The following is a 72,089-nucleotide window of genomic DNA, read 5'->3' as shown; positions in this document are numbered from 1 at the left end:
CAGCGTGTGGCTCGAACCCACGAGCCTGGGATTAAGAGTCTGACGCTCTACCGACTGAGCTAGCCGGCTACATCGGTGTATACATGCCGGGTAGCAGGTCACACAGTACTCGTTTGGGTTGGGTGGTCCCATACAGCATCTCTCCATGCTCCCTAATGTTTTTCTAACGTCACACTCGTCACGTACTTCACTTTTATGTCATAATCATTTCTGAGAGGTAAAGAAATTGCATGACAACATGCAGAGCTAGTGGCGTCAAAGTTAACACACATACTTCATGTGACTCAAAAGCCGAACGAGTTACTTTCCGACGTTGTTTTAGATGTGCAAGTGCCAGTCAAAACTCGCGGTGTCGGCACTCTGCCGACCATTTCGCTAGTTACTACCGGTCTTGTTGTGTGTGTTTCAAGCTCAAGAGCATCTCCAAGCAAAAAATGGTCAACAGCAACATTCAGACGCTTTCGTACAGCTTAATTGCTACATTAAAACGGTATGTTTCTTTTTCAGAACTGGAAAAACACGAGCGAGAGAGCATTCGAACCTGTAATCTTCAGATCCGAAGTCTGAGGCTTATCCATTAGGCCACACGGTCACTGACGACCAACTATAACATGTATACGACTCATCTCGAAACGCTCACACCCCTGGAGATTTGTGTTTTCGTTCTACACAGCCGCTGCCCCTTGCTCTTTCCCACCCATTCGTTACATTCAACCTCTTACGAGACCGACCAAATATAGACTGAGAAACAAGACCACACACTTTGTGCATTCGGAATCGAAGGCAGGGCGTCCCTCGCCGCATTTGCTACGATGGCCATTTGCTACTTCTGCAGAAGCGGCGGCGGCGGCGACGATGAACGACGACGACGACGACGACGACGACGACGACCGCGAGAGGCTCTGAGATATGTGAGAAATACATCTATAAAATGTAATTCAGACTGCCTCGTCCCACTTTATGCTGTACCGCTTTGGCAAATCCTTTATCTCCGCCATTCGCCTTAATCACATCTGAGAGTAATTCTTAAAAAAACGCCGGTCGCTAATTGTTCGTCATCACAGATACTGTTTGCTATACGGCAACGACGCGCAACTGGTTTCCAAAACTCATCGTTCTCCTGTGAGGATGGAACTTACGACACCTGGTTTATTACAGCAGTACTCTACCACTGAGCTAAAGAGGCGCGACCTAGCGGGACCCTTGGTTACTTCGTCCTTACGGTCGTCTGCATCATCAGACTTCAGCTGACAACACTTCATATTACCGGCTAATATTTGCAGCTATGGCGACCCATTGCTGCTTGGCTACACATCTGACACGTAACCGATGTGCTTTCCAAACAACAACACTTACATTTCAGAACATGTCTTTCACACGTGTCTACAAAATCACCTTCACCTTCAAATACAGTTTCCTTGCGACTGACAGAGACCTAGGCAAAGTTTAAAGTTGCTATTTCCATTACATCTCGTTAATCAGAAAAACGGTAATTTACATGTGCAGCGGAACAAAATTTCGTTCCGCCCAGCGTGTGGCTCGAACCCACGAGCCTGGGATTAAGAGTCTGACGCTCTACCGACTGAGCTAGCCGGCTACATCGGTGTATACATGCCGGGTAGCAGGTCACACAGTACTCGTTTGGGTTGGGTGGTCCCATACAGCATCTCTCCATGCTCCCTAATGTTTTTCTAACGTCACACTCGTCACGTACTTCACTTTTATGTCATAATCATTTCTGAGAGGTAAAGAAATTGCATGACAACATGCAGAGCTAGTGGCGTCAAAGTTAACACACATACTTCATGTGACTCAAAAGCCGAACGAGTTACTTTCCGACGTTGTTTTAGATGTGCAAGTGCCAGTCAAAACTCGCGGTGTCGGCACTCTGCCGACCATTTCGCTAGTTAACACCGGTCTTGTTGTGTGTGTTTCAAGCTCAAGAGCATCTCAAAGCAAAAAATGGTCAACAGCAACATTCAGACGCTTTCGTACTGCTTAATTGCTACATTAAAACGGTATGTTTCTTTTTCAGAACTGGAAAAACACGAGCGAGAGAGCATTCGAACCTGTAATCTTCAGATCCGAAGTCTGAGGCTTATCCATTAGGCCACACGGTCACTGACGACCAACTATAACATGTATACGACTCATCTCGAAACGCTCACACCCCTGAGGATTTGTGTTTTCGTTCTACACAGCCGCTGCCCCTTGCTCTTTCCCACCCATTCGTTACATTCAACCTCTTACGAGACCGACCAAATATAGACTGAGAAACAAGACCACACACTTTGTGCATTCGGAATCGAAGGCAGGGCGTCCCTCGCCGCATTTGCTACGATGGCCATTTGCTACTTCTGCAGAAGCGGCGGCGGCGGCGACGACGACGACGACGACGACGACGACGACGACGACCGCGAGAGGCTCTGAGATATGTGAGAAATACATCTATAAAATGTAATTCAGACTGCCTCGTCCCACTTTATGCTGTACCGCTTTGGCAAATCCTTTATCTGCGCCATTCGCCTTAATCACATCTGAGAGTAATTCTTAAAAAAACGCCGGTCGCTAATTGTTCGTCATCACAGATTCTGTTTGCTATACGGCCACGACGCGCAACTGATTTCCAAAATTCATCATTCTCCTGTGAGGATGGAACTTACGACACCTGGTTTATTAGAGCAGTACTCTACCACTGAGCTAAAGAGGCGCGGCCTAGCGGTACCCTTGGGTACTTCGTCCTTACGGTCGTCTGCATCATCAGACTTCAGCTGACAACACTTCATATTACCGGCTAATATTTGCAGCTATGGCGACCCATTGCTGCTTGGCTACACATCTGACACGTAACCGATGTGCTCTCCAAACAACAACACTTACATTTCAGAACATGTCTTTCACACGTGTCTACAAAATCACCTTCACCTTCAAATACAGTTTCATTGCGACTGACAGAGACGTAGGCAAAGTTTAAAGTTGCTATTTCCATTACATCTCGTTAATCAGAAAAACGGTAATTTACATGTGCAGCGGAACAAAATTCCGCTCCGCCCAGCGTGTGGCTCGAACCCACGAGCCTGGGATTAAGAGTCTGACGCTCTACCGACTGAGCTAGCCGGCTACATCGGTGTATACATGCCGGGTAGCACGTCACACAGTACTCGTTTGGGTTGGGTGGTCCCATACAGCATCTCTCCATGCTCCCTAATGTTTTTCTAACGTCACACTCGTCACGTACTTCACTTTTATGTCATAATGATTTCTGAGAGGTAAAGAAATTGCATGACAACGTGCAGAGCTAGTGGCGTCAAAGTTAACACACATACTTCATGTGACTCAAAAGCCGAACGAGTTACTTTCCGACGTTGTTTTAGATGTGCAAGTGCCAGTCAAAACTCGCGGTGTCGGCACTCTGCCGACCATTTCGCTAGTTAACACCGGTCTTGTTGTGTGTGTTTCAAGCTCAAGAGCATCTCCAAGCAAAAAATGGTCAACAGCAACATTCAGACGCTTTCGTACTGCTTAATTGCTACATTAAAACGGTATGTTTCTTTTTCAGAACTGGAAAAACACGAGCGTGAGAGCATTCGAACCTGTAATCTTCAGATCCGAAGTCTGAGGCTTATCCATTAGGCCACACGGTCACTGACGACCAACTATAACATGTATACGACTCATCTCGAAACGCTCACACCCCTGAGGATTTGTGTTTTCGTTCTACACAGCCGCTGCCCCTTGCTCTTTCCCACCCATTCGTTACATTCAACCTCTTACGAGACCGACCAAATATAGACTGAGAAACAAGACCACACACTTTGTGCATTCGGAATCGAAGGCAGGGCGTCCCTCGCCGCATTTGCTACGATGGCCATTTGCTTCTTCTGCAGAAGCGGCGGCGGCGACGACGACGACGTCGACGACGACGACGACGACCGCGAGAGGCTCTGAGATATGTGAGAAATACATCTATAAAATGTAATTCAGACTGCCTCGTCCCACTTTATGCTGTACCGCTTTGGCAAATGCTTTATCTGCGCCAGTCGCCTTAATCACATCTGAGAGTAATTCTTAAAAAAACGCCGGTCGCTAATTGTTCGTCATCACAGATTCTGTTTGCTATACGGCAACGACGCGCAACTGATTTCCAAAATTCATCATTCTCCTGTGAGGATGGAACTTACGACACCTGGTTTATTAGAGCAGTACTCTACCACTGAGCTAAAGAGGCGCGGCCTAGCGGTACCCTTGGGTACTTCGTCCTTACGGTCGTCTGCATCATCAGACTTCAGCTGACAACACTTCATATTACCGGCTAATATTTGCAGCTATGGCGACCCATTGCTGCTTGGCTACACATCTGACACGTAACCGATGTGCTCTCCAAACAACAACACTTACATTTCAGAACACGTCTTTCACACGTGTCTACAAAAGCACCTTCACCTTCAAATACAGTTTCCTTGCGACTGACAGAGACGTAGGCAAAGTTTAAAGTTGCTATTTCCATTACATCTCGTTAATCAGAAAAAAGGTAATTTACATCTGCAGCGGAACAAAATTCCGTTCCGCCCAGCGTGTGGCTCGAACCCACGACCCTGGGATTAAGAGTCTGACGCTCTACCGACTGAGCTAGCCGGCTACCTCGTTGTATACATGCCGGGTTGCACGTCACACAGTACTCGTTTGGGTTGGGTGGTCCCATACAGAATCTCTCCATGCTCCCTAATGTTTTTCTAACGTCACACTCGTCTCGTACTTCACTTTTATGTCATAATCATTTCTGAGAGGTAAAGAAATTGCATGACAACATGCAGAGCTAGTGGCGTCAAAGTTAACACACATACTTCATGTGACTCAAAAGCCGAACGAGTTACTTTCCGACGTTGTTTTAGATGTGCAAGTGCCAGTCAAAACTCGCGGTGTCGGCACTCTGCCGACCATTTCGCTAGTTACTACCGGTCTTGTTGTGTGTGTTTCAAGCTCAAGAGCATCTCCAAGCAAAAAATGGTCAACAGCAACATTCAGACGCTTTCGTACTGCTTAATTGCTACATTAAAACGGTATGTTTCTTTTTCAGAACTGGAAAAACACGAGCGTGAGAGCATTCGAACCTGTAATCTTCAGATCCGAAGTCTGAGGCTTATCCATTAGGCCACACGGTCACTGACGACCAACTATAACATGTATACGACTCATCTCGAAACGCTCACACCCCTGAGGATTTGTGTTTTCGTTCTACACAGCCGCTGCCCCTTGCTCTTTCCCACCCATTCGTTACATTCAACCTCTTACGAGACCGACCAAATATAGACTGAGAAACAAGACCACACACTTTGTGCATTCGGAATCGAAGGCAGGGCGTCCCTCGCCGCATTTGCTACGATGGCCATTTGTTACTTCTGCAGAAGCGGCGGCGGCGGCGACGACGACGACGACGACGACGACCGCGAGAGGCTCTGAGATATGTGAGAAATACATCTATAAAATGTAATTCAGACTGCCTCGTCCCACTTTATGCTGTACCGCTTTGGCAAATGCTTTATCTGCGCCAGTCGCCTTAATCACATCTGAGAGTAATTCTTAAAAAAACGCCGGTCGCTAATTGTTCGTCATCACAGATTCTGTTTGCTATACGGCAACGACGCGCAACTGATTTCCAAAATTCATCATTCTCCTGTGAGGATGGAACTTACGACACCTGGTTTATTAGAGCAGTACTCTACCACTGAGCTAAAGAGGCGCGGCCTAGCGGTACCCTTGGGTACTTCGTCCTTACGGTCGTCTGCATCATCAGACTTCAGCTGACAACACTTCATATTACCGGCTAATATTTGCAGCTATGGCGACCCATTGCTGCTTGGCTACACATCTGACACGTAACCGATGTGCTCTCCAAACAACAACACTTACATTTCAGAACACGTCTTTCACACGTGTCTACAAAAGCACCTTCACCTTCAAATACAGTTTCCTTGCGACTGACAGAGACGTAGGCAAAGTTTAAAGTTGCTATTTCCATTACATCTCGTTAATCAGAAAAAAGGTAATTTACATCTGCAGCGGAACAAAATTGCGTTCCGCCCAGCGTGTGGCTCGAACCCACGACCCTGGGATTAAGAGTCTGACGCTCTACCGACTGAGCTAGCCGGCTACCTCGTTGTATACATGCCGGGTTGCACGTCACACAGTACTCGTTTGGGTTGGGTGGTCCCATACAGAATCTCTCCATGCTCCCTAATGTTTTTCTAACGTCACACTCGTCTCGTACTTCACTTTTATGTCATAATCATTTCTGAGAGGTAAAGAAATTGCATGACAACATGCAGAGCTAGTGGCGTCAAAGTTAACACACATACTTCATGTGACTCAAAAGCCGAACGAGTTACTTTCCGACGTTGTTTTAGATGTGCAAGTGCCAGTCAAAACTCGCGGTGTCGGCACTCTGCCGACCATTTCGCTAGTTACTACCGGTCTTGTTGTGTGTGTTTCAAGCTCAAGAGCATCTCCAAGCAAAAAATGGTCAACAGCAACATTCAGACGCTTTCGTACTGCTTAATTGCTACATTAAAACGGTATGTTTCTTTTTCAGAACTGGAAAAACAAGAGCGTTACAGCATTCGAACCTGTAACCTTCAGATCCGAAGTCCGAGGCTTATCCATTAGACCACACGGTCACTGACGACCAACTATAACATGTATACGACTCACCTCGAAACGCTCACACCACTGAGGATTTGTGTTTTCGTTATACACAGCCGCTGCCCCTTGCTCTTTCCCACCCATTCGTTACATTCAACCTCTTACGAGACCGACCAAATATAGACTGAGAAACAAGACCACACACTTTGTGCATTCGGAATCGAAGGCAGGGCGTCCCTCGCCGCATTTGCTACGATGGCCATTTGCTACTTCTGCAGAAGCGGCGGCGGCGACGACGACGACGTCGACGACGACGACGACGACCGCGAGAGGCTCTGAGATATGTGAGAAATACATCTATAAACTGTAATTCAGACTGCCTCGTCCCACTTTATGCTGTACCGCTTTGGCAAATGCTTTATCTGCGCCAGTCGCCTTAATCACATCTGAGAGTAATTCTTAAAAAAACGCCGGTCGCTAATTGTTCGTCATCACAGATTCTGTTTGCTATACGGCAACGACGCGCAACTGATTTCCAAAATTCATCATTCTCCTGTGAGGATGGAACTTACGACACCTGGTTTATTAGAGCAGTACTCTACCACTGAGCTAAAGAGGCGCGGCCTAGCGGTACCCTTGGGTACTTCGTCCTTACGGTCGTCTGCATCATCAGACTTCAGCTGACAACACTTCATATTACCGGCTAATATTTGCAGCTATGGCGACCCATTGCTGCTTGGCTACACATCTGACACGTAACCGATGTGCTCTCCAAACAACAACACTTACATTTCAGAACACGTCTTTCACACGTGTCTACAAAAGCACCTTCACCTTCAAATACAGTTTCCTTGCGACTGACAGAGACGTAGGCAAAGTTTAAAGTTGCTATTTCCATTACATCTCGTTAATCAGAAAAAAGGTAATTTACATGTGCAGCGGAACAAAATTTCGTTCCGCCCAGCGTGTGGCTCGAACCCACGACCCTGGGATTAAGAGTCTGACGCTCTACCGACTGAGCTAGCCGGCTACCTCGTTGTATACATGCCGGGTTGCACGTCACACAGTACTCGTTTGGGTTGGGTGGTCCCATACAGAATCTCTCCATGCTCCCTAATGTTTTTCTAACGTCACACTCGTCTCGTACTTCACTTTTATGTCATAATCATTTCTGAGAGGTAAAGAAATTGCATGACAACATGCAGAGCTAGTGGCGTCAAAGTTAACACACATACTTCATGTGACTCAAAAGCCGAACGAGTTACTTTCCGACGTTGTTTTAGATGTGCAAGTGCCAGTCAAAACTCGCGGTGTCGGCACTCTGCCGACCATTTCGCTAGTTACTACCGGTCTTGTTGTGTGTGTTTCAAGCTCAAGAGCATCTCCAAGCAAAAAATGGTCAACAGCAACATTCAGACGCTTTCGTACTGCTTAATTGCTACATTAAAACGGTATGTTTCTTTTTCAGAACTGGAAAAACACGAGCGTTACAGCATTCGAACCTGTAACCTTCAGATCCGAAGTCCGAGGCTTATCCATTAGACCACACGGTCACTGACGACCAACTATAACATGTATACGACTCACCTCGAAACGCTCACACCACTGAGGATTTGTGTTTTCGTTCTACACAGCCGCTGCCCCTTGCTCTTTCCCACCCATTCGTTACATTCAACCTCTTACGAGACCGACCAAATATAGACTGAGAAACAAGACCACACACTTTGTGCATTCGGAATCGAAGGCAGGGCGTCCCTCGCCGCATTTGCTACGATGGCCATTTGCTACTTCTGCAGAAGCGGCGGCGGCGACGACGACGACGACGACGACGACGACCGCGAGAGGCTCTGAGATATGTGAGAAATACATCTATAAAATGTAATTCAGACTGCCTCGTCCCACTTTATGCTGTACCGCTTTGGCAAATCCTTTATCTGCGCCATTCGCCTTAATCACATCTGAGAGTGATTCTTAAAAAAACGCCGGTCGCTAATTGTTCGTCATCACAGATACTGTTTGCTATACGGCAACGACGCGCAACTGGTTTCCAAAACTCATCGTTCTCCTGTGAGGATGGAACTTACGACACCTGGTTTATTACAGCAGTACTCTACCACTGAGCTAAAGAGGCGCGACCTAGCGGGACCCTTGGTTACTTCGTCCTTACGGTCGTCTGCATCATCAGACTTCAGCTGACAACACTTCATATTACCGGCTAATATTTGCAGCTATGGCGACCCATTGCTGCTTGGCTACACATCTGACACGTAACCGATGTGCTTTCCAAACAACAACACTTACATTTCAGAACATGTCTTTCACACGTGTCTACAAAATCACCTTCACCTTCAAATACAGTTTCCTTGCGACTGACAGAGACCTAGGCAAAGTTTAAAGTTGCTATTTCCATTACATCTCGTTAATCAGAAAAACGGTAATTTACATGTGCAGCGGAACAAAATTTCGTTCCGCCCAGCGTGTGGCTCGAACCCACGAGCCTGGGATTAAGAGTCTGACGCTCTACCGACTGAGCTAGCCGGCTACATCGGTGTATACATGCCGGGTAGCAGGTCACACAGTACTCGTTTGGGTTGGGTGGTCCCATACAGCATCTCTCCATGCTCCCTAATGTTTTTCTAACGTCACACTCGTCACGTACTTCACTTTTATGTCATAATCATTTCTGAGAGGTAAAGAAATTGCATGACAACATGCAGAGCTAGTGGCGTCAAAGTTAACACACATACTTCATGTGACTCAAAAGCCGAACGAGTTACTTTCCGACGTTGTTTTAGATGTGCAAGTGCCAGTCAAAACTCGCGGTGTCGGCACTCTGCCGACCATTTCGCTAGTTAACACCGGTCTTGTTGTGTGTGTTTCAAGCTCAAGAGCATCTCAAAGCAAAAAATGGTCAACAGCAACATTCAGACGCTTTCGTACTGCTTAATTGCTACATTAAAACGGTATGTTTCTTTTTCAGAACTGGAAAAACACGAGCGAGAGAGCATTCGAACCTGTAATCTTCAGATCCGAAGTCTGAGGCTTATCCATTAGGCCACACGGTCACTGACGACCAACTATAACATGTATACGACTCATCTCGAAACGCTCACACCCCTGAGGATTTGTGTTTTCGTTCTACACAGCCGCTGCCCCTTGCTCTTTCCCACCCATTCGTTACATTCAACCTCTTACGAGACCGACCAAATATAGACTGAGAAACAAGACCACACACTTTGTGCATTCGGAATCGAAGGCAGGGCGTCCCTCGCCGCATTTGCTACGATGGCCATTTGCTACTTCTGCAGAAGCGGCGGCGGCGGCGACGACGACGACGACGACGACGACCGCGAGAGGCTCTGAGATATGTGAGAAATACATCTATAAAATGTAATTCAGACTGCCTCGTCCCACTTTATGCTGTACCGCTTTGGCAAATCCTTTATCTGCGCCATTCGCCTTAATCACATCTGAGAGTAATTCTTAAAAAAACGCCGGTCGCTAATTGTTCGTCATCACAGATTCTGTTTGCTATACGGCCACGACGCGCAACTGATTTCCAAAATTCATCATTCTACTGTGAGTATGGAACTTATGACACCTGGTTTATTACAGCAGTACTCTACCACTGAGCTAAAGAGTCGCGACCTAGACGTACCCTTGGGTACTTCGTCCTTACGGACGTCTGCATCATCAGACTTCAGCTGACAACACTTCATATTACCGGCTAATATTTGCAGCTATGGCGACCCATTGCTGCTTGGCTACACATCTGACACGTAACCGATGTGCTCTCCAAACAACAACACTTACATTTCAGAACATGTCTTTCACACGTGTCTACAAAATCACCTTCACCTTCAAATACAGTTTCATTGCGACTGACAGAGACGTAGGCAAAGTTTAAAGTTGCTATTTCCATTACATCTCGTTAATCAGAAAAACGGTAATTTACATGTGCAGCGGAACAAAATTCCGCTCCGCCCAGCGTGTGGCTCGAACCCACGAGCCTGGGATTAAGAGTCTGACGCTCTACCGACTGAGCTAGCCGGCTACATCGGTGTATACATGCCGGGTAGCACGTCACACAGTACTCGTTTGGGTTGGGTGGTCCCATACAGCATCTCTCCATGCTCCCTAATGTTTTTCTAACGTCACACTCGTCACGTACTTCACTTTTATGTCATAATGATTTCTGAGAGGTAAAGAAATTGCATGACAACGTGCAGAGCTAGTGGCGTCAAAGTTAACACACATACTTCATGTGACTCAAAAGCCGAACGAGTTACTTTCCGACGTTGTTTTAGATGTGCAAGTGCCAGTCAAAACTCGCGGTGTCGGCACTCTGCCGACCATTTCGCTAGTTAACACCGGTCTTGTTGTGTGTGTTTCAAGCTCAAGAGCATCTCAAAGCAAAAAATGGTCAACAGCAACATTCAGACGCTTTCGTACTGCTTAATTGCTACATTAAAACGGTATGTTTCTTTTTCAGAACTGGAAAAACACGAGCGAGAGAGCATTCGAACCTGTAATCTTCAGATCCGAAGTCTGAGGCTTATCCATTAGGCCACACGGTCACTGACGACCAACTATAACATGTATACGACTCATCTCGAAACGCTCACACCCCTGAGGATTTGTGTTTTCGTTCTACACAGCCGCTGCCCCTTGCTCTTTCCCACCCATTCGTTACATTCAACCTCTTACGAGACCGACCAAATATAGACTGAGAAACAAGACCACACACTTTGTGCATTCGGAATCGAAGGCAGGGCGTCCCTCGCCGCATTTGCTACGATGGCCATTTGCTACTTCTGCAGAAGCGGCGGCGGCGGCGACGACGACGACGACGACGACGACCGCGAGAGGCTCTGAGATATGTGAGAAATACATCTATAAAATGTAATTCAGACTGCCTCGTCCCACTTTATGCTGTACCGCTTTGGCAAATCCTTTATCTGCGCCATTCGCCTTAATCACATCTGAGAGTAATTCTTAAAAAAACGCCGGTCGCTAATTGTTCGTCATCACAGATTCTGTTTGCTATACGGCCACGACGCGCAACTGATTTCCAAAATTCATCATTCTACTGTGAGTATGGAACTTATGACACCTGGTTTATTACAGCAGTACTCTACCACTGAGCTAAAGAGTCGCGACCTAGACGTACCCTTGGGTACTTCGTCCTTACGGACGTCTGCATCATCAGACTTCAGCTGACAACACTTCATATTACCGGCTAATATTTGCAGCTATGGCGACCCATTGCTGCTTGGCTACACATCTGACACGTAACCGATGTGCTCTCCAAACAACAACACTTACATTTCAGAACATGTCTTTCACACGTGTCTACAAAATCACCTTCACCTTCAAATACAGTTTCATTGCGACTGACAGAGACGTAGGCAAAGTTTAAAGTTGCTATTTCCATTACATCTCGTTAATCAGAAAAACGGTAATTTACATGTGCAGCGGAACAAAATTCCGCTCCGCCCAGCGTGTGGCTCGAACCCACGAGCCTGGGATTAAGAGTCTGACGCTCTACCGACTGAGCTAGCCGGCTACATCGGTGTATACATGCCGGGTAGCACGTCACACAGTACTCGTTTGGGTTGGGTGGTCCCATACAGCATCTCTCCATGCTCCCTAATGTTTTTCTAACGTCACACTCGTCACGTACTTCACTTTTATGTCATAATGATTTCTGAGAGGTAAAGAAATTGCATGACAACGTGCAGAGCTAGTGGCGTCAAAGTTAACACACATACTTCATGTGACTCAAAAGCCGAACGAGTTACTTTCCGACGTTGTTTTAGATGTGCAAGTGCCAGTCAAAACTCGCGGTGTCGGCACTCTGCCGACCATTTCGCTAGTTAACACCGGTCTTGTTGTGTGTGTTTCAAGCTCAAGAGCATCTCCAAGCAAAAAATGGTCAACAGCAACATTCAGACGCTTTCGTACTGCTTAATTGCTACATTAAAACGGTATGTTTCTTTTTCAGAACTGGAAAAACACGAGCGTGAGAGCATTCGAACCTGTAATCTTCAGATCCGAACTCTGAGGCTTATCCATTAGGCCACACGGTCACTGACGACCAACTATAACATGTATACGACTCATCTCGAAACGCTCACACCCCTGAGGATTTGTGTTTTCGTTCTACACAGCCGCTGCCCCTTGCTCTTTCCCACCCATTCGTTACATTCAACCTCTTACGAGACCGACCAAATATAGACTGAGAAACAAGACCACACACTTTGTGCATTCGGAATCGAAGGCAGGGCGTCCCTCGCCGCATTTGCTACGATGGCCATTTGCTACTTTTGCAGAAGCGGCGGCGGCGACGACGACGACGACGACGACCGCGAGAGGCTCTGAGATATGTGAGAAATACATCTATAAAATGTAATTCAGACTGCCTCGTCCCACTTTATGCTGTACCGCTTTGGCAAATGCTTTATCTGCGCCAGTCGCCTTAATCACATCTGAGAGTAATTCTTAAAAAAACGCCGGTCGCTAATTGTTCGTCATCACAGATTCTGTTTGCTATACGGCAACGACGCGCAACTGATTTCCAAAATTCATCATTCTCCTGTGAGGATGGAACTTACGACACCTGGTTTATTAGAGCAGTACTCTACCACTGAGCTAAAGAGGCGCGGCCTAGCGGTACCCTTGGGTACTTCGTCCTTACGGTCGTCTGCATCATCAGACTTCAGCTGACAACACTTCATATTACCGGCTAATATTTGCAGCTATGGCGACCCATTGCTGCTTGGCTACACATCTGACACGTAACCGATGTGCTCTCCAAACAACAACACTTACATTTCAGAACACGTCTTTCACACGTGTCTACAAAAGCACCTTCACCTTCAAATACAGTTTCCTTGCGACTGACAGAGACGTAGGCAAAGTTTAAAGTTGCTATTTCCATTACATCTCGTTAATCAGAAAAAAGGTAATTTACATCTGCAGCGGAACAAAATTGCGTTCCGCCCAGCGTGTGGCTCGAACCCACGACCCTGGGATTAAGAGTCTGACGCTCTACCGACTGAGCTAGCCGGCTACCTCGTTGTATACATGCCGGGTTGCACGTCACACAGTACTCGTTTGGGTTGGGTGGTCCCATACAGAATCTCTCCATGCTCCCTAATGTTTTTCTAACGTCACACTCGTCTCGTACTTCACTTTTATGTCATAATCATTTCTGAGAGGTAAAGAAATTGCATGACAACATGCAGAGCTAGTGGCGTCAAAGTTAACACACATACTTCATGTGACTCAAAAGCCGAACGAGTTACTTTCCGACGTTGTTTTAGATGTGCAAGTGCCAGTCAAAACTCGCGGTGTCGGCACTCTGCCGACCATTTCGCTAGTTACTACCGGTCTTGTTGTGTGTGTTTCAAGCTCAAGAGCATCTCCAAGCAAAAAATGGTCAACAGCAACATTCAGACGCTTTCGTACTGCTTAATTGCTACATTAAAACGGTATGTTTCTTTTTCAGAACTGGAAAAACACGAGCGTGAGAGCATTCGAACCTGTAATCTTCAGATACGAAGTCTGAGGCTTATCCATTAGGCCACACGGTCACTGACGACCAACTATAACATGTATACGACTCATCTCGAAACGCTCACACCCCTGAGGATTTGTGTTTTCGTTCTACACAGCCGCTGCCCCTTGCTCTTTCCCACCCATTCGTTACATTCAACCTCTTACGAGACCGACCAAATATAGACTGAGAAACAAGACCACACACTTTGTGCATTCGGAATCGAAGGCAGGGCGTCCCTCGCCGCATTTGCTACGATGGCCATTTGCTACTTCTGCAGAAGCGGCGGCGGCGACGACGACGACGTCGACGACGACGACGACGACCGCGAGAGGCTCTGAGATATGTGAGAAATACATCTATAAAATGTAATTCAGACTGCCTCGTCCCACTTTATGCTGTACCGCTTTGGCAAATGCTTTATCTGCGCCAGTCGCCTTAATCACATCTGAGAGTAATTCTTAAAAAAACGCCGGTCGCTAATTGTTCGTCATCACAGATTCTGTTTGCTATACGGCAACGACGCGCAACTGATTTCCAAAATTCATCATTCTCCTGTGAGGATGGAACTTACGACACCTGGTTTATTAGAGCAGTACTCTACCACTGAGCTAAAGAGGCGCGGCCTAGCGGTACCCTTGGGTACTTCGTCCTTACGGTCGTCTGCATCATCAGACTTCAGCTGACAACACTTCATATTACCGGCTAATATTTGCAGCTATGGCGACCCATTGCTGCTTGGCTACACATCTGACACGTAACCGATGTGCTCTCCAAACAACAACACTTACATTTCAGAACACGTCTTTCACACGTGTCTACAAAAGCACCTTCACCTTCAAATACAGTTTCCTTGCGACTGACAGAGACGTAGGCAAAGTTTAAAGTTGCTATTTCCATTACATCTCGTTAATCAGAAAAAAGGTAATTTACATCTGCAGCGGAACAAAATTGCGTTCCGCCCAGCGTGTGGCTCGAACCCACGACCCTGGGATTAAGAGTCTGACGCTCTACCGACTGAGCTAGCCGGCTACCTCGTTGTATACATGCCGGGTTGCACGTCACACAGTACTCGTTTGGGTTGGGTGGTCCCATACAGAATCTCTCCATGCTCCCTAATGTTTTTCTAACGTCACACTCGTCTCGTACTTCACTTTTATGTCATAATCATTTCTGAGAGGTAAAGAAATTGCATGACAACATGCAGAGCTAGTGGCGTCAAAGTTAACACACATACTTCATGTGACTCAAAAGCCGAACGAGTTACTTTCCGACGTTGTTTTAGATGTGCAAGTGCCAGTCAAAACTCGCGGTGTCGGCACTCTGCCGACCATTTCGCCAGTTACTACCGGTCTTGTTGTGTGTGTTTCAAGCTCAAGAGCATCTCCAAGCAAAAAATGGTCAACAGCAACATTCAGACGCTTTCGTACTGCTTAATTGCTACATTAAAACGGTATGTTTCTTTTTCAGAACTGGAAAAACAAGAGCGTTACAGCATTCGAACCTGTAACCTTCAGATCCGAAGTCCGAGGCTTACCCATTAGACCACACGGTCACTGACGACCAACTATAACATGTATACGACTCACCTCGAAACGCTCACACCACTGAGGATTTGTGTTTTCGTTCTACACAGCCGCTGCCCCTTGCTCTTTCCCACCCATTCGTTACATTCAACCTCTTACGAGACCGACCAAATATAGACTGAGAAACAAGACCACACACTTTGTGCATTCGGAATCGAAGGCAGGGCGTCCCTCGCCGCATTTGCTACGATGGCCATTTGCTACTTCTGCAGAAGCGGCGGCGGCGACGACGACGACGACGTCGACGACGACGACGACGACCGCGAGAGGCTCTGAGATATGTGAGAAATACATCTATAAAATGTAATTCAGACTGCCTCGTCCCACTTTATGCTGTACCGCTTTGGCAAATGCTTTATCTGCGCCAGTCGCCTTAATCACATCTGAGAGTAATTCTTAAAAAAACGCCGGTCGCTAATTGTTCGTCATCACAGATTCTGTTTGCTATACGGCAACGACGCGCAACTGATTTCCAAAATTCATCATTCTCCTGTGAGGATGGAACTTACGACACCTGGTTTATTAGAGCAGTACTCTACCACTGAGCTAAAGAGGCGCGGCCTAGCGGTACCCTTGGGTACTTCGTCCTTACGGTCGTCTGCATCATCAGACTTCAGCTGACAACACTTCATATTACCGGCTAATATTTGCAGCTATGGCGACCCATTGCTGCTTGGCTACACATCTGACACGTAACCGATGTGCTCTCCAAACAACAACACTTACATTTCAGAACACGTCTTTCACACGTGTCTACAAAAGCACCTTCACCTTCAAATACAGTTTCCTTGCGACTGACAGAGACGTAGGCAAAGTTTAAAGTTGCTATTTCCATTACATCTCGTTAATCAGAAAAAAGGTAATTTACATCTGCAGCGGAACAAAATTGCGTTCCGCCCAGCGTGTGGCTCGAACCCACGACCCTGGGATTAAGAGTCTGACGCTCTACCGACTGAGCTAGCCGGCTACCTCGTTGTATACATGCCGGGTTGCACGTCACACAGTACTCGTTTGGGTTGGGTGGTCCCATACAGAATCTCTCCATGCTCCCTAATGTTTTTCTAACGTCACACTCGTCTCGTACTTCACTTTTATGTCATAATCATTTCTGAGAGGTAAAGAAATTGCATGACAACATGCAGAGCTAGTGGCGTCAAAGTTAACACACATACTTCATGTGACTCAAAAGCCGAACGAGTTACTTTCCGACGTTGTTTTAGATGTGCAAGTGCCAGTCAAAACTCGCGGTGTCGGCACTCTGCCGACCATTTCGCTAGTTACTACCGGTCTTGTTGTGTGTGTTTCAAGCTCAAGAGCATCTCCAAGCAAAAAATGGTCAACAGCAACATTCAGACGCTTTCGTACTGCTTAATTGCTACATCAAAACGGTATGTTTCTTTTTCAGAACTGGAAAAACAAGAGCGTTACAGCATTCGAACCTGTAACCTTCAGATCCGAAGTCCGAGGCTTATCCATTAGACCACACGGTCACTGACGACCAACTATAACATGTATACGACTCACCTCGAAACGCTCACACCACTGAGGATTTGTGTTTTCGTTCTACACAGCCGCTGCCCCTTGCTCTTTCCCACCCATTCGTTACATTCAACCTCTTACGAGACCGACCAAATATAGACTGAGAAACAAGACCACACACTTTGTGCATTCGGAATCGAAGGCAGGGCGTCCCTCGCCGCATTTGCTACGATGGCCATTTGCTACTTCTGCAGAAGCGGCGGCGGCGACGACGACGACGTCGACGACGACGACGACGACCGCGAGAGGCTCTGAGATATGTGAGAAATACATCTATAAAATGTAATTCAGACTGCCTCGTCCCACTTTATGCTGTACCGCTTTGGCAAATGCTTTATCTGCGCCAGTCGCCTTAATCACATCTGAGAGTAATTCTTAAAAAAACGCCGGTCGCTAATTGTTCGTCATCACAGATTCTGTTTGCTATACGGCAACGACGCGCAACTGATTTCCAAAATTCATCATTCTCCTGTGAGGATGGAACTTACGACACCTGGTTTATTAGAGCAGTACTCTACCACTGAGCTAAAGAGGCGCGGCCTAGCGGTACCCTTGGGTACTTCGTCCTTACGGTCGTCTGCATCATCAGACTTCAGCTGACAACACTTCATATTACCGGCTAATATTTGCAGCTATGGCGACCCATTGCTGCTTGGCTACACATCTGACACGTAACCGATGTGCTCTCCAAACAACAACACTTACATTTCAGAACACGTCTTTCACACGTGTCTACAAAAGCACCTTCACCTTCAAATACAGTTTCCTTGCGACTGACAGAGACGTAGGCAAAGTTTAAAGTTGCTATTTCCATTACATCTCGTTAATCAGAAAAAAGGTAATTTACATCTGCAGCGGAACAAAATTGCGTTCCGCCCAGCGTGTGGCTCGAACCCACGACCCTGGGATTAAGAGTCTGACGCTCTACCGACTGAGCTAGCCGGCTACCTCGTTGTATACATGCCGGGTTGCACGTCACACAGTACTCGTTTGGGTTGGGTGGTCCCATACAGAATCTCTCCATGCTCCCTAATGTTTTTCTAACGTCACACTCGTCTCGTACTTCACTTTTATGTCATAATCATTTCTGAGAGGTAAAGAAATTGCATGACAACATGCAGAGCTAGTGGCGTCAAAGTTAACACACATACTTCATGTGACTCAAAAGCCGAACGAGTTACTTTCCGACGTTGTTTTAGATGTGCAAGTGCCAGTCAAAACTCGCGGTGTCGGCACTCTGCCGACCATTTCGCTAGTTACTACCGGTCTTGTTGTGTGTGTTTCAAGCTCAAGAGCATCTCCAAGCAAAAAATGGTCAACAGCAACATTCAGACGCTTTCGTACTGCTTAATTGCTACATTAAAACGGTATGTTTCTTTTTCAGAACTGGAAAAACACGAGCGTTAGAGCATTCGAACCTGTAACCTTCAGATCCGAAGTCCGAGGCTTATCCATTAGACCACACGGTCACTGACGACCAACTATAACATGTATACGACTCACCTCTAAACGCTCACACCACAGAGGATTTGTGTTTTCGTTCTACACAGCCGCTGCCCCTTGCTCTTTCCCACCCATTCGTTACATTCAACCTCTTACGAGACCGACCAAATATAGACTGAGAAACAAGACCACACACTTTGTGCATTCGGAATCGAAGGCAGGGCGTCCCTCGCCGCATTTGCTACGATGGCCATTTGCTACTTCTGCAGAAGCGGCGGCGGCGGCGACAACGACGACGACGACGACGACCGCGAGAGGCTCTGAGATATGTGAGAAATACATCTATAAAATGTAATTCAGACTGCCTCGTCCCACTTTATGCTGTACTGCTTTGGCAAATGCTTTATCTGCGCCATTCGCCTTAATCACATCTGAGAGTAATTCTTAAAAAAACGCCGGTCGCTAATTGTTCGTCATCACAGATACTGTTTGCTATACGGCAACGACGCGCAACTGATTTCCAAAATTCATCATTCTCCTTTGAGGATGGAACTTACGACACCTGGTTTATTACAGCAGTACTCTACCACTGAGCTAAAGAGGCGCGGCCTAGTGGTACTCTTGGGTACTTCGTCCTTACGGTCGTCTGCATCATCAGACTTCAGCTGACAACACTTCATATTACCGGCTAATATTTGCAGCTATGGCGACCCATTGCTCCTTGGCTACACATCTGACACGTAACCGATGTGCTCTCCAAACAACAACACTTGCATTTCAGAGCATGTCTTTCACATGTGTCTACAAAATCACCTTCACCTTAAAATACAGTTTCCTTGCGACTGACAGAGACGTAGGCAAAGTTTAAAGTTGCTATTTCCATTACATCTCGTTAATCAGAAAAACGGTAATTTACATCTGCAGCGGAACAAAATTCCCACGAGACTGGGATTAAGAGTCTCACGCTCTACCGACTGAGCTAGCCGGCTACATCGGTGTATACATGCCGGGTAGCACGTCACACAGTACTCGTCTGAATCATCAGACTTCAGCTGACAACACTTCATATTACCGGCTAATATTTGCAGCTATGGCGACCCATTGCTGCTTGGCTACACATCTGACACGTAACCGATGTGCTCTCCAAACAACAACACTTACATTTCGGAACATGTCTTTCACACGTGTCTACAAAAGCACCTTCACCTTCAAATACAGTTTCCTTGCGACTGACAGAGACGTAGGCAAAGTTTAAAGTTGCTATTTCCATTACATCTCGTTAATCAGAAAAAAGGTAATTTACATCTGCAGCGGAACAAACTTCCGTTCCGCCCAGCGTGTGGCTCGAACCCACGACCCTGGGATTAAGAGACTGACGCTCTACCGACTGAGCTAGCCGGCTACCTCGTTGTATACATGCCGGGTAGCACGTCACACAGTACTCGTTTGGGTGGGGTGGTCCCATACAGAATCTCTCCATGCTCCCTAATGTTTTTCTAACGTCACACTCGTCACGTACTTCACTTTTATGTCATAATCATTTCTGAGATGTAAAGAAATTGCGTGACAACATGCAGAGCTAGTGGCGTCAAAGTTAACACACATACTTCATGTGACTCAAAAGCCGAACGAGTTACTTTCCGACGTTGTTTTAGATGTGCAAGTGCCAGTCAAAACTCGCGGTGTCGGCACTCTGCCGACCATTTCGCTAGTTACTACCGGTCTTGTTGTGTGTGTTTCATGCTCAAGAGCATCTCCAAGCAAAAAATGGTCAACAGCAACATTCAGACTGTTTGGTACTGCTTAATTGCTACATTAAAACGGTATGTTTCTTTTTCAGAACTGGAAAAACACGAGCGTCACAGCATTCGAACCTGTAACCTTCAGATCCGAAGTCCGAGGCTTATCCATTAGACCACACGGTCACTGACGACCAACTATAACATGTATACGACTCACCTCGAAACGCTCACACCACTGAGGATTTGTGTTTTCGTTCTACACAGCCTCTGCCCCTTGCTCTTTCCCACCCATTCGTTACATTCAGCCTCTTACGAGACCGACCAAATATAGACTGAGAAACAAGACCACACACTTTGTGCATTCGGAATCGAAGGCAGGGCGTCCCTCGCCGCATTTGCTACGATGGCCATTTGCAACTTTTGCAGATGCGGCGGCGGCGGCGACGACCGCGAGAGGCTCTGAGATAAGTGAGAAATACATCTACAAAATGTAGTTCAGACTGCCTCGTCCCACTTTATGCTGTACCGCTTTGGCAAACGCTTTATCTGCGCCATTCGCCTTAATCACGTCTGAGAGTAATTCTTAAAAAAACGCCGGTCGCTAATTGTTCGTCATCACAGATACTGTTTGCTATACGGCAACGACGCGCAACTGATTTTAAAAATTCATTATTCTCCTGTGAGGATGGAACTTACGACACCTGGTTTATTACAGCAGTACTCTACCACTGAGCTAAAGAGGCGCGGCCTAGCGGTACTCTTGGGTACTTCGTCCTTACGGTCGTCTGCATCATCAGACTTCAGCTGACAACACCTCATATTACCGGCTAATATTTGCAGCTATGGCGACCCATTGCTGCTTGGCTACACATCTGACACGTAACCGATGTGCTCTCCAAACAACAACACTTGCATTTCAGAACATGTCTTTCACACGTGTCTACAAAATCACCTTCACCTTCAAATACAGTTTCCTTGCGACTGACAGAGACGTAGGCAAAGTTTAAAGTTGCTATTTCCATTACATCTCGTTAATCAGAAAAACGGTAATTTACATCTGCAGCGGAACAAAATTCCGTTCCGCCCAGCGTGTGGCTCGAACCCACGAGCCTAGGATTAAGAGTCTGACGCTCCACCGACTGAGCTAGCCGGCTACCTCGGTGTATACATGCCGGGTAGCACGTCACACAGTACTCGTTTGGGTTGGGTGCTCCCATACAGAATCTCTCCATGCTGCCTAATGTTTTTCTAACTTCACACTCGTCACGTACTTCACTTTTATGTCATAATCATTTCTGAGAGGTAAAGAAATTGCATGACAACATGCAGAGCTAGGGACGTCAAAGTTAACACACATACTTCATGTGACTCAAAAGCCGAACGAGTTACTTTCCGACGTTGTTTTAGATGTGCAAGTGCCAGTCAAAACTCGCGGTGTCGGCACTCTGCCGACCATTTCGCTAGTTAACACCGGTCTTGTTGTGTGTTTCAAGCTCAAGAGCATCTCCAAGCAAAAAAAAGGTCAACAGCAACATTCAGACGGTTTCGTACTGCTCAATTGCTACATTAAAACGGTATGTTTCTATTTCAGAACTGGAAAAACACGAGCGTCACAGCATTCGAACCTGTAATCTTCAGATCCGAAGCCCGAGGCTTATCCAATAGGCCACACGGTCACTGACGACTAACTATAACATATATACGACTCATCTCGAAACGCTCACACCCCTGAGGATTTGTGTTTTCGTTCTACACAGCCGCTGCCCTTGCTCTTTCCCACCCATTCGTTACATTCAACCTCTTACGAGACCGACCAAATATAGACTGAGAAACAAGACCACACACTTTGTGCATTCGGAATCGAAGGCAGGGCGTCCCTCGCCGCATTTGCTACGATGGCCATTTGCTACTTCTGCAGAAGCGGCGGCGGCGGCGACGACGACGACGACGACGACGACGACGACGACGACGACGACGACCGCGAGAGGCTCTGAGATATGTGAGAAATACATGTATAAAATGTAATTCAGACTGCCTCGTCCCACTTTATGCTGTACCGCTTTGGCAAATTCTTTATATGCGCCATTCGCCTTAATCACATCTGAGAGTAATTCTTAAAAAAAACGCCGGTCGCTAATTGTTCGTCATCACAGATACTGTTTGCTATACGGCCACGACACGTAACTGATTTCCAAAATTCATCATTCCCCTGTGAGGATGGAACTTACGACACCTGGTTTATTAGAGCTGTACTCTACCACTGAGCTAAAGAGGCGCGGCCTCTGGTACTCTTGGGTACTTCGTCCTTACGGTCGTCTGCATCTTCAGACTTCAGCTGACAACACTTCATATTACCGGCTAATATTTGCAGCTATGGCGACCCATTGCTGCTTGGCTACACATCTGACACGTAACCGATGTGCTCTCCAAACAACAACACTTGCATTTCAGAACATGTCTTTCACACGTGTCTACAAAATCACCTTTACCTTCAAATACAGTTTCCTTGCGACTGACAGAGACGTAGGCAAAGTTTAAAGTTGCTATTTCCATTACATCTCGTTAATCAGAAAAACGGTAATTTACATCTGCAGCGGAACAAAATTCCGTTCCGCCCAGCGTGTGGCTCGAACCCACAAGCCTGGGATTAAGAGTCTGACGCTCTACCGACTGAGCTAGCCGGCTACCTCGGTGTATACATGCCGGGTAGCACGTCACACAGTACTCGTTTGGGTTGGGTGGTCCCATACAGAATCTCTCCATGCTCCCTAATGTTTTTCTAACGTCACACTCGTCACGTACTTCACTTTTATGTCATAATCATTTCTGAGAGGTAAAGAAATTGCATGACAACATGCAGAGCTAGTGGCGTCAAAGTTAACACACATACTTCATGTGACTCAAAAGCCGAACGAGTTACTTTCCGACGTTGTTTTAGATGTGCAAGTGCCAGTCAAAACTCGCGGTGTCGCCCTAACCGCCGTCTGCTTCACGTCTGCTGTGCAGCGAGCTACCTTAATTTAAGTATTATCTGTATTTTTCTTACTTGTCACTTCATCTTCTGCGTGTTTTTGCTTTTAGGAAGCTTTAATAGTAGAGTGATATTAAGTGATCCATAGATCTAGTGTTTGTTTTGAATACAGTCAGAGAGAGTCCCTTTAGTCAGCCATAGTGGCAGTAGTGTCAGTGTCGCCCTAACCGCCGTCTGCTTCACGTCTGCTGTGCAGCGAGCTACCTTAATTTAAGTATTATCTGTATTTTTCTTACTTGTCACTTCTTCTTCTTCGTGTTTTTGCTTTTAGGAAGCTTTAATAGTAGAGTGCTATTAAGTGTTCCATAGATCTCGTGTGTGTTTCGAATACAGTCAGAGAGTCCCTTTAGTCAGCCATAGTGCTCGTAGTGCTAGTGTTTGTTTTCAATACCGTCCAGAGACAGGTAGTGCTATTTTCCTTGTTTCTACAAGAAGTGGTTAGCAATCACAGTTTAGTCAATAATCAACCGCCTTTAGTGAATTAGTAGTCTAGTTAAAAGCTGATTAACACTCTATAGTAAATTGATTTCTTAGGATGGCTAGGATGTGTGGCTGCTGTGTACGGACGCAGGAGGAGCTGGCCACTCTTCGCGAACAGCTGAGCGTGTTGATGGCCGCGGTCAGCCGTCTTCAGGCTGCTGCCTCGGAGTGTAGCGGCAGTGGGGAGTCTGGTGCGTCGCATGGTGCACCCCAGGTGTTAGATGCTTCACACACTGTCCCTGCTGTCGAGACATCTTCGCGGGTACCGGGCGCGGTTGGGCCACCCTCTCCCCAAGGGGAGTGGCGGGTTCAGCGGCGTTCGCGGCGCACGAGGCGGAGGGTCAGTGTGGAGGCTGGCCGTGTGGCATCGCCCGCTCTGCCTGTGAGTGGACATGTGGCTGCTCCTTCAGCAAGGTTCGAGCAGGCACACGGGGGGAGGTGTTTATTAGTTATTGGGAGCTCCAACGTTAGGCGGGTGATGGAGCCCCTTAGGGAAATAGCGGAAAGGTCGGGGAAGAAGGCCAGTGTTCACTCTGTCTGCTTGCCGGGGGGTCTCATCCGAGATGTGGAGGAGGCCATACCGGCGGCGATAGAGAGCACTGGGTGCACCCGACTGCAAATTGTTGCTCATGTCGGCACCAATGACTCTTGCCGTCTGGGTTCAGAGGTCATCCTCAGTTCGTACAGGCGGTTGGCGGAGTTGGTGAAGGTGGAAAGCCTCGCTCGCGGGGTGGAATCAGAGCTAACTATTTGTAGTATCGTTCCGAGAACCAATCGCGGTCCTCTGGTTTGGAGCCGAGTGGAAGGCTTAAACCAGAGGCTCAGACGATTCTGCGGAGAGCTGGGGTGCAAATTTCTCGACCTCCGCTATCGGGTGGAGAAATGTAGGGTCCCCCTGAATAGGTCAGGCGTGCACTACACGCCGGAAGCGGCTACGAGGGTAGCGGAGTACGTGTGGAGTGCACATGGGGTTTTTTTAGGTTAGAGAATTCCCTCCCTAGGCCCGACAAGACGCCTCCTGAGACGCGGCAAGGCAGGAGTAGGCAAAATGCAACAAGGAATAACAATATTAATGTGCTAATAGTAAACTGCAGAAGCGTCTATAGAAAGGTCCCAGAACTGCTCTCATTAATAAACGGTCACAACGCCCATATAGTACTAGGAACAGAAAGTTGGCTGAAACCAGACGTAAACAGTAATGAAATCCTAAACTCTGATTGGAATGTATACCGCAGAGATAGGCTGGACAGTGAAGGGGGAGGCGTGTTTATAGCGATAAGAAGTGCAATAGTATCGAAGGAAATTGACGGAGATTCGAATTGTGAAATGATTTGGGTGAAGGTCACGGTTAAAGCAGGCTCAGACATGGTAATTGGATGTCTCTATAGGCCCCCGGGCTCAGCAGCTGTTGTGGCTCAGCACCTGAAGAATAATTTGGAAAATATTTCGAGTAGATTTCCCCACCATGTTATAGTTCTGGGTGGAGATTTTAATTTGCCGGATATAGACTGGGAGACTCAAACGTTCATAACGGGTGGCAGGGACAAAGAATCCAGTGAAATATTTTTAAGTGCTTTATCTGAAAACTACCTTGAGCAGTTAAACAGAAAACCGACTCGTGGCGATAATATATTAGACCTTCTGGTGACAAACAGACCCGAACTATTTGAATCAGTTAATGCAGAACAGGGAATCAGCGATCATAAAGCGGTTACTGCGTCGATGATTTCAGCCGTAAATAGAAATATTAAAAAAGGTAGGAAGATTTTTCTGTTTAGCAAAAGTGACAAAAAGCAGATTACAGAGTACCTGACGGCTCAACACAAAAGTTTTGTCTCAAGTGCAGATAGTGTTGAGGATCAGTGGACAAAGTTCAAAACCATGGTACAATATGCGTTAGATGAGTATGTGCCAAGCAAGATCGTAAGAGATGGAAAAGAGCCACCGTGGTACAACAACCGAGTTAGAAAACTGCTGCGGAAGCAAAGGGAACTTCACAGCAAACATAAACATAGCCAAAGCCTTGCAGACAAACAAAAATTACGCGAAGCGAAATGTAGTGTGAGGAGGGCTATGCGAGAGGCTTTCAATGAATTCGAAAGTAACGTTCTATGTACTGACTTGGCAGAAAATCCTAAGAAATTTTGGTAATATGTCAAAGCGGTAGGTGGATCAAAACAAAATGTCTAGACACTCTGTGACCAAAATGGTACTGAAACAGAGGATGACAGACTAAAGGCCGAATTACTAAATGTCTTCTTCCAAAGCTGTTTCACAGAGGAAGACTGCACTGTGCTTCCTTCTCTAGATTGTCGCACAGTTGACAAAATGGTAGATATCGAAGTAGACGACAGAGGGATAGAGAAACAATTAAAATCGCTCAAAAGAGGATAGGCCGCTGGTCCTGATGGGATACCAGTTCGATTTTACACAGAGTACGCGAAGGAACTTGCCCCGCTTCTTGCAGCGGTGTACTGTAGGTCTCTAGAAGAGCGAAGCGTTCCAAAGGATTGGAAAAGGGCACAGGTCATCCCCGTTCTCAAGAAGGGACGTCGAACAGATGTGCAGAACTATAGACCTATATCTCTAACGTCGATCAGTTGTAGAATTTTGGAACACGTATTATGTTCGAGTATAATGTCTTTTCTGGAGACTAGAAATCTACTCTGTAGGAATCAGCATGGGTTTCGAAAAAGACGATCGTGTGAAACCCAGCTCGCGCTATTCGTCCACGAGACTCAGAGGGCCTTAGACACGGGTTCACAGGTAGATGCCGTGTTTCTTGACTTCCGCAAGGCGTTTGACACAGTTCCCCATAGTCGTTTAATGAACAAAGTAAGAGCATACGGACTATCAGATCAATTGTGTGATTGGATTGAGGAGTTCCTAGATAACAGAACGCAGCACGTCATTCTCAATGGAGAGAAGTCTTCCGAAGTAAGAGTGATTTCAGGTGTGCCGCAGGGGAGTGTCATAGGACCGTTGCTATTCACAATATACATAAATGACCTGGTGGATGACATCGGAAGTTCACTGAGGCTTTTTGCAGATGATGCTGTGGTGTATCGAGAGGTTGCAACAATGGAAAATTGTACTGAAATGCAGGAGGATCTGCAGCGAATTGACGCATGGTGCACGGAATGGCAATTGAATCTCAATGTAGCGAAGTGTAATGTGATGCGAATACATAGAAAGATAGGTCCCTTATCATTTAGCTACAAAATAGCAGGTCAGCAACTGGAAGCAGTTAATTCCATAAATTATCTGGGAGTACGCATTAGGAGTGATTTAAAATGGAATGATCATATAAAGTTGATCGTCGGTAAAGCAGATGCCAGACTGAGATTCATTGGAAGAATCCTAAGGAAATGCAATCCGACAACAAAGGAAGTAGGTTACAGTACGCTTGTTCGCCCAATGCTTGAATACTGCTCAGCAGTGTGGGATCCGCACCAGGTAGGGTTGATAGAAGAGATAGAGAAGATCCAACGGAGAGCAGCGCGCTTCGTTACAGGATCATTTAGTAATTGCGAAAGCGTTACGGAGATGATAGATAAACTCCAGTGGAAGACTCTGCAGGAGAGACGCTCAGTAGCTCGGTACGGGCTTTTGTTGAAGTTTCGAGAACATACCTTCACCGAAGAGTCAAGCAGTATATTGCTCCCTCCTACGTATATCTCGCGAAGAGACCATGAGGATAAAATCAGAGAGATTAGAGCCCACACAGAAGCATACCGACAATCCTTCATTCCACGTACAATACGAGACTGGAATAGAAGGGAGAACCGATAGAGGTACTCAGGGTACCCTCCGCCACACACCGTCAGGTGGCTTGCGGAGTACGGATGTAGATGTAGATGTAGATGTAGATGTCGGCACTCTGCCGACCATTTCGCTAGTTAACACCGGTCTTGTTGTGTGTTTCAAGCTCAAGAGCATCTCCAAGCAAAAAATGGTCAACAGCAACATTCAGAAGGTTTCGTACTGCTTAATTGCTACATTAAAACGGTATGTTTCTTTTTCAGAACTGGAAAAACACGAGCGTCACAGCATTCGAATCTGTAATCTTCAGATCCGAAGTCCGAGGCTTATCCATTAGGTCACACGGTCACTGACGACCAACTATAACATGTATACGACTCAAATCGAAACGCTCACACCCCTGAGGATTTGTGTTTTCGTTCTACACAGCCGCTGCCTTGCTCTTTCCCACCCATTCGTTACATTCAACCTCTTACGAGACCGACCAAATATAGACTGAGAAACAAGACCACACACTGTGTGCATTCGGAATCGAAGGCAGGGCGTCCCTCGCCGCATTTGCAACGATGGCCATTTGCTACTTCTGCAGAAGCGGCGGCGACGACGACGACGACGACGTCGACGGCGACGACGACGACGACGACCGCGAGAGGCTCTGAGATATGTGAGAAATACATCTATAAAATGTAATTCAGACTGCCTCGTCCCACTTTATGCTGTACCGCTTTGGCAAATTCTTTATATGCGCCATTCGCCTTAATCACATCTGAGAGTAATTCTTAAAAAAAACGCCGGTCGCTAATTGTTCGTCATCACAGATACTGTTTGCTATACGGCCACGACGCGTAACTGATTTCCAAAATTCGTCATTCTCCTGTGAGGACGGAACATACGACACCTGGTTTATTAGAGCAGTACTCTACCACTGAGCTAAAGAGGCGCGGCCTAGCGGTACTCTTGGGTACTTCGTCCTTACGGTCGTCTGCATCATCAGACTTCAGCTGACAACACTTCATATTACCGGCTAATTTTTGCAGCTATGGCGACCCATTGCTGCTTGGCTACACATCTGACACGTAACCGATGTGCTCTCCAAACAACAACACTTGCATTTCAGAACATGTCTTTCACACGTGTCTACAAAATCACCTTTACCTTCAAATACAGTTTCCTTGCGACTGACAGAGACGTAGGCAAAGTTTAAAGTTGCTATTTCAATTACGTCTCGTTAATCAGAAAAACGGTAATATACATCTGCAGCGGAACAATATTCCGTTCCGCCCAGCGTGAGGCTCGAACCCACGACCCTGGGATTGAGAGTCTGACGCTCTACCGACTGAGCTAGCCGGCTACCTCGGTGTATACATGCCGGGTAGCACGTCACACAGTACTCGTTTGGGTTGGGTGGTCCCATACAGAATCTCTCCATGCTCCCTAATGTTTTTCTAACGTCACACTCGTCACGTACTTCACTTTTATGTCATAATCACTTCTGAGAGGTAAAGAAATTGCATGACAACATGCAGAGCTAGTGGCGTCAAAGTTAACACACATACTTCATGTGACTCAAAAGCCGAACGAGTTACTTTCCGACGTTCTTTTAGATGTGCAAGTGCCAGTCAAAACTCGCGGTGTCGGCACTCTGCCGACCATTTCGCTAGTTAACACCGGTCTTGTTGTGTGTGTTTCAAGCTCAAGAGCATCTCCAAGCAAAAAATGGTCAACAGCAACATTCAGACGCTTTCGTACTGCTTAATTGCTACATTAAAACGGTATGTTTCTTTTTCAGAACTGGAGAAACATGAGCGTGACAGCATTCGAAACTGTAATCTTCAGATCCGGAGTCCGACGCTTATCCATTAGGCCACAAGGTCACTGACGACCAACTATATCATGTATACGACTCATCTCGAAACGCTCACACCCCTGAGGATTTGTGTTTTCGTTCTACACAGCCGCTGCCCCTTGCTCTTTCCCACCCATTCGTTTCATTCAACCTCTTACTAGACCGACCAAATATAGACTGAGAAACAAGACCACACACTTTGTGCTTTCGGAATCGAAGGCAGGGCGTCCCTCGCCGCATTTGCTACGATGGCCATTTGCTACTTCTGCAGAAGCGACGACGACGACGACGACGACGACGACGACGACGACAGGCTCTGAGATATGTGAGAAATACATCTATAAAATGTAATTCAGACTGCCTCGTCCCACTTTATGCTGTACCGCTTTGGCAAATGCTTTATCTGCGCCATTCGCCTTAATCACATCTGAGAGTAATTCTTAAAAAAACGCCGGTCGCTAATTCTTCGTCATCACAGATACTGTTAGCTATACGGCCACGACGCGCAACTGATTTCCAAAATTCATCATTCTCCTGTGAGGATGGAACTTACCACACCTGGTTTATTAGAGCAGTACTCTACCACTGAGCTAAAGAGGTGCGGCCTAGCGGTTCTCTTGGATACTTCGTCCTTACGGTCGGCTGCATCATCAGACTTCAGCTGACAACACTTCATATTACTGGCTAATATTTGCAGCTATGGCGACCCATTACTGCTTGGCTACACATCTGACACGTAACCGATGTGCTCTCCAAACAACAACACTTGCATTTCAGAACATGTCTTTCACACGTGTCTACAAAATCACCTTCACCTTCAAATACAGTTTCCTTGCGACTGACAGAGACGTAGGCAAAGTTTAAAGTTGCTATTTCCATTACATCTCGTTAATCAGAAAAACGGTAATTTACATCTGCAGCGGAACAAAATTCCGTTCCGCCCAGCGTGTGGCTCGAACCCACGACCCTAGGATTAAGAGTCTGACGCTCTACCGACTGAGCTAGCCGGCTACCTCGTTGAATACCCGCCGGGTAGCACGTTACACAGTACTCGTTTGGGTTGGGTGGTCCCATACAGAATCTCTCCATGCTGCCTAACGTTTTCCTAACGTCACACTCGTCACGTACTTCACTTTTATGTCATAATCATTTCTGAGAGGTAAAGAAATTGCATGACAACATGCAGAGCTAGTGGCGTCAAAATTAACACACATACTTTATGTGACTCAAAAGCCGAACGAGTTACTTTCCGACGTTGTTTTAGATGTGCAAGTGCCAGTCAAAACTGGCGGTGTCGGCACTCTGCCGACCATTTCGCTAGTTAACACCGGTCTTGTTGTGTGTGTTTCAAGCTCAAGAGCATCTCCAAGCAAAAAATGTTCAACAGCAACATTCAGACGGTTTCGTATTGCTCAATTGCTACATTAAAATGGTATGTTTCTTTTTCAGAACTGGAAAAACACGAGCGTGACAGCATTCGAACCTCTAATCTTCAGATCCGAAGTCCGACGCTTATCCATATTTTTTATTTTTTTTTTTAATTTTACTCGAACCCACAATCCCCGGTTTAGGAGACCGATGCCTTATCCATTTTTTTAATTTTTTTTATTTTTTTTTTACACCTTAACCAATTTTTTTAGATAACAACTATCCCTGGTTTTCTAGACCAGTGCTTTACCACTTTTTTATTTTTTTTTAAACGCGTACTTCCGGTACCGGGAATCAAACCCGGGCCTCCTGGGTGAGAGCCAGGTATCGTAGCCACTTTTTTTATTTTTTTTTTAATTTTTGTTCTTATCGATTTTTTTCTTCTGTTTTGTAAAATGCGGTAAACAATCAGGGAGAGGCAATGTGGGTAGGGGTCGTGTAATCCGAGGCCTGGCCACAATGTCTCCCACCGTAACTGTCACCATGTCACCCTACCTCTTCTGCGAAATGAAGAAAAAACTGCGGCTTCACTCCGCCGCCGGTAACAGAATAACAGAAAATAATCCGAAGACGAAATGGTGCTTCCAAACGCAGAGTAAATTAATTATGTCCATTTCATATTTATGCAGGAGAATAGGGAGATCCGTGCATTTTCACCGCATGATTGCATCTCGCTCCTCAATCAATGTTAATAATTGATGAACAAAATAAATTAAAATTCTTCTACCTTTGTTCTCTCTATCGTATCTTCTGTCATAAAAAAAAAAAAAAAAACTAGGAAATACAGTTTGGTGGAAGGCATCCGCCAATGAGACGTAACGCGCTACATCAAACGAGCTGTTATTTTCTGAATCCGATGAATTATCAAGATGACACACTCGTAAAGTCGTCCCCGCACTAACGTCTTTTGTCTTCACTCTGGGTGGCCGATAGGAGAGTGGGATCCACCATGTCGAAAAGGGGCTGTAAGCACTCCATCCTATATTGGCTGTGAAATGATTGTGTGGCTTAAAAAGTTAGCAAAATTAGCTTTATAGCTGTTAGTCTTCTGCAGTCGGTGGTGCTGTATCATTAGATACAGAAGAAAGTCTTCTTTACTCGTTTCGTTCACATTGAAAAGATAGTAAACTGTGTGACCTTTAAGCCAGTTTACTGAATTTCGTTTGGTCTGCGGGTAAGGCACCACCTCCGGAGTGAGGAAGTCGGCTGGCGTTATGGTGGCAGGGCATGTTCTAGTGATGCTTGCCAACAACTGTCTTATGACCGTCCAAACATCTCGCACTGTTTCGCAGACAATTCTGTGTTCCTCGCTATCTTGTACCCGGCATATGTTGCATAAGGGTGAATCGGCCAGATGAATGGAATGGAGCCTGGCATTGGTTGCTATTTTACGGTTCACCGTTAGATACCAAGACGCTCGCACGTGAGACGGTAAATGTCGTGAATGAATATTATCCCAAATGACCCGCCAATTGTGAGCTGGATATTTCTCTTCGATGTTATTCCGGGATTTGGACTCGATCATACAATTGCTTCACCACCGTTATTTCCTTCTCCGGAATTCTTTGTCGAGCATAACTATATTCCAAAAGGAAGTATTTTAAATAGTAAAGGTCGTGTGGAATATGATGTACATCAATCGGGGGGTTGAGGTCCGCCGGTGATATTTCGTTGAGCAGGTGAGCAGTGAGACAATGTGGAGATTTTGTCCACACCTTATACATACTGCTTAGATAGAGCGCCTGTGCCTTCTTATGAACATCAGTGAGGTTTAATCCGCCCTTCCGAGTCAACGTAACAAATTTAACTTTGAAGATATTGCCTCTGGTCACGAAATGGCCAAGAGCGGACAGCATTCTATTCGCAATGCCACTGGGAAGAGGCAACACTTTGGCTACATAGTTGATCTTCGAGACGATATAGGTGTTGACCAGTTCAACTTTTTGGAGAGCATTCACTTGCCTCATACTATGCTGTTGTACACATGCCCTGACCTTGTGAAGTAAATCTCTATAATTTACAGCAATGGTATTCTGTATCTTCCGGCGAAACTCAAGTCCTAAGCACTGTATACTGGTAAGTTCCCGTAATCTGGCATGGTTGGGGAAATGTATTCCCCGTCCGACATTCATGATTCCAGATTTTTGCCAGTTCACCTTCCCCCCTGATGCCGCCGCATATCGTTGAAGTATTTCAAGTGAGGACCTCACTTCTTGCGCGTTCACGACAAGAAAGCCGACATCATCTGCGTACGCACGGCACACAATCTTCTGTCTATTGATTTCCAATCCCTGCAAACGTTCAGTTAGCGTAGCAGGCAGAGGTTCTATGGCGATGGCAAAGAGAGCCATCGACAGCGGACAGCCTTGCCTCACCGAACACGCGATATCAATCGCACCACTGAGGCGACCATTAATTCGGATTCGCGAAGTACTATTACAGATCATATTGTCGATTACTCGCGTGAACTGGTGCGGAAATCCCAATTCTCGCATGACGTGGAAAAGGAATCGGTGGCTCACTCTGTCGAATGCTTTTTCAAAGTCTATCATTAAGAGGGCGCATTTTAATTTGCAGGCCTCCGCTACGGCTATCACATCTCTGTAATCCGTGAGCGTGTGGTAAATAGATCTATTTCTACCAACACTCGTTTGTTACTGTCCTGTGATTGTGGACATGACATTTTTGAGCCGTTGGCTGAGGACACGGGTGAATAGTTTATAATCACTATTTAACAACGTGAGAGGTCTCAAGTTTGTTGGGTTGTCACTGCACGGGGTCTTGGGCAGTAAAACAACAATTCCCTGCCGAAATTCCTGCGGAATAACGTTACATGGGTTCATGAGTTCGTTACATATTGCAAGTAGCTTCGATTTCATCTGCGGCCAGAAGGTTTGATATACTTCTGCAGGTAGGCCGTCCGAACCTGGAGATTTATTTTTCGGACTCCGTAGGATAATGTCTGTTAATTCATCTTCTGTCACCTCTGTAATAAGCTGATTTGCCTCTGTGGGCCCGAGTCTCCGTGTAAATTTGTGTTAAAAGCCGCAAACACGGTATCAACTGTTATTTTATTGGACATCAGGTCTCGATAGTACTCTTCATTCGCACTCAAGATTGCACTTTGTTTAGTAACTATGGCACCGGTGCTGGTTCGGATCTGTGTAAGGATTTTCCGACGGCCTCGTCGATTTTCACGTAACATGTGATACATGGCAGCCTCTTCTTCTTGCACCGTCGTAGGAACTCGCGCCCGAACTTGAAAACCTTCCAACTGTTTCCGTTGCAGCGTTAATATTTTTGCCTGAATTCTTTTGATCTGTGCAAAATTGCGGATATCGGTCGCGTCAAATTTATGTAACTCCCGAAGACACTGAAAATAAAATTCCATCGTCCGTTTGTGCCACTGATTTTTCTGACGGGAGTAAATCATTAAAGTTTTCCTAATTTGAGGTTTGGCGCATTGGAGCCACCACTCGATCGCGGAGTTGTAGGAATTGAATTCACGTTCACATACCGACCAGGTGGACAGGAAGGCTTCTCGACATGCAGTATCTTGCAAATGTGCAATGTTGAACTTCCATAACCCTCGACTCCGGTAGGTTTCCTGTTGTTTCATGTTGACGGTACAGATATAGGCAGCATGGTCGGAAAATACAGTAGGCCATATTACGGTCGGTAGCAGGTGTTGCTTTAAATTACACGATATGTAAATTCTATCTAACCTACTTGCCGAATGACTGGTAAAATGTGTTAAACCCACTGCCATTCCGTGCGTGGACGTCCAGGTGTCAGTTAAGCGGAGTTCTTGAATGATCTGTTCTAATTCAACACACCGATTGAAGTGCGGAGTTTGATCTATTTGACTAAGCACACAATTGAAATCTCCGCCAAAAATGACATCAGTGTAGTTGGTCCCGAAGAGGGGAAGGATCTCGTGGCGGAAAAATTCTGCACGGCGTTGCCTATTACTGGACCCAGAAGGTGCGTAAATATTAATCAGTCTGATGTTATTGACAGTTACTGCTATCCCTCTGCCGGTCACAAGTTTTTCCTCACAATTGGCAATGATCCCTTCTTTTAAGAGTAATGCTGTTCCAAGTTCGAAACCGTTGACAGGGTTTATGAACGCGTTATACCCGGCTATGTGGTCTAACTCGATATCACTCACTTCCTGAAGCATTGCTATATCTATGTCAGCTGCGTATAACAAGTCTTGTAAGTTTTTCAGATTCAAATCGCTACGTATCTTATTGATATTGAGAGTCATGATCTTGTAGGCCTGCAAGGTGGTCATTGATGTTCCGTACGAAAGGAGTAGACGTTAGGATACGTCAGCTAGCTGTCAATTGGAGGCGCTGACAGTTTCGGTCGTTTGAGTAGCCATGGCAACGCGGACTTTGCTTCCATCAACTACTGAGAGAGGGGGCAAGGAGCCAGTCGCGGGTGTTGACTCCTCCTGCATTTCTACATCTTCTTTATTCGTTTCACACTCGTCTGCCCAATTAGGAGAGGAAAGGGTGCCTACTGGTTCAGGAAACGGTGGATTCGTATCCGGTGGCTCAGTGTTCTGAATCGGCACCTCATCTTGTCTGCTGTCGGACGTCGCGGGCGGCTCCGACACGGTGTTGTCAGATCGTGGTGCGTTACGTGAGCGCGAAGTCGAGGCGACAGCGTCAGCTGGTCCTTCTTTTAAATTCTGGCCGATTAATTTTGCCTTTCCCCGCAAGCTCGGTGCTGTATCTTCCGCACCTTGATGAGCCATCCTCCGTTTTTTATTTTTCTTCGGAGATCTATTACCGCGTATTACTGCGTCAGAGTTCGGCATCGTTTCAGTCACTTGTTCGGACATGGTAGCAGGAGCCAGGGACACCTCCGTTAACTCAGCACCCTGTATGGGTTGTTCTACCACATATCACTGGTCCTGTTAGTGTCATGGGTTTCAGAAACAGCCATCCCGGACGTGACTGGAGTGTCCAGTGATGCTGCATTAACTGCGAGACTGGGTCCGGCAGGTGGATCACGAATCGGTTGTATTGCCGGCTCACCACGAGCAACCGACACGTACGATGCCGGTAATGTTGACATTGCGGGAGGGCGAACACTCTCTCCGGTTGGAAGTTGAACAACACGACGCTGTAAACATTCCGCACGCACATGTCCCGTCGAGTTACATCTAGCACATGTCCTAGGTTGGCCATCATACATTACGAAAGCACGGTACCCACAAACCGTGACGTACGACGGAATATGTCGTTGCAAGTCTACTTTAAGCTGCCTTACGCCATTCAACACCGGATATTTATGATCCGGAGACCAACGTTCAGCAAAGTTACTCAAAACTTTGCCATATGGCGATATCGCAACATTTATCTGATCGGCTGGTACCTCAAAGGGTAGTTCAAAAATGCGAATTGTTCGAAGTCCAAGCCCTGCGTGCGAAACAGTAACTACACCCACATTGCCATCACTATGCTTAAACTTCAAACCGGAACTGAAGGAGTCAACTATTTTGTCACAAAAATCGGCATCTCTCATCTTGATATAAACTATGCTAGACAAAATCGACAAATGTATACCAATAATCTGATCGATTCCAATTTTCGTCACGTCTTCGATGAAATCCTCGATTTTGAAAGAGGTTGGTCGTGCAAATGAATTATCGAAAGTTAACTTCAAAGTATCTATCCTCATAGCTTGTGTCATCACTGATTCATCAACATCATTCCTCACACGGAAGAATAATCGCTGCTAGCGAGCGACTTACCCCGCAGAAGTAAACAAGCCAGCCACAGCGCTGAGCACAGACAACCGCACGCCACGGCCGCTGCAGGCAGACTGTTCCATTAGGCCACACGGTCACTGACGACCAACTATAACATGTATACGACTTATCTCGAAACGCTCACACCCCTGAGGATTTGTGTTTTCGTTCTACACAGACGCTGCCCCTTGCTCTTTCCCACCCATTCGTTACATTCAACCTCTTACGAGACCGACCAAATATAGAATGAGAAACAAGACCACGCACTTTATGCATTCGGAATCGAAGGCAGGGCGTCCCTCGCTGCATTTGCTACGATGGCCATTTGCTACTTATGCAGAAGCGGCGGCGGCGACGACAACGACGACGACGACGACGACGACAACGACCGCGAGAGGCTCTGAGATATGTGAGAAATACATCTATAAAATGTAATTCAGACTACCTCGTCCCACTTTATGCTGTACCGCTTTGGCAAATGCTTTATCTGCGCCATTCGCCTTAATCACATCTGAGTGTAATTCTTAAAAAAACGCCGGTCGCTAATTGTTCGTCATCACAGATACTCTTTGCTATACGGCCACGACGCGCAACTGATTTCCAAAATTCATCTTTCTCCTGTGAGGATGGAACTTACGACACCTCGTTTATTAGAGCTGTACTCTACCACTGAGCTAAAGAGGCGCGGCCTAGCGGTTCTTTGGGTACTTCGTCCTCACAGTCGTCTGCATCATCAGACTTCAGCTGACAACACTTCATATTACCGGCTAATATTTGCAGCTATGGCGACCCATTGCTGCTTGGCTACACATCTGACACGTAACCGATGTGCTCTCCAAACAACAACACTTGCATTTCAGGACATGTCTTTCACACATGTCTACAAAATCACCTTCCCTTCAAATACAGTTTCCTTGCGACTGACAGAGACGTAGGCAAAGTTTAAAGTTGCTATTTCCATTACATCTCGTTAATCAGAAAAACGGTAATTTACATCTGCAGCGGAACAAAAATCCGTTCCGCCCAGCGTGTGGCTCGAACCCCCGACCCTGGGATTAAAAGTCTGACGCTCTACCGACTGAGCTAGCCGGCTATCTCCGTGAATACCTGCCGGGTAGCACGTCACACAGTACTCGTCTGGGTTGGGTGGTCCCATACAGAATGTCTCCATGCTGCCTAATGTTTTCCTAACGTCACACTCGTCACGTACTTCACTTTTATGTCATAATCATTTCTGAGAGGTAAAGAAATTGCATGACAACATGCAGAGCTAGTGGCGTCAAAGTTAACACACATACTTTATGTGACTCAAAAGCCGAACGAGTTACTTTCCGACGTTGTTTTAGATGTGCAAGTGCCAGTCAAAACTCGCGGTGTCGGCACTCTGCCGACCATTTCGCTAGTTAACACCGGTCTTGTTGTGTGTGTTTCAAGCTCAAGAGCATCTCCAAGCAAAAAATGGTCAACAGCAACATTTAGACGGTTTCGTATTGCTCAATTGCTACATTAAAATGGTATGTTTCTTTTTCAGAACTAGAAAAACACGAATGTTACAGCATTCGAACTTCTAATCTTCAGTTCCGAAGTCCGACCCTTATCCATTTGGCCACACGGTCACTGACTACCAACTATAACATGTATACGACTTATCTCGAAACGCTCACACCCCTGAGGATTTGTGTTTTCGTTCTACACAGCCGCTGCTTCTTGCTCTTTCCCACCCATTCGTTACATTCAACCTCTTACGAGACCGACCAAATATAGACTGAAAAGCAAGACCACACACTTTGTGCATTCGGAATCGAAGTCAGGGCGTCCCTCGCCGCATTTTCTACGATGGCCATTTGCTACTTCTGCAGAAGCGGCGACGACGACGACGACGACGACGACGACGACGACGACGACGACGACGACGACCGCGAGAGGCTCTGAGATATGTGAGAAATACATCTATAAAATGTAATTCAGACTGCCTCGTCCCACCTTATGCTGTACCGCTTTGGCAAATGCTTTATCTGCGCCATTCGCCTTAATCACATCTGAGAGTAATTCTTAAATAAACGCCGGTCGCTAATTGTTCGTCATCACAGATACTGTTTGCTATACGGCCACGACGCGCAACTGATTTCCAAAATTCATGTTTCTCCTGTGAGGATGGAACTTACGACACCTGGTTTATTAGAGCAGTGCTCTACCACTTTTTTTTAATGATTACTGTACTTTTTATTTGAAACGTTATGCCACTGATTATAGTTGTACAAGACTAGAAATTCAATAATTGAGATGGCTTGTAAACCAGGTGCAGACACCACAGAATCATTTATGACTGACCTGTAAGGGGTCACACAAAAGAGGACCAACAAAGTGTTACTCAAGCTGTTGCTTAAATAACAATGTCTCCATTCACAGAAGTGACAGAACATTATAATTAACAGCATTTATGATTCAGAGAATACACTTGCATGTTATATTTAACTGTAACCACAGTCGTTTTCTTACAATACCACAATTTAATTCCATTTGCCAGAAACAACATTAAATTCTATATAAATCTATATAAACCTAAGAATTCATGTGTTGCAAAATTTTAACATGAAAACAAACATGTTTATTTTAAAACTGGGAAGAATGAAACACAAACTTTATCACCTACATGAATAAAGTCATTGTAATTAGCTGATAAACATTAATCTCTCTCTCTCTCTCTCTCTCTCTCTCTCTCTCTCTCTCTCTCTCTCTCTCTCTCGTGACATATATTCAATCATACGAACACCTAGTTTATAGTATGTATTTTGCTAAAGTTCTTTTTGTCTCCTTTTCAGTTACCTTATTAGTCAACTGAGCCCTAAGAGTCATGGAGATTCTCTTTGCAATATGTTTATAACATTATGCTGTTCTGTTCAGTTATTTTAGCTGTGTTATCATAATCCATTTAGAACAATTTATTTTAAACAATGAGAACAGCATCAAGTGGGTCCAGTAGAATAAATAATGTTGATAAAAAACCATTATTTTACATAAAATTGTTGATCCATTGCTACATTAAAGAATAAATCACAAAAATGTGTGACCCATAACTGCAAAATATTAATCCACAACAAATACTGCTTGTGTCTGACAGTGGCAAAATACCTATGACGTCAGTTGAGTGCTGTTCAAACACACAAAACTGACTAACAGTAAGTACAAGTGTACAGACAGTTTATACTAAATCACTGAACACTCTTTAACTAATATCAGTTTCCAACTTTGGATGCCCCTTCAGTGACATTTTCTTCACTGCTATACATCCATCGCCAGTATGCCACCCTCATACGATCCCAGATGTTCTCCCACGAGTCCATTGCAGGACGGACATCAAGGAGAGCAAATGTATAATCCTTTGGATTGACAGACCCACCATCATAATAATCTATAACATATCGGACGTCTTTTCCACAGCGATCAACAATCCAGTCATGTCGGTCAAAAGGAAGCTCATACCCAAGCCAGCTTCGAATTCGAGCCCGTGGAGAGTAATCTTTGGCTCGTCCACCAAAGCTCTTTAACTTTGGTTTACCACATTCATGAGTATGCAGAGCTTCCCACTTCAAAACTTCCAGCCAAGCATGTTCATTATTGGCATTGTGGATACGAATAAAATCATTCATATCTTTCACCGAGATATCCTCTTCTCTCCATCGCCATCCTTTGCGCAGCATAGCATTCCAAAACATCTGGGCTGATGGATAGACCCAATATTCATTTTCAGAGCCTGCTTTAGGTATAGATGAAGTCTGCCTTTGTGTTGAAAGCGGGAATGGCTGATCTGGTGCTGGATGCTGATTTGGTGCGGGTATCATGTTCAGTGGGTTGACAGTGTTATCGAAATCGCCATGATTCACGGGGCACTCGGATACAGTTGCCTTTGCCTCTTCTTCCTTGTGCATGGGGCAGCCTGCCGGCGGATTGCCATACATCCCTGCAGATTTATTGAAACCATCTGACTGTACTGAACCCTTTGTGTCGTATGGCCCAGTTATTTGGGAAGCCACCACCTGGGCGGCTGTTACAGTGTTTCCCATTCCCAAATTAACAGGGACCACTGCAGACGACCATGGAAACTTTTTACCACTGAGCTAAAGAGGCGCGGCCTAGAGGTACACTTGGGTACTTCGTCCTTACGGTCGTTTGCATCATCAGACTTCAGCTAACAACACTTCATATTACCGGCTAATATTTGCAGCTTTGGCGACCCATTACTGATTGGCTACACATCTGACACGTAACCGATGTGCTCTCCAAACAGCAACACTTGCATTTCGGAACATGTCTTTCACACATGTCTACAAAATCACCTTCACCTTCAAATACAGATTCCTTGCGACTGACAGAGACGTAGGCAAAGTTTAAAGTTGCTATTTCCATTACATCTCGTTAATCAGAAAAACGGTAATTTACATCTGCAGCGGAACAAAATTCCGTTCCTCCCAGCGTGTGGCTCGAACCCACGACCATGGGATTAAGAGTCTCACGCTCTACCGACTGAGCTAGCCGGCTACCTCGGTGAATACCTGCCGGATAGCACGTCACACAGTACTCGTTAGGGTTGGGTGGTCCCATACAGAATCTCTCCATGCTGCCTAATGTTTTCCTAACGTCACACTCGTCACGTACTTCACTTTTATGTCATAATCATTTCTGAGAGGTAAAGAAATTGCATGACAACATGCAGAGCTACTGGCGTCAAAATTAACACACATACTTTATGTGACTCAAAAGCCGAACAAGTTACTTTCCGACGTTGTTTTAGATGTGCAAGTGCCAGTCAAAACTCGCGGTGTCGGCACTCTGCCGACCATTTCGCTAGTTAACACCGGTCTTGTTGCGTGTGTTTCAAGCTCAAGAGCATCTCCAAGCAAAAAATGGTCAACAGCAACATTCAGGCTGTTTCGTACTGCTCAATTGCTACATGTAAACGGTATGTTTCTTTTTCAGAACTTAAAAAACACAAGCGTGACAGCATTCGAACCTGTAATCTTCATATCCGAAGTCCGACGCCTTATCCATTAGGCCACATAATCACTGACGACCAACTATAACAAGTATAAGACTCATCTCGAAACGCTCATACCCCTGTGGATTTGTGTTTTCGTTCTACACAGCCGCTGCCCCTCTCTCTTTCCCACCCATTCGTTATATTCAACCTCTTACGAGACCGACCAAATATAGACTGAGAAACAAGACCACACACTTTGTGCATTCGAAATCGAAGGCAGGGCGTCCCTCGCCGCATTTGCTACGATAGCCATTTGCTACTTCTGCAGAAGCGGCGGCGGCGGCGACGACGACGACGACGACGACGACGACGACGACCGCGAGAGGCTCTGAGATATGTGAGAAATACATCTATAAAATGTAATTCAGACTGCCTCGTCCCACCTTATGCTGTACCGCTTTGGCAAATGCTTTATCTGAGCCATTCGCCTTAATCATATCTGAGAGTAATTCTTAAAAAAACGCCGGTCGCTAATTGTTCGTCATCACAGATACTGTTTGCTATACGTCCACGAAGCGCAACTGATTTCCAAAATTCATTTTTCTCCTGTGAGGTTGGAACTTACGACACCTAGTTTATTAGAGCAGTACTCTACCACTGAGCTAAAGAGGCATGGCCTTGCGGTTCTGTTGGGTACTTCGTCCTTACGGTCGTCTGCATCATCAGACTTCAGCTAACAACACTTCATATTACCGGCTAATATTTGCAGCTATGGCGACCCATTACTGATTGGCTACACATCTGACACCTTACCGATGTGCTCTCCAAACAGCAACACTTGCATTTCAGAACATGTCTTTCACACATGTCTACAAAATCACCTTCACCTTCAAATACAGATTCCTTGCGACTGACAGAGACGTAGGCGAAGTGTAAAGTTGCTATTTCCATTACATCTCGTTAATCAGAAAAACGGTAATTTACATCTGCAGCGGAACAAAATTCCGTTCCTCCCAGCGTGTGGCTCGAACCCACGACCATGGGATTAAGAGTCTCACGCTCTACCGACTGAGCTAGCCGGCTACCCCGGTGAATACCTGCAAGGTAGCACGTCACACAGTACTCGTTTGGGTTGGGTGGTCCCATACCGAATCTCTCCATGATCCCTAATGTTTTCCTAACGTCACACTCGTCACGTTCTTCACTTTTATCTCATAATCATTTCTGAGAGGTAAAGAAATTGCATGACAACATGCAGAGCTAGTGGCGTCAAAATTAACACATATACTTTATGTGACTCAAATCCGAACGAGTTACTTTCCGACGTAGTTTTAGATGTGCATGTGCCAGTTAAAACTCGCGGTGTCGGCACTCTGTCGACCATATCGCTAGTTAACACCGGTCTTGTTGTGTGTGTTTCAAGCTCAAGAGCATCTCCAAGCAAAAAATGGTCAACAGCAACAATCAGACGGTTTCGTACTCCTTAATTGCCACATTAAAACGGTTTGTTTCTTTTTCAGAACTGGAAAAACACGAGTTTGACAGCATCAGAAAATGTATTCCTCAGATCCAAAGTCCGACGCTTATCCATTAGGCCACACGGTCACTGACGACCAACTATAACATGTATACGACTCATCTCGAAACGCTCATACCCCTGTGGATTTGTGTTTTCGTTCTACACAGCCGCTGCCCCTCTCTCTTTCCCACCCATTCGTTATATTCAACCTCTTACGAGACCGACCAAATATAGGCTGAGAAACAAGACTACACACTTTGTGCATTCGGAATCGAAGGCAGGGCGTCCCTCGCCGCATTTGCTACGATGGCCATTTGCTACTTCTGCAGAAGCGGCGGCGGCGGCGACGACGACGACGACGACGACGACGACGACGACGACCGCGAGAGGCTCTGTGATATGTGAGAAATACATCTATAAAATGTAATTCAGACTGCCTCGTCCCACTTTATGCTGTACCGCTTTGGCAAATGCTTTATCTGCGCCATTCGCCTTAATCACATCTGAGAGTAATTCTTAAAAAAACGCCTGTCGCTAATTGTTCGTCATCACAGATACTGTTTGCTATACGGCCACGACGCGCAACTGATTTCCAAAATTCATCTTTCTCCTGTGAGGATGGAACTTCCGGTGCCTGGTTTATTAGAGCAGTGCTCTACCACGACCGCGAGAGGCTCTGAGATATGTGAGAAATACATCTATAAAATGTAATTCAGACTGCCTCGTCCCACCTTATGCTGTACCGCTTTGGCAAATGCTTTATCTGAGCCATTCGCCTTAATCATATCTGAGAGTAATTCTTAAAAAAACGCCGGTCGCTAATTGTTCGTCATCACAGATACTGTTTGCTATACGTCCACGAAGCGCAACTGATTTCCAAAATTCATTTTTCTCCTGTGAGGTTGGAACTTACGACACCTAGTTTATTAGAGCAGTACTCTACCACTGAGCTAAAGAGGCATGGCCTTGCGGTTCTGTTGGGTACTTCGTCCTTACGGTCGTCTGCATCATCAGACTTCAGCTAACAACACTTCATATTACCGGCTAATATTTGCAGCTATGGCGACCCATTACTGATTGGCTACACATCTGACACCTTACCGATGTGCTCTCCAAACAGCAACACTTGCATTTCAGAACATGTCTTTCACACATGTCTACAAAATCACCTTCACCTTCAAATACAGATTCCTTGCGACTGACAGAGACGTAGGCGAAGTGTAAAGTTGCTATTTCCATTACATCTCGTTAATCAGAAAAACGGTAATTTACATCTGCAGCGGAACAAAATTCCGTTCCTCCCAGCGTGTGCCTCGAACCCACGACCATGGGATTAAGAGTCTCACGCTCTACCGACTGAGCTAGCCGGCTACCCCGGTGAATACCTGCAAGGTAGCACGTCACACAGTACTCGTTTGGGTTGGGTGGTCCCATACCGAATCTCTCCATGATCCCTAATGTTTTCCTAACGTCACACTCGTCACGTTCTTCACTTTTATCTCATAATCATTTCTGAGAGGTAAAGAAATTGCATGACAACATGCAGAGCTAGTGGCGTCAAAATTAACACATATACTTTATGTGACTCAAATCCGAACGAGTTACTTTCCGACGTAGTTTTAGATGTGCAAGTGCCAGTTAAAACTCGCGGTGTCGGCACTCTGTCGACCATATCGCTAGTTAACACCGGTCTTGTTGTGTGTGTTTCAAGCTCAAGAGCATCTCCAAGCAAAAAATGGTCAACAGCAACAATCAGACGGTTTCGTACTCCTTAATTGCCACATTAAAACGGTTTGTTTCTTTTTCAGAACTGGAAAAACACGAGTTTGACAGCATCAGAAAATGTATTCCTCAGATCCAAAGTCCGACGCTTATCCATTAGGCCACACGGTCACTGACGACCAACTATAACATGTATACGACTCATCTCGAAACGCTCATACCCCTGTGGATTTGTGTTTTCGTTCTACACAGCCGCTGCCCCTCTCTCTTTCCCACCCATTCGTTATATTCAACCTCTTACGAGACCGACCAAATATAGGCTGAGAAACAAGACTACACACTTTGTGCATTCGGAATCGAAGGCAGGGCGTCCCTCGCCGCATTTGCTACGATGGCCATTTGCTACTTCTGCAGAAGCGGCGGCGGCGGCGACGACGACGACGACGACGACGACGACGACGACGACCGCGAGAGGCTCTGTGATATGTGAGAAATACATCTATAAAATGTAATTCAGACTGCCTCGTCCCACTTTATGCTGTACCGCTTTGGCAAATGCTTTATCTGCGCCATTCGCCTTAATCACATCTGAGAGTAATTCTTAAAAAAACGCCTGTCGCTAATTGTTCGTCATCACAGATACTGTTTGCTATACGGCCACGACGCGCAACTGATTTCCAAAATTCATCTTTCTCCTGTGAGGATGGAACTTCCGGTGCCTGGTTTATTAGAGCAGTGCTCTACCACGACCGCGAGAGGCTCTGAGATATGTGAGAAATACATCTATAAAATGTAATTCAGACTGCCTCGTCCCACCTTATGCTGTACCGCTTTGGCAAATGCTTTATCTGAGCCATTCGCCTTAATCATATCTGAGAGTAATTCTTAAAAAAACGCCGGTCGCTAATTGTTCGTCATCACAGATACTGTTTGCTATACGTCCACGAAGCGCAACTGATTTCCAAAATTCATTTTTCTCCTGTGAGGTTGGAACTTACGACACCTAGTTTATTAGAGCAGTACTCTACCACTGAGCTAAAGAGGCATGGCCTTGCGGTTCTGTTGGGTACTTCGTCCTTACGGTCGTCTGCATCATCAGACTTCAGCTAACAACACTTCATATTACCGGCTAATATTTGCAGCTATGGCGACCCATTACTGATTGGCTACACATCTGACACCTTACCGATGTGCTCTCCAAACAGCAACACTTGCATTTCAGAACATGTCTTTCACACATGTCTACAAAATCACCTTCACCTTCAAATACAGATTCCTTGCGACTGACAGAGACGTAGGCGAAGTGTAAAGTTGCTATTTCCATTACATCTCGTTAATCAGAAAAACGGTAATTTACATCTGCAGCGGAACAAAATTCCGTTCCTCCCAGCGTGTGCCTCGAACCCACGACCATGGGATTAAGAGTCTCACGCTCTACCGACTGAGCTAGCCGGCTACCCCGGTGAATACCTGCAAGGTAGCACGTCACACAGTACTCGTTTGGGTTGGGTGGTCCCATACCGAATCTCTCCATGATCCCTAATGTTTTCCTAACGTCACACTCGTCACGTTCTTCACTTTTATCTCATAATCATTTCTGAGAGGTAAAGAAATTGCATGACAACATGCAGAGCTAGTGGCGTCAAAATTAACACATATACTTTATGTGACTCAAATCCGAACGAGTTACTTTCCGACGTAGTTTTAGATGTGCAAGTGCCAGTTAAAACTCGCGGTGTCGGCACTCTGTCGACCATATCGCTAGTTAACACCGGTCTTGTTGTGTGTGTTTCAAGCTCAAGAGCATCTCCAAGCAAAAAATGGTCAACAGCAACAATCAGACGGTTTCGTACTCCTTAATTGCCACATTAAAACGGTTTGTTTCTTTTTCAGAACTGGAAAAACACGAGTTTGACAGCATCAGAAAATGTATTCCTCAGATCCAAAGTCCGACGCTTATCCATTAGGCCACACGGTCACTGACGACCAACTATAACATGTATACGACTCATCTCGAAACGCTCATACCCCTGTGGATTTGTGTTTTCGTTCTACACAGCCGCTGCCCCTCTCTCTTTCCCACCCATTCGTTATATTCAACCTCTTACGAGACCGACCAAATATAGGCTGAGAAACAAGACTACACACTTTGTGCATTCGGAATCGAAGGCAGGGCGTCCCTCGCCGCATTTGCTACGATGGCCATTTGCTACTTCTGCAGAAGCGGCGGCGGCGGCGACGACGACGACGACGACGACGACGACGACGACGACCGCGAGAGGCTCTGTGATATGTGAGAAATACATCTATAAAATGTAATTCAGACTGCCTCGTCCCACTTTATGCTGTACCGCTTTGGCAAATGCTTTATCTGCGCCATTCGCCTTAATCACATGTGAGAGTAATTCTTAAAAAAACGCCTGTCGCTAATTGTTCGTCATCACAGATACTGTTTGCTATACGGCCACGACGCGCAACTGATTTCCAAAATTCATCTTTCTCCTGTGAGGATGGAACTTCCGGTGCCTGGTTTATTAGAGCAGTGCTCTACCACTTTTTTTTTTCTCTTTTGTATGTTTTCTCTTTTGGGCCTCCCATCACCCCTTTTAGCCCATCCTTGCGCTCTCCATAATTCACCTTCAACGGCGTCGGCTTCTCACGCCATGTACATAACCATAAACTGACGAGTCAAAGTTAATCCCTTTATTGTGGAGAAACTAATGTACCCCTTCTTTGCTCTTATTGATAATGTGAAAAAAGTATGAAGTCTTCAGTAGGTAGAAACAGAAGTTATGTTCAGTTTGTTTCCTTCTTTATCGCTGTTTTTTGTTGTCACACTTAAAGCAAATAGGCTTCCTTGACAAAGAAACGTCAGAGGGCATTCCGAAACTGCCTCTTCTCTCTGAAAATGCTTAAAAAAAACCATATTCGGTGAGAAGCGACTATTTATAATGGCTTCTTGAAAAATAAATTAATAAACGTTGAACTCAAAGAACGGCAATTCCTGTAAAAACTAAAATAATATTTTTTTTCCACGATTGTAAAGTAAGTTAGTAGTGGTGAACACTCTCTTACGTTTGTCTTCTGTGTCCGCAGATATTTCTTGTTAATTCTTTTACATCAAGGTCTTGATTAAAAAATTTGCGTATGTTTCTTTATATTTACTAGTCTTCAGTAACATGTGATGCTCAGTTACCAGATAGATACAAAAATCCTCTTGGCTTTTCTCTTCCTTCGTGAAGAGGTAATGTACCGTTGCCGCTTTCAGCCAATTGACTTGGTTGCGTTTCGTGTTAGGAAAGGGTACATCATCCGGTGTCAAAAAGTCCGCAGGCGTTATAGCGTTAGGTGACGTTCGAAGGATGAGTGCCAGCTTTCGTCGGACATTCAGCCAGATATCTTTAACCTTGTCACACACGAAACGATGTTCTTCGTTATCAATTAAACTACACGTTGCACACAAAGGCGAATCCGCTAAGTGGATCGTATGAAGTTTCGAGTTTGTTGCAACTTTCCTATTTACAACAAAGTACCATGTTGCTTTCAGATGAGTAGCTAAGTTACGGTTATGAATATTTGCCCATATCACTTTCCAGTTAGAACATGGATAGTTTTGTTCTATTTTGTTGTTCTTTTCTCCCATCAATTTGCCATATATTTCTTTTACGTTTGTCATGTCTTTTTCCGGAATTCTTGAATGTAGGTAGCTATATTCTATTAAAAACCATCGTAAATGGTAAAGTCCGCTCGGTATGTGCTGCACATTAATGGGTGGAGAGAGGTCATCTGGAGCTATTTCAGATAGCAAGTGCGCGGCGATACAGCTGCTGGATTGTCTCCATTGTTGAAACGTATTGGAGATGTACAGAGCCTGCGACTTTTTAGTAACATTCGTTAAGTTTAAGCCGCCATTATTAGTGGCGAGCGTCAGAGTGTCATACTGGATTTTAAATATGTGGCCACGGCTCACAAAATAGCCTATTGCTGACATAATTTGTTTGGCGATGCCGGCGGGTATTGGCAGTATCTGGGCGACATAATTGACTTTGGAAGTAATAGAGACGTTCGCTAAAGACACTCTCTGAATTTCATTTAATTGTCGAATACTATGTGTCCGTACACTAGCTCGTATGGTAGTTAGTACTTGTCTATAGTTGGCCGCAATAGTTTGACGTATATTTTTTCGGAAATCAATGCCGAGACACTTCAAGGCCGTTAGCTCACGTAACTGACCGTGTGTGCGCATGCCAATGCCACGTCCGATATTGAATATGCCGGACTTGGTTTTGTTTAACCTCGCGGCTGACGCTCGTCCGTATTTTTCTATTATGTGCATTGCCGTCTCGACTTCCGCTACATTCATAACGAGAAACCCAACATCGTCCGCATAAGCTTTACATATTATTTTGTTTCCTCGTATTTGCAATCCTTGTAACCGCTGAGTCAAGGTAGCGAGCAAAGGTTCGATGGCCATGGCAAAAAGTGCCATGGACAACGGACAACCTTGCCTGACGGAACATGCGATCTCGACTGGCCGGCTAGGCTGTCCATTTATGATGATACTGGAGGAGTTAGTCGTTACCAAACGTCGTATGAGGTCGACGAATCTCGGCGGAAAACCCATTGCGCCTATCGTTTTCAGGAGGTAGGAGTGGCTGATCCTGTCGAAGGCCTTATCGAAATCTAACGACACGATGGCACATTTTAGTCGACATACTTCTGCCATTGAAATTATGTCGCGGTAGTCGGACAGCGTCTGCTGAATTTTCCTACCTTTGCCCACGCTAGACTGATATGGGCCGGTGACGCTGGCCATTACATTTTTAAGTCTGTGGGCTAAGAGCCGCGAAAAAATTTTATAGTCACTGTTCAGCAGAGTGATTGGTCTCAAATTTCCAATTTTCTTGCCAGCCGATTTTTTTGCGATTAACACTATCATACCTTCGCGAAAATCTTTCGGTATCTCCTTATTGAGGTTCAAAAGTTCATTACAGATGCATGTAATTCTATGTTTTATATGTTCCCAGAAGACTTGATAAAATTCTGCTGGTATGCCGTCAGCTCCAGGGGATTTATTTTTTGCACTTTGATAGACAGCATAGTGTACATCGTCTTCGGTCGCCTCCGCTATTAGAGCTTCCGCGTACGCGTTACCAACGCGTCCTTGCAGGTGGGTCAGTAAATCGTCCTGTGCTTTTTCGTCTACCTCTTTATGTGAAAACAAGTTGTCGAAATGGGATAGTATTTCTGCTTTTATGTCATTGTGCATTGTCAAGGTGGTTCCATTATCAGTTTTAAGCTCCGTCAGTATTTTGCGGAATCCTCGTTTAGTTTCACGAATCACATGATATACCGAAGTGGCTTCTTTTTGCGCCACAGTCTCTGCTCTTGACCTTATTTGGTATCCTTCAAGCTGTTGTCGCCTTAATGTCAGTATTTTTGCCTGGATTTTTTTAATTCTCCCATGGTTCCCAATAGCTGTAGCACCTTGCAGGTAGAGTTCTCGGAGACAATGAAAGTAAAATTCTATCGTTCTTTTCCGCCAAAAGCTCTTCTCCCGGGAGTAGTTGATGAAACATCTCCGGATCTGAGGTTTGGCGCATTTGAGCCACCAATCCAAAGTCGAGTGGTAAGAGACGAGTTTGGTCTCGCAGGCTCTCCAAATGGTGAGAAAGGCTTCTCGACAGGCAGGATCTTTTAAGTGTGAAACATTAAGTTTCCATGGCCCTTTATATCGACAGGTTCCTTGTCGTTCCAAATTTAATGTGCATATATATGCAGCGTGGTCCGAAAAAACGGTTGGCCAAACTTCAGACTGCAGGATGCGGTGTTTCAGATTGGGCGAGACATATATTCGATCCAACCGGCTCGCTGAATGATTAGTGAGGTGGGTAAAGCCGGGTGCCGCGCCGTGCTTTTGCTCCCACGAATCAGTTAAACGGAGGTCGGTGACGATACGTTCCAGGTCCGGCGATTTGTTGTAGTTCGGAGTTTGGTCTTTGGCATGTAGGACACTGTTAATGTCGCCTCCAAGGATGGTATGGGTGCAGTGTACACCAAACAAAGGAACAATTCCCTCCTTAAAAAACTGGGCTCGTTGGCACCGATTGGTAGAACCAGATGGGGCATAGACATTAATAATCCTGGTGTTATAAAGCGTGCCGGCAATGCCTCTGCCGTTAGGCAGTTTTGTTACGTCTGTAATGACGACGCCCTCTTTGAAAAGAAATGCGGTACCCAAATCACATCCAATTCCAGGATTGACTATAGCATTATACCCCTGTATGAAGTCAAGTTCGATGTTTGTTACTTCTTGTAAAAACAAAATGTCCACATCAGCTGCATACAGGAAATCTTTTAAATTTTGTAAATTAAATGGGCTACAAATTTTATTGATGTTCAGCGTAGCGATCTTATAGGCCTGCAACGGAACTATGTTAGCGAAGACGGGAGTGTAATTAGGAAAAACTCTGGCAACATATCATTTCGAAAAAAACATTAAGAAATCTGACCCGAGAGACATGTGGACACAAGTCAGTAAAACCGTTCAGACTAGAAATATTCATGACTTGGGAAGGGATCAGTCGGCTTCTCCGTGTCTGGGACAGTATCCGTCGCGGCGATGACATTCAAGACGACGTCATCTCGTGGTGTGGCCATCGTGGTGACTGTAACGGTTCCTGTGGTGTCCATAATTTCGTCCTCCTTTGTAGTGTCGTCGACATCGTCTGCCCACGGATTCGACAGCCCTGTCATCGGTTCGTCATTAAGTGGTGCACTATATTCAGGTGTTTGCTGGTGATTTTTATCTTCGGTTCGGGTAATTGCTACGTCATCGGAGGGCAAACTGGCAGAACCGGAGGTACTATCCAAGGACACAGGGTCTTCGTTAGATGACTGCTGATTGCACTGCAAGTTCTCAGATGCAGATTGACGTATTTTGCCCCCTATTTGCTTCGCCTTTTCACGCAGTTGTGGTGCAGTCTGCTCTGCACCTTGACGCGCGATCCTCCGTTTTTTAGATTTCTTGGGAGATGCGTCTCGTGGTGGACTTTGGACGGTACCTGAAGAAGCCTCAGGTTGCAAAGTAGCACTACTGGAAGTGATTGACGCCAGGTCTGATTTCATTGCACTTGACGGGCTGTGGTCAGTGCCTAAGGCAGCTGCAGGATTCGGAGGAGCACCACTAGAAACGGCTGGTTGCGAGTCCGTTTTCTGTGCACCTGATACGCTTTTGATACCTCCTAAAGAAGCTCCAGGATGCAGAGGAGCACTACCCGAAGCGACTGAGGTCGCGTCCGTATCCATTGCCTCATTGGGCGATTCCACGGCGACAAGGGCAGGAGCAGATATGTCTTCGCAGGAGGGTTGAGTGTCTACAGATGCTACACCTGAGTCGGTCGGTTGGTCGGTCGCTTGTGGGTCGGTATTCGTAGTAACTTCGGGGGGCGCAGTGGCACTTGCAAAACCGCGCGCTACGGCGACATATGTCACGGGCAGCGTTGACATAGCAGGGGGCCTGACGGCATCGCCAGCAGGCAGTTGCGCCATTCGCCTTTGAACACATTCTGCACGAACGTGGCCTGGTAATTTGCAGACAGCACACGTTTTCGGTTGGTCATCATACATCACAACAGCTCTATATCCGCAGACGTTTATAAACGACGGAATGTGCTTCTGCAATTCGACTTTTAATTGGCGCACACCATTCAAAACAGGGAATTTGTGTGCAGCAGACCACCGTTCGGCAATATTTCTCAAAACTTTCCCGTATGGAGCAATAACAGCATTTATCTGGTCACTTGTAATTTCAAAGGGAAGTTCAAAGACTCGCACGGTCCGAATACCTAGACCAGCATGGGCAACGGTAACCTCCCCAACATTTCCGTCAGCATGTTTAAATTTCAGAATGCCACCACAAGATCGAACTATCCTTTCACACAATTCTGGACTGGCAAGTTTCACGAAAACCACACTGTTCATAATCGAGAAATGTATGCCGATAATATCATCAAGTCCTATTTTAACATCATCCTCTAACCACTGTTCAACATCAAATGACCTCGGTCGGACAAAGTTGCGATCAAACTTGAATTTCAGAGTATCTTTTCGTTGCGGTTGCGACATCTCTTAATTCTTTTTCATGTCTACACAAATACTATAGACAGCGACGCGTTGCAGCAAGAGCAGAGACTTACCACGCGAAGCTAACGCAGCACAGCACACAGCACGGCACGTCCCACCTCCAGCGCAGCCGCTGGCTGACTAAAATTCCGTTTCGCCCAGCGTGGGGCTCGAACCCACGAACCTGAGATTAAGAGTCTCATGCTCTACCGACCGAGCTAGCCAGGCTGCTTCTCCACTGAGCTAAAGAGCCGCGGCCTAACGGTTCTCTTGTGTACTTCGTCCTTACGGTCGTCTGCATCATCAGACTTCAGCTGACAACACTTCATATTACCGGCTAATATTTGCAGCTATGGCGACCCATTGCTGCTTGGCTACACATCTGACACGTAACCGATGTGCTTTCCAAACAACAACACTTGCATTTCAGAACATGTCTTTCACACATGTCTACAAAATCACTTTCACCTTCAAATACAGTTTCCTTGCGACTGACAGAGACGTAGGCAAAGTTTAAAGTTGCTATTTCCATTACATCTCGTTAATCAGAAAATCGGTAATTTACATCTTCGGCGGAACAAAATTCCTTTCCGCCCAGCGTGTGGCTCGAACCCACGACCCTGGGATTAAGAGTCTGACGCTCTACCGACTGAGCTAGCCGGCTACCTCGGTGTATACCTGCCGGGTAGCACGTCACACAGTACTCGTTTGGGTTGGGTGGTCCCATACAGAATCTCTCCATGCTCCCTAATGTTTTCCTAACGTCACACTCGTCACGTACTTCACTTTTATGTCATAATCATTTCTGAGAGGTAAAGAAATTGCATGACAACATGCAGAGCTAGTGGCGTCAAAGTTAACACACATACTTTATGTGACTCAAAAGCCGAACGAGTTACTTTCCGACGTTGTTTTAGATGTGCAAGTGCCTTTCAAAACTCGCTGTGTCCTCACTCTGCCGACCATTTCGTTGGTTAACACCGGTCTTGTTGTGTGTGTTTCAAGCTCAAGAGCATCTCCAAGCAAAAAATGGTCAACAGCAACATTCAGTCGGTTTCGTACTGCTTAATTGCTACATTAAAACGGTATGTTTCTTTTTCAGAACTGGAAAAACACGAGCGTGAGAGCATTCGAACCTGTAATCTTCAGATCCGAAGTCCGACGCTTATCCATTAGGCCACACAGTCACTGACGTGCAACTATGACATGTATACGACTCATCTCGAAACGCTCACACCCCCTGAGGATTTGTGTTTTCGTTCTACACAGCCGCTGCCCCTTGCTCTTTCCCACACATTCGTTGCATTCAACCTCTTACGTGACCGACCAAATATAGGCTGAGAAACAAGACTACACACTTTGTGCATTCGGAATCGAAGGCAGGGCGTCCCTCGCCGCATTTGCTACGATGGCCATTTGCTACTTCTGCAGAAGCGGCGGCGGCGACGACGACGACGACGACAACGACCGCGAGAGGCTCTGAGATATGTGAGAAATACATCTACAAAATGTAATTCAGACTGCCTCGTCCCACCTTATGCTGTACCGCTTTGGCAAATGCTTTATCTGCGCCATTCGCCTTAATCACACCTGAGAGTAGTTCTTAAAAAAACGCCTGTCGCTAATCGTTCGTCATCACAGATACTGTTAGCTATACTGCCACGACGCGCAACTGATTTCCAAAATTCATCTTCCTCCTGTGAGGATGGAACTTACGACCCCTGGTTTATTAGATCAGTGCTCTACCCATTTTTTTTATTTTGTTTTTTCTTTTTTTCTTTTTTTTTACTTTCGTTTTCGTGTGCCATTGTTTCAAATTTAGGGGTGACAGTTAGATTCAGGCTGCGGAAACAAAGCGGGCAGGGGTCGAAACCCGCGGCCTGGCCACGATGATTCCACCGTCCTGTTTCCGAATGGCACCTGTACAACGGCGTCGTACTTTCCCCTACTGTCTCGGTTCTTGGTCTTACTTTTGTTTTTCTTGTTCGCCCTAAAGGTCCACGTAAACTTCAGTCCAGGTGTAGAGAATAATTTTACATAAAAGCGGCAAAACCAGCTACAGTATAAGAGAAATCGGCTGACACAGGCGACCTTAGCCAACACCCTCCCTTTCAAATGTCAGGCTAAGCATGTTTGCAAAATCTTTACGGAGTCCTGGCAAGCGCAATCGGTTCCAGTAAGCAGTAAGGATGTACTGCCGAAACGTTAGGTGTTCATCCTCTTCATGACAACTATTGACAAAATGTACGAAGTGTCCAAGCAACCACATAACGGTGCTGAGCTTCGTTCGCGGATAAAAGGAAGAATCGGGCCGTACGATGATGTCAATGGTATAAGCGGTTTCGGCAGTGCTAGTGACAAAAGCCAGTTGTTTCCTGAGCCAAAGCCAATTAGCAAGGTGCCCACTGCAGGTGAATCGATGCTCAAGTGTGTCCAGGAGACCACACCGAGTGCAGTTGTCCGTGTCAGAAAGACCAATACGGTGCAGTCGTACGTTGGTGGGGACCAAACCATTAACTACCCTACACCACGTGGACGCCACAGCCATTGAGTGGATCGGCAGACTAACATTCTTCCAGACGTTCTTCCAGGACACTGATGGAGACGCCAGTTCGATTGGATTGGGACCGGCCAGCCCCTCACAACGGGCAATCAAGCTATTGGTCGTTGGCACCGGTCGTCGCAAGAAGACGTCACCGAGGTAACAAACCGCAATATAAAATTCCCGGATGTGTTTCAACTTAAAATTGAGGCGACCGACGTCGACCGGTGGAGCAAGGCTCTTCGGACGCAGAACAGTAAAAAGTCTGGATGTAATTGAAGTCACTTCTTGCGTAACAATGAGAGTCGTACGGCGGACGTACAAGGCAGATGCCTTGCGAGTAATGTCAGTGAGGCCCAAGCCTCCGGAGATACGCGGTTTCGTCATAACCTCGTAACGCAACTTGAATAGATGACCCTTCCATATAAACCTGCTATACAATTGGCGCAACCTTTTCGCCACCATAATGGGAAGTGGGAACAGCTGAGCAACATAATAGACTTTACATAACACGTACGTGTCTAAAATTCTGACTCTTTGCAAAATGGTTGCAGAGCGCTGCTCATGGACCATCAGAGACCCCTGTATCTTCTCGGTGACAGATTTCCAATTAAGAGCCGCCATTTTTATGGGACACCGATCAATGGTAATCCCCAATGACGTATGGCGATCGACAAAAGTGGCCCAAGGGACATCAGCATCGCGAAACCCTCGAATATCAAGGAACTTACATTTACCCTGATTGAGACGCGCTCCAGAGACACAACAGTATGCATCAACTACCCCTTTCAACAATGTGATATCATCACGTTGACGGAGGACAACAACGACATCGTCCGCGTACGCCTTAACAGTAAGCTTCCCCCCAGAGAGGGTCATACCCTGAAGCTTGAAAGCAAGAGTCCGAAGCAGCGGTTCCAGGGACAATATGAATAGAGACATAGAGAGCGGACTACCCTGAGGTACCCCTTGGCGGATAGCAATGGGCGGCGTCAGCTGCCCATTGACTGACACCCGAGCAGTTATTCCCCTATACAAATTACCAAGAACACCACGTGATGAAACGTTAAAACCTATTGTATCTAAAACACGATTTAAAAACACATGACTGACGTGATCAAAAGCCTTGTAAAAATCGAGGAAAGCAAAGGCACAATGAACGTTTGTAACCGCCGCAACCGAGACAACATCCCGATATTCGGCTACTGGGGTCAGAATAGATCTACCAGGAAAACAACATTGATGTGCACCAATCACACCCCGAAGCAGAGAAGACAATCGACTATTGAGCGCTGTAGCAGCTGTCTTGTAATCAAAGTTCAGCAATTTGAGCGGACGAAGACTGGCAGTAGATAAACGACCAGTGGACTTCGGAATTAAAACAATGTTCCCTACTTTAAAATCTGCTGGCACATCCATCCCCCTGACAATCTCATTTAAAATCTGCGTAAAAGTGCCACCCAAAAGAGGCCAAAAACGAAGATAAAAATCTTTAGGCAGGCCGTCAGGACCCGGCGATTTACCGGACGGAGAGCGAGAAATAAAATCGAAAACATCATCTACCTGGAACTCCCGGAGAAAGTCGCCGTTCGCGTCAGGCGTGATCGTCGCAGGAAGATCCTCAAGGACATCATCAGAAAGTGACGCACCAGAATCATCGGCAGAATAGAGACTAGCGTAATACTGATGAAGAGCACGCGTCATATCCTCCTGTGCAATAAGCTGTCGTCCATCATCCACCATAAGAGAAGAGATGAAGGTGCGACGACGTCGAGTCTGATGCCGCAGCAGGTGGTACAAAGAAGTCAGTTCACCTTCAACAAGAGAGTGAGGTTTCGACTTTACTCGCAGACCATCCAACTGTCGTCGTTTGAGGGTCAAGAGCCTTGCTTTAATACGACGAACATCATGGATCCGCGGAGGAGAAGGACCCGCCGCGTCATACAGTTCACGCAGGACAGGGTAATAAAATTCATACGTGTTCTTAAAATTACGCGCCCTTGCGGCACAGTAAAAAATCAAAGACTGACGAATCTTGGGCTTGGCAAACGCAGTCCACCAAACGAGCAAGGAGGGGTATCGCGGGACAGAGCGAAGACATCGCTCCCACACGGCACTTACAACTTCATCAATGGCACTGTCGGCAAGGTGGTAAACATTTAATATCCACTGGGAACGATAAAGTTTTGCTGGTTGGTGACTAAGATTTACAGTTGCAGTAAAAGCACAATGGTCAGAAAAACTAGTAGGAATAACATCGACAGAAAGAATGTTATCACATAAAAAATCAGAGAAGTAGAATCTGTCAAGTCTACTGCATGAGGACGCGGTAAAATACGTAAATTTCACCAGGGTTGGATATTTGTGTTCCCAAACATCACGCAGGTGCATCGTACGAACCAAGTCATGTAAATCTCGGCAATAATTAAAATTCGGGGACTGGTCTTCAGGGCGTAAAACACAATTAAAATCGCCTCCGAGCAGGAGACTCCGAGGACTCTTGCGCAAAAGATAAATAAGCTCTTTCTTATAAAAGCGCGATCGAGCCACAGTGCGACCCGAACCAGAGGGGGCATACAAAACAACTAGGTGGAGATCAAAAAGACGACAACCAATCCCACGGCCAGAGTCAAGGAATTCAATGTCAGTAATAGGAATACCTTCTCGAAAGAAAAGAGCAGTTCCTGTTGAATTCTCCGGTGCGACATTAAAAACAGTTTGAAATCCAGGTAGAGAGAGATCAGAAAACAATACTTCCTGCAAAAATACTACGTCCGCACAGGAGTCGTAGAGAAACTGCCGTAAAGAGGCAATGCGAACGTCGGACTCAATACGGTTAACATTTAAGGTAAGAAAGGTGTATGCTTGAACCATGGAGAGAAAATCGAGAGAAGAAATCACCTACACCGACGCATCAACATCACAGTCCATAGCACGGGAGACGGAGGCACCCGAGGGAAGGGGACCTCTACCCCCTTCCGCGGATCCCTTACGTTTCGGTTTTTTACGAACAGCATTGACGTTCGGCTGAACGCGCAACTTGCGTCGGCTGACGGGCAAGGAAGCGGGAGCCGCCGGTGACGTAGGAGGGTCAAGTTCTGTATCCGACACCACCCGCGCCTGTCCACAGTCAGGGTCCGGGGTCGCGGGGGAAACATCCGACGAAACGGACTGGTCTACACCAATACTAGCTTCTGGCAAACATGGACTACACGGAGGCGAAACGTGAGCAGGAAGCTCCGAAGCTGCTAAGTTGGAAGGAAGCGGAGCAGCTCCGCTGGCAGAGGTATGGGGCAGCGAAGCAGGAAGTTGTTGCGGCTCAACTTGTTGTGACAACGAAATCGGTACGGAAGGCGGCGCCAACAGGCCCGACCGACGAGCCGACTCGAGAGAAGCCGCGTCGGAAGCCGAAGGGGCGTCAGCAGCCGCTACCGTAACAGCTACTTCAGGGGAACAGGGAGCATCTACACTACTCTGTGGCTCGGAGGATGTCGGTCTCTCGGATTGGGGCATCTCGGGGAGATCCTCATCCGTACTATTTCCATCTTGTGCGCGACGCCGTTTATTATTCAAAAGCGGCACACCCACCTGAGGAACAGACGGAACAACATCAGATTTGGCACGCAAAGGAGGAAATTCTGTGTCAGGGGCGTGCAAAACCTGCGGCGGGGCGTTACTACCACTGGACTGTTCGACACCAAGAGGAGAACCACCGGCAACGAGATCAGCGACCGTTAACTTGCGACGCTGTTCGAGAGAATTTTTTAACACAAAAACCCTCCGCGGACAGTCGGTACGCACGTGGCCACTCTCATTACACAAGAAACAGGTGCCAACCTGACCACTATATGTTACATGGACACGATATCCACCGATCTGCAGGTGCGAGGGAATATTCTGCTTCACGTGCATTTCGACGGAACGAATACCACTGTAACACTGCAGACGATGTTGGCTGGACCAGCGTTCAAGGCGAATACTCTTAACATCACCATACTTGAGTAAACCCTCCTTAAGATACACATTATCCACCTCCGCGGAAGGTTGTAAACACGAACACTGGTATACGTAATGGAAGCATTTGAAAGCAGTACGGTACTGACAGAATCATCCCGATGCCGAAAGAGAACCTGATGACCTAATTTGGAAATAATTTTATCAACCTGAAGGGGGTCCATAAATTTAACAAAGAAAACATAGATTTCAGTATCAAAATAAGCAGTGTGCACCTGATCCGAAATAATGCCAAAGGTATCTACTAATCAATCATGAATCTCAAGGGAACTAGGTTGCACATGGCGGGTGGACTTGTCGAAAGCAAAACTAACTGTAGCCTGACGACGAATAACCTGAGACGACATTTTCAAAAAACTACGCGGTCTAAACCGCTAAACAAAAACACTGAAATACACGCAGAAAGTAACACAAGGAACGAAACAACGACGGAGAAAAACTTACAGAAGGTACTACACTACACGTAAACAAACGATATCCCACTACACGTAACGCTACGGCGGAGCGGAAGACTAGGCACGTCCACACTGCACGGCGTCTGAAGCGGAACACCACCACTGAGCTAAAGAGGCCCGACGTTGTTTTAGATGTGCAAGTGCCAGTTAAAACTCGCGGTGACGGCACTCTGCTGATCATTTCGCTAGTTAACACCGGTCTTGTTGTGTGTGTTTCAAGCTCAAGAGCATCTCCAAGCAAATAATGGTCAACAGAAACATTAAGACGGTTTCGTACTGCTCAATTGCTACATTAAAACGGTATGTTTCTTTTTCAGAACTGGAAAAAAACGAGCGTGACAGCATTCGAACCTGTAATATTCAGATCCAAAGTCCGACGCCTTATCCATTAGGCCTCATGGTCACGGACGACCAACTATAACTTGTATACGACTCATCTCGAAACGCTCACACACCTTAGGAATTGTGTTTTCGTTCTACACAGACGCTGCCCCTTGCTCTTTCCCACCCATTCGTTACATTCAACCTCTTACGAGACCGACCAAATATAGACTGGGAAACAAGACCACACACTTTGTGCATTCGGAATCGAAGGCAGGGTGTCCCTCGCCGCATTTGCTACGATGGACATTTGCTACTTCTGCAGCAGCAGCGGCGGCGGCGAAGACGACGACGACGACGACGACGACGACGACGACAACGACCGCGAGAGGCTATGAGATATGTGACAAATACATCTATAAAATGTAATTCAAACTGCCTCGTCTCATCTTATGCTGTACCGCTTTGGCAAATGCTTTATCTGCGCCATTTGCCTTAATCACATCTGAGAGTAATTCTTAATAAAACGCCTGTCGCTAATTGTTCGTCCTCACAGATACTGTTTGCTATACGGCCACGAAGCATAACTGATTTCCAAAATACGTCTTCCTCCTGTGAAGATGCAACTTACGACCCCTGGTTTACTACACCAGTGCTCTACCACCAAGCTAAAGAGGCGCTGCCTGGTGGTACTCTTGCGTACTTCGGCCTTACGGTCGTCTACATCATCAGACTTCAGCTGACAACACTTCATATTACCGGCTAATATTTGCAGCTATGGCGACCCATTACTGTTTGGCTACACATCTGACACGTAACCGTTGTTCTCTCCAAACAGCAACACTTGCGTTTCAGAACATGTCTTTCATACATGTCTACAAAATCACGTTTCTCCTTCAAATACAGTTTCCTTGCGACTGACAGAGACGTAGGCAAAGTTTAAAGTTGCTATTTCCATTACATCACGTTAAACAGAAAAACTGTAATTTACATCTGCAACGGAACAAAATTCAGTTACGCCCAGCGTGGGACTCGAACGCACGACCCTGGGATTAAGAGTCTAAAGCTCTAGCGACTGAGCTAGCCGGCTGCCTCGGTGATTCCCTGCCGGGTAGCACATTCACACAGTAGTCGTTTGGGTTGGGTGGTCACATACAGAATCTCTCCATGCTGATTAATGTTTTCCTAACGTCACTCTCGTCACGTACTTCACTTTTATTTCATAATCATTTCTGAGAGGTAAAGGATTTGCATGACAACATGCTGAGCTAGTGGCGTCAAAATTCAAACACATACTTGATGTGACTCAAAAGCCGAACGAGTTACTTTCCGACGTTGTTTTAGATGTGCAAGTGCCAGTTAAAACTTGCGGTGACGGCACTCTGCTGATCATTTCGCTAGTTAACACCGGTCTTGTTGTGTGTGTTTCAAGCTCAAGAGCATCTCCAAGCAAATAATGGTCAACAGAAACATTCAGACGGTTTCGTACTGCTCAATTGCTACATTAAAACGGTATGTTTCTTTTTCAGAACTGGAAAAAAACGAGCGTGACAGCATTCGAACCTGTAATATTCAGATACGAAGTACGACGCCGGATCCATTAGGCCACACGCTCACTGACGACCAACTATAACTTGTATACGACTCATCTCGAAACGCTCACACACCTTAGGAATTTTGTTTTCGTTCTACACAGACGCTGCCCCTTGCTCTTTCCCACCCATTCGTTACATTCAACCTCTTACGAGACCGACCAAATATAGACTGGGAAACAAGACCACACACTTTGTGCATTCGTAATCGAAGGCAGGGCTCCCCTCGCCGCATTTGCTACGATGGCCATTTGCTACTTCTTCAGGAGCGGCGACGACGACGACGACGTCCGCGAGAGGCTCTGAGATATGTGAGAAATACATCTATAAAATGTAATTCAGACTGCCTCGTCCCATCTTATGCTGTAGCGCTTTGGCAAATGCTTTATCTGCGCCATTCGCCTTAATCACATCTGAGAGTAATTCTGAATAAAACGCCTGTCGCTAATTGTTCGTCATCATAGATACTGTTTGCTATACGGCCACGAAGCACAACTGATTTCCAAAATACGTCTTCCTCCTGTGAGGATGCAACTTACGACCCCTGGTTTACTACACCACTGCTCTACCACTAAGCTAAAGAGGCTCTGCCTAGTGGTGCTCTTGCTTAGTTCGGCCTTACGGTCGTCTGCATCATCAGACTTCAGCTGACAACACTTCATATTACCGGCTAATATTTGCAGCTATGGCGACCCATTACTGCTTGGCTACACATCTGACACGTAACCGATGTGCTCTCCTAACAACAACACTTGCGTTTCAGAACATGTCTTTCATACATGTCTACAAAATCACGTTTCTCCTTCAAATACAGTTTCCTTGCGACTGACAGAGACGTAGGCAAAGTTTAACGTTGCTATTTCCATTACATCACGTTAATCAGAAAAACGGTGATTTACATCTGCAGCGGAACAAAATTCCGTTACGCCCAGCGTGGTACTCGAACCCACGACACTGGGATTAAGGGTCTCAAGCTCTACCGACTGAGCTAGCCGGCTGCCTCGGTGAATATCTGCCGGGTAGCACGTCACACAGTACTCGTTTGTGTTGGGTGGCCCCATACAGAATCTCTCCATGCTGATTAATGTTTTCCTAACGTCACTCTCGTCATGTACTTCACTTCTATTTCATAATCATTTCTGAGAGGTAAAGGAATTGCATGACAACATGCAGAGCTAGTGGCGTCAAAATTCAAACACATACTTGATGTGACTCAAAAGCCGAACGAGTTACTTTCCGACGTTGTTTTAGATGTGCAAGTGCCAGTTAAAACTTGCGGTGACGGCACTCTGCTGATCATTTCGCTAGTTAACACCGGTCTTGTTGTGTGTGTTTCAAGCTCAAGAGCATCTCCAAGCAAATAATGGTTAACAGAAACATTAAGACGGTTTCGTACTGCTCAATTGCTACATTAAAACGGTATGTTTCTTTTTCAGAACTGGAAAAAAACGAGCGTGACAGCATTCGAAACTGTAATATTCAGATCCAAAGTCCGACGCCTTATCCATTAGGCCACACGCTCACTGACGACCAACTATAACTTGTATACGACTCATCTCGAAACGCTCACACACCTTAGGAATTGTGTTTTCGTTCTACACAGACGCTGCCCCTTGCTCTTTCCCACCCATTCGTTACATTCAACCTCTTACGAGACCGACCAAATATAGACTGGGAAACAAGACCACACACTTTGTGCATTCGCAATCGAAGGCAGGGCGTCCCTCGCCGCATTTCTACGATGGTCATTTGCTTCTTCTGCAGAAGCGGCGGCGACGACGACGACGACCGCGAGAGGCTCTGAGATATGTGAGAAATACATCTATAAAATGTAATTCAGACTGCCTCGTCCCATCTTATGCTGTACCGCTTTGGCAAATGCTTTATCTGCGCCATTCGCCTTAATCACATCTGAGAGTAATTCTTAATAAAACGCCTGTCGCTAATTGTTCGTCATCACAGATACTGTTTGCTATACGGCCACGAAGCACAACTGATTTCCAAAATACGTTTCCTCCTGTGAGGATGCAACTTACGACCCCTGGTTTACTACACCAGTGCTCTACCACTAAGCTAAAGAGGCTCTTCCTAGTGGTGCTCTTGCGTACTTCGGCCTTACGGTCGTCTGCATCATCAGACTTCAGCTGACAACACTTCATATTACCGGCTAATATTTGCAGCTATGGCGACCCATTACTGCTTGGCTACACATCTGACACGTAACCGTAGTGCTCTCCAAACAACAACACTTGCGTTTCAGAACATGTCTTTCATACATGTCTACAAAATCACGTTTCTCCTTCAAATACAGTTTCCTTGCGACTGACAGAGACGTAGGCAAAATTTAAAGTTGCTATTTCCATTACATCACGTTAATCAGAAAAACGGTGATTTACATCTGCAGAGGAACAAAATTCCGTTACACCCAGTGTGGGAATCGAACCCACGACCCTGGGATTAGAAGTCTCAAGCTCTACCGACTGAGCTAGCCGGCTACCTCGGTGAATACCTGCCGGGTAGCACGTCACACAGTACTCGTTTGGGTTTGGTGGTCCCATACAGAATCTCTCCATGCTGATTAATTTTTTCCTAACGTCACTCTCGTCACGTACTTCACTTTTATTTCATACTCATTTCTGAGAGGTAAAGGAATTGGATGACAACATGCAGAGCTTGTGGCGTCAAAATTAAAACACGTACTTGATGTGACTGAAAAGCCGAACGAGTTACTTTCCGACGTTGTTTTAGATGTGCAAGTGCCAGTCAAAACTCGCGGTGACGGCACTCTGCTGATCATTTCGCTAGTTAACACCGGTCTTGTTGTGTGTGTTTCAAGCTCAAGAGCATCTCCAAGCAAATAATGGTCAACAGAAACATTCAGACGGTTTCGTACTGCTCAATTGCTACATTAAAACGGTACGTTTCTTTTTCAGAACTGGACAAAAACGAGCGTGACAGCATTCGAACCTGTAATATTCAGATCCGAAGTCTGACGCCTGATCCATCAGGCCATACGGTCACTGACGACCAACTATAACCTGTATACGACTCATCTCGAAACGCTCACACACCTTAGGAATTTTGTTTTCGTTCTACACAGACGCTGCCCCTACTCTTTCCCACCCATTCGTTACATTCAACCTCTTACGAGACCGACCAAATATAGACTGGGAAACAAGACCACACACTTTGTGCATTCGGAATCGAAGGCAGGGCGTCCCTCGCCGCATTTGCTACGATGGCCATTTAATACTTCTGCAGAAGCGGCGGCGACGACGACGACGACGACGACGACGACCGCGAGAGGCTCTGAGATATGTGAGAAATACATCTATAAAATGTAATTCAAACTGCCTCGTCCCATCTTACGATGTTCCGCTTTGGCAAATGCTTTATCTGTCTGGCGTGGGACCTGTCGTCTCGCGGTGCGTTTTGGCGTTGGCCAGCCCGCGCCAGCGCGCCGTAAGGCACAGAGGCTCGCACTGGGGCGTATCGCTTCCAGTCGGACGTGCCCACAGGGGAAGTGATGCGTCATATATAGCCTCTCCTTCTCAAGTGGCTCTTTCCGCCTTTAAGTGGTGCCAGACGTTAAGCTCGGCATTTCTCGGGCTTGCCCGGGGGTGCCTTGCGACAAAAGGATGAGCTGCGACCCAACCCGATGCGAAAGCGAAGGGTGCGTGGCACAGGGGGAGCTGTGTCAAGTGACGAACATCTGTCCCTTTCTGTTCGCAGGGCCCAGACCAACAGGAGCTCTGCATGCCGGCGACTTCGTTTGTCGGCGTGGGATCGTGGCGCGAGTCGGCAAGGGTGCCTCGCCGCGCCCCTGGGTAACCGGGGCGTGTTCTGCCAAACCCAGGAGGTGGTGACATCGCCTGGGCCAGGTTAACTGGGTCCAGACCGCCGAACGTCTGGGGGACCGGCCCGCCACCTGAGTAGGAGTGGGTCCTTGGCCGTAAGGTGGAAACTCGGGCTAGTAGGCGGCGAAGGGCGAGAGGTGTATCCGCCTCTCCGGAGTGCGGGGTGCAGTTGCCGGGGAGCGTCGCGTGAAATCGCCGATGACGGAGCCATCGATGGGGACCAGGGCGCTGGCGACGGCGCGCTGAACCCGGCAGCTCGGGAGTGCCCTTGACCTTGGGGCGAGGTCGGTGGGCGAGCTGCAAGAAGTCCCCCCCCATGCCAGAGGAGCCGGTCCGGGGCAAGAGACGGGCTCCCATCTTTCTTTTATCACTCGTATAATCATGGCGACAACCGATACGAGTGACTCGAGTGCGCCTCAACGGGCTTCTTTTGCGCCGCCTGATCCCTCTCCTCAGGATGAGTCGGGACAGGCCGAAAATGAAACTGTGACACAGAGATTAGCACGAATCACGTTGCTCATGGAGCAAAACATTAAAAACGGAAAGATAAGTCAAGCAGGACTCTCAACAATTAAAAATGAATTGGCTGCATGGGCCATTGCCCACGCAAAGTTGGAAGGAAGGGTGGAAGAATTAGAAAAAGAAAACAATCGATTGAGGAAACAACCAGTTAAAACCTGGGCTGCCGTGGCAGCGCAAGCTCCCACGAAGCCCAACACGAGCAGAGATACCATAGATAAGGTGACTAAGAGGCCAGATACGGCAGTCTTCTTGAGGACCCTGCCGGGCCAAGACACAAGTGTTAAAAGAATCCAGGAGCTATTCACGACTACTGTGGACCCTGTAAAAGAGAAAATAAAGATCAAAAGAATCAAACCTAGCAAGAATTCAGTAATAGTGGAAGTCGCATCCGAAGAGGATAAAGAAAAAATATTGAACAACCACAAATTAAATTCAGTAATTAAGTGTGAGCCTCCAAGGAAAAGGAACCCTCTCGTGATTCTGTACGACGTTCCAACAGTAATGACCAATGAAGAGTTATGCGACACAATCAGAAAACAAAACTTTGAGCATCTGAGTGAAGAAGAGTTCAAAGACTGTTTTAAACTCAGATTCAAGACAGGTCCACGGGGTCGAGATGTGGTACATCACGTCGCTGAGGTTACAGCGCGGATGTGGAAAAGCATTACGACAATGGGCAAAATATATGTTGGCTTTCATGCCATCAACACTAGGGACTATGTCGTGGTACCTCGTTGCCACAACTGTGGCGACTTGGACCACATTCTCAGTCTGTGCACCAGGGAGTCGGCCTGCACAAAATGTGGAGAGAACGGTCACAACCGTAAAGACTGCAAGGCAGCGGCAATCTGCATACCATGCAGGAACCGAGGCAAGAAATCATGCGGAGCCACAGGTCGAAACTGCCCAACATACAGGATGCTTGAACAAAGACTGATTTCCAGGATTGATTATGGGTGAGCCCGGCATACTGAACAGGATGCCGAAACATAAGTCCCCGAGCAAAAGGAGGAGGGATGCTATGAGGGCTAACAAGTTTAAGTTGTTCTTAAGGTCGCTTACGAGCACCGAGAAAACTGAAAACAGAGCCACACAGACTGAGATCTATATGATAAATATGGCAATACAGACAGACCCCCCCATAGCTGCAGCTCCCTCCTCCGAAAGCCGGGGAGCAGAGCCGACAGAACACCAGAAACGGCAAGGGCATCCTGTGGCTGTGGCAGTTTCCAGAAAGGAGCAGAAAAAAGTCATTCAACCGATACAGGAAAATTGATAACCAGTAGCTCTAGTACAAGTTCTCCCACACAGGGTACTCCAGTAGTTAGACTACCACCTGTGGACCCTGTAAGAGTGTACCCCAACTTGGAGTACACCATGCAACTAGCAAGACTTGAGCAGCCGGCTACCCTGACCACTGCCCTGAGACATGTGGTTCGTGTAGGACACGGAGAGGGACGAAAGATAACCTTCTCGGTGATGGAGGCTGTGGACAGAATTCAACTAAAATCAGTGAATCTCCCCACTGACTTTGGAGCCCTGCGAGACTTGTTAAGAAAGGTGTTTGAAAGAAGGGGCGAGAAATTCGACCTAAACGACATCTATGAACAGGCAGTTTTGGCGAACGGACGAATTGCGTTCGACTGGACTAAGACCTGGCCACATGACCGAGTACACACCTACTTTCCATAATGACCAAAATAAACATAGGACAACTAAACACTCATAATAGTCGACTTGTGATGCATGAACTCCGAAGGGAGGTGGAGGAGAGGAGATTGGATGTGCTCTGTCTGCAGGAGCCGTACTCCCAAGCTGGGAAAGTCGCATTTGCTGCCGCCACATGGCAAGTAATCAGCAGAGGAGAAGACCCAAGGGCGGCAATTATAATTACAAACAAACTCGTGAGAGTTACCACACTCTCTCAGTTTACAACTCCACATTGCAACGTCGTGGAGCTCCAATCTCCAGCAGGAATCATCACCATCATTAATATGTACTTCCAGTATGGAGATGACATCGAAATACACCTAGACCACCTGATGAGGGTGACCACGGCGTTGCGGGGAAGGAAAATTGTAATAACAGCTGATATTAATGCCAAGTCCCCCCTATGGTTCAGTGGCACAAGAGACGCAAATGGAGAAAAGGTGGAAGAATACATTATGGCGTCGCAACTCGTGGTGGCCAACAGGCCTGGTAATCCTCCTACCTACATGGCAGGAGGAGGGCAGGGTACAAATATTGATGTCACCCTCGTGACACCAAATGTAACAAACATCATACAAAATTGGAAAGTACTAGGAAACGCCACCATTAGCGACCATAACTTAATAACTTTCACAGTAGGGGAGAGAGAGTGCCGCTGGGCCATGGGGTGGGAAATACAATTTAACTACAGGAAAGCCAACTGGGAACGCCTGGCGAGGGAGTGCGACATTCCTCCATTACCGGAAGATGACATACAACAAGACATAATCGTAGACAACAGAGCAGATGAACTAGTAACTGCAGTAACCAGGGCGGTGAGGGCTGCTGTACCGATCAGGAGGAAGGCCATGGCGGCTTCTCCGTCACCGTGGTCGCCTGAACTGGAAGATCTACGCCAATCTGTCAGGAGGCTAAGGAGGCACTACCAGCGCAGTGTCGTCTGGCAGGAGAGACAAAGGTGGCAATTGCAGTACAGGGAGGCAAAACAGAGGTTCCAGAGTGAACTACGCGAAGTCAGAAGGCGAAGCTGGGAACACTATGTGCTCAGCCAGCTAGCACTGGATCCATGGGGACTCCCCTATAAATTAGTCAGGGAGAAAATCCGCTCTCCTATGGAGCTATCTACAGTCAGGCACGGGGACAGGATGACGGAGTCCTGGCAGGAGACTGCTGGGGTCCTCCTCCGGTCCCTGCTGCCTGATGACAATGCGGATGGGGAGACAGAGGGACAACGGCAATTGCGAGAACAAGACCGTGAAATATATAATAATGACACGGCGGTCTACCCCTTCTCAGAAGAGGAGGTGGCGACCCACATAAAGCAACTTAAAAGAGGCAAAGCTCCTGGGCCAGATGGCATTGTGGCGGAGGTGGTGCAATTCCTGGCACCCCAGCTGGTCGCCCCGCTTACCCACCTCTATAATGAGTGCCTGAGGCAACAACAGTTCCCAAGAAGGTGGAAAACTGGGAATGTCGTCATCATTAAGAAGGGACCGGACAAGGATCCTGCAGAAGTAAAGTCGTACAGGCCGATCTGCCTGTTAGATTTGTTTGGAAAAATCTTGGAAAAACTGTTGGCTGACAGATTGGCAGCACATAGAGTATTGTGCGGGATGAGCAGCAGGCAATTCGGTTTCAGGCCGGGGCGGTCGGCATCTGATGCAATCGCCCTGGCGGCCGAGGTCTGTGGCTCGACCCCGCACAAATACGTGGTGGGCATCATGGTGGACATCAGTGGCGCCTTCGACAACCTGTGGTGGCCCTCGCTCTTCTCCTGCTTGCGGGAGAAGGAGTGTCCAGGGCCGCTATATGGCTGCCTGAGGAGCTACTGTGAGGATCGGGAGATCTGGCTATCATCCCCTAGCGAAAGGGTAGGGAAAGCTGTCACGAAAGGATGTCCCCAAGGATCGGTCCTAGGGCCGCTCTTTTGGGACATCCACATGGAGCCATTACTAGACAGCCTGCAACGAAGTGAGGATGTGCTAGAGGTGATAGCCTACGCTGATGACCTCCTCCTGATGGTCGGTGGCCGTAGCCGAGAGGACATAGAACCTAAAATAGAGAGAGCGTTAGACACTCCTACAGTGGTGCCACACCACGAAAATGACCATATCACCAAGCAAATCGACATACTTACTACTTAAAGGACAACTAATCAGGAACCCTACGGTCAGAATTGACGGCACACCGGTACTGCGAAGACGAGACACACGTTACCTAGGAGTCATCATTGATGAGAAATGGAACTTCGGAAAACACATTGAAACTGTAACCCAAAAAGCTCTGCAAATATTAAACAACCTCATTTCCATAGGACACAAAAGATTTCACCTACCTCCACATCTCATTAAACTTTATCACAATAGTATCCTAACTTCAGTAGTGGGTTACGGCTCCGGGGTCTGGGCGCACAGACTCACGAGGGTTGTGCCCGCCATGGCAGTGAGAAGGGTTCAGAGAAGCATGGTTCTAAGATCTGTGGGCGCTTATAGAACATCTCCAGGAGGGGCACTATTAGTCATAATGGGGCTCTGCCCACTTGACATCAAGATTAGGGAGCAAGCAGCCTGGTATTGGGCAAAAAAAGGGAACCAGCGGAAAATAGAAGAAATCATGGGTGTGAGGGTAGAGGACAAAAGGGGGATTAGAAGAAGGGGGGAAGAACTTTGGCAGGGGTCCTGGGAGACAGAAGAAACCGGTCGCAGAACCTTTCAGTTCTTGCCGAACGTGAGGGAGCGCTTAGAAATGAAGTACTTTCAGCCAACACGGGGACTGATCCATTTTCTCACTGGTCATGGACCCTACCCGACATACTTATGTCGGTTTGGGAAGAGGGCTACGCCCGCGTGTGACTGTGGCGCGCCGGAAGGCACTCCGGATCATGTGATTTACGAGTGCCCTCTCTTCAATGATGTAGCGACTACACTTCGAGACGGACTACCGAACCATGACACGTATCAACTCCTCAGACGTGAAGACACTTTTCAGATGATTAATACTCTGGCCAACGAGGTATCACGGAAAGTGTTAAATGAATATCTGAGGGAGATAAACTAAGAATGCGAAAATGAACACCGATATTGTCTAGATCCCTTTTCCCATACCGCCAGCGCGCGGACTGGCCGACTTCACATCACAGTTGGGATCCGCCGCGCGCAGGATTAGGGGGAGGAGGGGTTAATCTCACCGACTTAGAGATGCACCGGATTTGACTTAGGATAAGTTAGTTTCGTAGGACTTAGAATAGGATATTATGTTGGGTTATGGAACTGCAGCGAGTTAACATCTTGGCCAGCCCAGTGCCGGGGGCAAGCGCTTTGGGGTTAGCTCGAAGAGCAAGGCTTGCAAAGTAGGTTTATATATTCTACTGGCACATATGTGACGCTGCAGGTGTAGAAATTAGCAATTAGTGACAGTAATAGTTTCTTAAGTAGTAGGGATAGTTAGTATAGTGCCCATTGTTGTAGTAACCTGTAGCACATCATATTTTGTAGCATGCTGCATGAAACAATAATAAATGTATTAATATTACGACCCACTAATGCTATTAAGGAAGTGGGTTAATATTGTATAATTATTATCATTGATGATGAATAAAGGTTTTTTTTTTTTAAAAAAAAAAAATGCTTTATCTGCGCCATTCACCTTAATCACATCTGAGAGTAATTCTTAATAAAACGCCTGTCGCTAATTGTTCGTCATCACAGATACTGTTTGCTATACGGCCACGAAGCACAACTGATTTCCAAAATACGTCTTCCTCCGGTGAGGATGCAACTTACGACCCCTGGTTTACTACACCAGTGATCTACCACTAAGCTAAAGAGGCGCTGCCTAGTGGAACTCTTGCGTACTTCGGCCTTACGGTCGTCTGCATCATCAGACTTCAGCTGACAACACTTCATATTACCGGCT

General features: G+C 46.5%; 1 protein-coding gene and 3 non-coding genes across 4 annotated transcripts; all 4 read right to left on the bottom strand.

Annotated features, from left to right (window-relative positions):
• Positions 1 to 30,564: 30,564 nt before the first annotated feature.
• Trnak-cuu (transfer RNA lysine (anticodon CUU)) lies at positions 30,565 to 30,637 on the bottom strand. Its single transcript has one exon. It is a non-coding gene; the product is annotated as a tRNA-Lys (tRNA).
• An 8,618-nt stretch (positions 30,638 to 39,255) lies between these two features.
• Positions 39,256 to 40,920, bottom strand: LOC126281391 (holocytochrome c-type synthase-like). Its single transcript, XM_049980318.1, has one exon. It carries the CDS (start codon positions 40,880 to 40,882, stop codon positions 40,055 to 40,057), a length of 828 nt encoding a protein of 275 aa, XP_049836275.1. The 5' UTR covers positions 40,883 to 40,920; the 3' UTR covers positions 39,256 to 40,054.
• A 12,396-nt stretch (positions 40,921 to 53,316) lies between these two features.
• Positions 53,317 to 53,389, bottom strand: Trnak-cuu (transfer RNA lysine (anticodon CUU)). Its single transcript has one exon. It is a non-coding gene; the product is annotated as a tRNA-Lys (tRNA).
• An 11,118-nt stretch (positions 53,390 to 64,507) lies between these two features.
• On the bottom strand, positions 64,508 to 64,580 carry Trnar-ucu (transfer RNA arginine (anticodon UCU)). The gene has a single exon. It is a non-coding gene; the product is annotated as a tRNA-Arg (tRNA).
• Between the last annotated feature and the right edge of the window lie 7,509 nt (positions 64,581 to 72,089).

Source organism: Schistocerca gregaria, chromosome 7, assembly GCF_023897955.1.
Source record: "Schistocerca gregaria isolate iqSchGreg1 chromosome 7, iqSchGreg1.2, whole genome shotgun sequence".
In the NCBI taxonomy this organism is placed as follows: Eukaryota; Metazoa; Arthropoda; class Insecta; order Orthoptera; family Acrididae; genus Schistocerca; species Schistocerca gregaria.
The sequence above is the reverse complement of the archived record's forward strand: the minus strand, read 5'-3'. Positions and strand labels throughout refer to the sequence as shown.

Bases quoted from the DNA above. Each gene is read 5' to 3' on its own strand.
- LOC126281391 (XM_049980318.1), bottom strand. From the start codon at position 40,882: ATGGGAAACACTGTAACAGCCGCCCAGGTGGTGGCTTCCCAAATAACT.